This window comes from Trachurus japonicus, chromosome 7 (genome assembly GCF_045865225.1).
Source record: "Trachurus japonicus isolate A0001 chromosome 7, Traja_1.0".
NCBI lineage: Eukaryota > Metazoa > Chordata > Actinopteri > Carangiformes > Carangidae > Trachurus > Trachurus japonicus.
In genome coordinates, this window is record NC_140913.1 from 35,425,442 (window position 1) to 35,497,530 (window position 72,089).

General features: G+C 43.7%; 3 protein-coding genes across 3 annotated transcripts in view; 2 read left to right on the forward strand and 1 right to left on the reverse strand.

The window, feature by feature from the left end:
* LOC146985246 (uncharacterized) overlaps positions 1 to 2,206 on the forward strand; it is a 2,508-nt gene extending 302 nt beyond the window's left edge. The window contains exons 2-6 of the mRNA XM_085783032.1: positions 167 to 511; positions 745 to 945; positions 1,092 to 1,202; positions 1,282 to 1,322; positions 2,052 to 2,206. Coding sequence (XP_085639158.1) covers positions 167 to 511; positions 745 to 945; positions 1,092 to 1,202; positions 1,282 to 1,322; positions 2,052 to 2,177 — 824 coding nt within the window. The 3' untranslated portion in view covers positions 2,178 to 2,206. The remainder of the gene's footprint in view (positions 1 to 166; positions 512 to 744; positions 946 to 1,091; positions 1,203 to 1,281; positions 1,323 to 2,051) is intronic.
* A 34,212-nt stretch (positions 2,207 to 36,418) lies between these two features.
* Positions 36,419 to 44,266, forward strand: LOC146985247 (uncharacterized). Its single transcript, XM_085783191.1, has 7 exons — positions 36,419 to 36,690; positions 37,141 to 37,479; positions 37,713 to 37,883; positions 40,337 to 40,435; positions 40,645 to 40,682; positions 40,764 to 41,006; positions 43,914 to 44,266. Exons 1-7 carry the CDS (start codon positions 36,654 to 36,656, stop codon positions 44,073 to 44,075), a joined length of 1,089 nt encoding a protein of 362 aa, XP_085639317.1. The 5' UTR covers positions 36,419 to 36,653; the 3' UTR covers positions 44,076 to 44,266.
* Positions 44,267 to 51,083: 6,817 nt separating this feature from the next.
* cables2b (Cdk5 and Abl enzyme substrate 2b) overlaps positions 51,084 to 72,089 on the reverse strand; it is a 44,174-nt gene continuing 23,168 nt past the window's right edge. The window contains exons 3-10 of the mRNA XM_085783034.1: positions 60,804 to 60,881; positions 58,818 to 58,926; positions 57,704 to 57,866; positions 56,367 to 56,464; positions 55,432 to 55,538; positions 55,217 to 55,336; positions 53,308 to 53,392; positions 51,084 to 51,290 (exon numbers count right to left, since the gene is read on the reverse strand). Coding sequence (XP_085639160.1) covers positions 51,144 to 51,290; positions 53,308 to 53,392; positions 55,217 to 55,336; positions 55,432 to 55,538; positions 56,367 to 56,464; positions 57,704 to 57,866; positions 58,818 to 58,926; positions 60,804 to 60,881 — 907 coding nt within the window. The 3' untranslated portion in view covers positions 51,084 to 51,143. The remainder of the gene's footprint in view (positions 51,291 to 53,307; positions 53,393 to 55,216; positions 55,337 to 55,431; positions 55,539 to 56,366; positions 56,465 to 57,703; positions 57,867 to 58,817; positions 58,927 to 60,803; positions 60,882 to 72,089) is intronic.

The following is a 72,089-nucleotide window of genomic DNA, read 5'->3' on the forward strand; positions in this document are numbered from 1 at the left end:
TTTGTCTTTTAACAAGTTTCTCACATCATCAACTTTAATTAAAAGCTGAAGCTTCTGAACCAGATTCAAACTGTGACTGTGGTGAAAGTGAGAAGCTCCCACTGAGACTGTGAAGCAGAATAATTATCATCAGTGAATATGAACTGAATGTTCATCTTTTCTACAGGGCTGCAGGATGGAAACACTGGACTCACTGATGCACAGCAGCGGCTCTATACAGGAACTGTAGGAGGAAACATCACAGTACCATGTGTATTTAGGGTCCATGCAGACACAAAGTACTTCTGTAGGAACGAATGTGAAGGAGACGACAAGCTCATTGAAACAGAAGACAATAGCTTCCATAGAGGCAGATACAGGATTGAATATGTCAGAGGAGGTTTGATAGAAGGAAGAATTCTGTCTGTGAGCATCACAGACCTGATCAAGTCTGACTCAGGACGGTACACGTGTGGTTTGGAGAGAACTGGTCCAGATGCATATGACACGTTTAACCTCAAAGTCATTGTTGGTGAGTTTCTCCTGAAAGTCTTTGAGATGTTCCTTCATGTGTCTCCACAGCTTCGTCTGTTTCTAAAAACCTGACGTGTTAAAAAGTTTGTGCTGCTGATTTTCATGAGTGTGAACATAAAGACTCAGTAGAAGAAGCAGTTAGTCACATGCTGACACAGTTTAATGTGAATGTTAATGAAGCAGCTGATCACCAGGATGTATTGATCTGACTGTCTGATGGTTTGTTCACAGCTCCAACACCTCCAAGACCAAACCTGACTCCAACACCTCCAGGACCAAACCTGACTCCAACACCTCCAAGACCAAACCTGACTCCAACACCTTTGTCCACATCTCTCCCACCAGCAGCTTCACCACAAACTGCAGGAAGCTCCGCCCCTTCATCAGCCTCTGTCACCACCAGTCAGACTGAGAAGTCTCCTGAAGGTCCAGGTGAGTTTCATATTTAAATAAGTTCCTCATCAGATATGTGAAGAGTGATCTCATATTCACCACTTCTCTGTTTTATGCTAAAGAAAATTCAACTTGAATGATAGCAATCCATCTTTTCTCCTCTTCCTCCTCCTCCTCCGGTCCAGGTTACTTCCTGGTTGTGGTTGTGTGTGTCTCTGTGCTGGTTGTGGTCGTCCTGTTGGCTGTTGTTGTTGTTGTGCTGCTGCTCTACAACCAGAAGATGAAGGACTGTTGTGGTGAGTTACCTTCCAACTGTCTCTGCACCTTTCAGTGAAAACTACTGTGAACAATGAAAACATGAAATCTGTTCCACAGGTTCAAGGTGGAGAGGAAACACGGACGACATGAACATGGAGGTGAATTCCTCTAGAATGTCTCTGTTTACTCTCACTGTGACTTTACCGTCTCTGACAAGACAAATACATGTAATGATGCTGAGCCAAACAAAGAGGTGAAACTGATCTACATGTTGTTGACTTCCTCTTCACATTAAGCTCCACTAATCAGTATTTTCTAGTCACTGTTGTAAAATGTCTGTCAATGAGTTTTCTTGAGTATTTCTGTGGTGGCATCATCACAAACCACAATGTCACTTCTCTGTGTGCATGACAAGACGATTCAAATGCCAAAAACCCACAACTTCTGCTTCCACACCATGGTAAATGTTAAATGGTCTTGCACTTATATAGCGCTTTTCTAGTCACTTGGACCACTCACAGCGCTTTACACTGCATCGTCACATTCAGGCTTGGGGGGCTAATCATTCACACACATTCATACATCCAATGATACATCGAAGTGTGGGTTCAGTATCTTGCCCAAGGACACTTAGACATGCAGACTGGGGGAGCTGGCCATCAAACCACAGACCTTCCATGGAGTTTTTCCTCAGTCAATGTGAGGGTCTAAGGACAGAGGAAGTTGTTACGATGCCATGTAAAGCCCTTTGAGACAAACTGGTGGTAAGAACGGGCTATACAAATAAAATTGCCTTGCCTTGCCTTGCCTTAATGGACGACCCGGTCTACCTCCTGAGCCACAGCCGCCCAACAGGTCAATAAAGTTGTTGTTTCTTTTTCCTTCAGTGCATCAGCAATGAGTACGTGTCTCCAGCCTCCACAGGTGAAGACTCCACCTACCAGAGCCTGGATCCAGCCTCCAGGGACCAGGACCAGATCTACTCCACACTCACTCACACAGACTCTCAGTAAACCAGACACTGTCTGGGTTTAGACCAGGACTGGGTCACTGTTACACTCACAGCTGTAACAGCGTGGAAACCCAGTCATAATGTTTTTGACTACGTAATTGGTAATTATTGATATTAAGTCCATGAAGTTTTTTTCTGTTTTTGTCATTGAGACTTGCTCTTGAAGAAAGAGTCAGTTCTGTAAACAAATTACATTTATCCCTGTAACTCTTCCTTTTAATCACATGAAAGGAGGAGTGTTAAGCATATTTAACAATATGAGTAGCAAAGCCATGTTAAATAAGTCACGCAGTGACGTCACACGAGAACAGGTGTACCTGCGAGATTACGATGTTGTTGTGAGCATGTGCAATAAACGGTCAGTGAGTGAGTTCTTCCGGAGCAGAAAGAAGCATGGTTGTCTGTCCATTTCTCCCGTGAATAATAACCACTTTGGTGACTGTGTGACGATAGACTGCTGCAGAGATGTCTAGTAGTGCTACAAGGAGGATGTCTGGGAGTTCATTTTCCTCTGCAGACAGTGTTCACACCTTGGTGCTGAGTAAAGATTTATTTCGCTGATATAAATGTGTCTTTGAGGAAATATCAGATTACCTATGTTCCCCAGGTCCTATGTTCGAGGGTCCTATGTTCCCCGTTTTTCCCAAAAAGGGTCCTATGTTCCCCGGTCGCAATACATACTGGGGAACATAGGACCCTTTTTCTGAAAAAAAGGGTCCTATGTTCCCTACTGTTACCTGGGAACATAGGACCTTTTTTTAAAAAAAAAAAGAGTCCTATGTTCCCCGCTGTTGCTGGTCGATGGACTCTCTCTACTTATCTGGACTCTCTCTCTCTATCTGGCCTGTCTAGCCTCTACCTGGTCTTTTTACTAAACTTAACCAACTCCTTCCTTATTAACTAATAGTGAGTTCCTCATTCATTCCAAATTTGTTTCATAGTAAATAACTACTCTAAATTTTGTGCACCTCAAACAACTTTACTGTGAACCACGGTGTGATCAGTATACAGTACTACACAGCCCCATGATACATTCATTTAGCCTACCAAACATGTGACAAACTATCATATTTATTTCAAAGGCAACATGGATGGTCATATTGATGTGTATGTGGTCTGAAATTAATGAATAAATCTTCTCAAGAATCCTGCTGTCTGTGATTTTTTTTAAGGAACTAGGCTACTAATGTAAAGATGAAGATGAAGAAATGAAAAACCACTCATTATGAGTCACTTTAGGTCATAAAGGTTAACTACTGGACAGGTTATTGAGTAATGATTCTGCACTGATGAAGTAACTAGTTCACTAATCATCAAGTTGTGATTAACTTTCTATGAAATTGGATCATGAGTTAATGAAGAACTGATCATTAATAGTTCCTCATTAGTTCCTCAGTAACTACTCCTCTGTAATTTGATCAGGGGTTCCTGAAGAACTGACCATTAACTAATAGTTAATTAACTTATAGTAACTAATAGTTACACTGTGTGTACACACGCTTGATAAATGAGGCCCCTGCTGGAGCTTCTTGTTGAACTCTTTGTAGTTGGTGTTGTGGAAGCTGAAGGGACGGATGCTGAAGAAGCTCCAAGAGTCCAGGTTGGTTTGGAAGAAGATGGAGCTTCAAACAAAAGAGAAACAAGAATGAAGTTAGAGAGAAACCAGGTTGTGAAGTCTCAGGTCTCTAGTCTGAGTCTGTCACATCTTCATTCATCTAAAGGCATCACATGTTTACTTTTTAGTCCATTATAACAAAACACATGAGCCATCGTCCCCATGGATACCAGACAATGATTGACAGATGCAGAGGATGATGCTGTGGGACAGAACCTCAGAGAGCAGGACTAATTTTCTCAAAAATTATCCATTTATATCAGATAAATAAAGAAAAGAAAATATATTTGATGTTTGTCCATTTAGGGCTTCTGTAGTTCTAGAGGAGATTTCTGTGTGTTTATATCATGTTTCTGTTTCCTCGGTGACCACAACAAACCTCCACCAAACCTCAGTGTGACTGGGTGAAGCAGCACTGCCTCCATCTACTGGTGGTTTACAGCCAACACAGGCCACGCCTCTGTACCACACACTGATTGGCTGTGACGTCACTCCTGTTGAGTCAAACAGTGGAGGAGCTTCTGATCTGTAGAGACAGGAGGAGGTGATGAGAGGGAGGAGAGAAGGAGAGAGAGAGGCGTTTGGAGGAGGAGCTCTTCACTTTTCTGAGGGTCATTTAGAGAAGTGATGAGTTCCTGATTCACCAGAGAAGAAGGAAGAAGCAGCGTGAAACCATCAGAGCCTCCGACATGAAAGTCCATCACACTCTGATCTGCATCTTCCTCTGTGAGTTCACTCTCTCTCTGTTTTCTGTTGTTTATTTAGTTTAGTTTATTTATTTATTTATTTCATTTATCTATATAAAAACAAAAAATAAAATAAAACTCATAAATAACATATAATAAATAATAACAATACTGTAACTCTTGAATGAAAGGGGGCAGAAAGAAGCAAACTTATATTGTCTATCCCTTGTTTATCAGTCAGATTCTGTGACGAAGCCCTCTTCATCACTATAAAGCACCTTCAGCCTTCAGTCTACATGGTACATTTTACACATTTTCCCCTCTGTTGGGTGAGTGCACGCACCCCTTTGGTTTCATACTCATCATCATCATATCTCCAACCGAAGTAGAACAAGAAAACCACACACTACTCATCATATTTGTTTGTTTTCAGTTCTCTTTATTTTGTCATAGTTACCTGGGTGCTGCTGTCGTGCTGCTGCTCCTGTGCCGGCCATGGAGGAATGAACCAGAGCAGCAGAAGCAGCTTGCTTTTATGGTATGGTCGGCTGCGGACCATACCATCTCCCCACTGAGTGGAGGGGGAGAGTTTTTCTTTATGTATTAAATGCTCAAATAGAGCCTGTTTATTGATTGTGATGGTTTGTATGATGTTGAATATTGTTAATAAGGTCAGTTCAGTGCCGGTGTGTGGAGTATAGTTACCGGACTTATTGTTTCATAATTGGTGTTGATTGTTCTTGGGGCGGGGTTTGGGGTATATAAGGCCCAGGCCGAGCAGAAGCTCGGGTGGAGAGAGTGAGGCTTGCTTTGTTGCCCTGTTGTTTGTTGCACTGTAAAATAAACTGCACAGCTCAGCTTAATTTGTGACTCCAGCCATCTTTTTTTGTTGCGCCTGAATTTTTGAGTTCCCACGTTTTTTGACATTTGGTGGCAGTGGTGGGATGGCCAGTCGCAAAACTGAGCGTGCTGCTTTCAAGAAGCGGACCGGCTTACGCTCTCAGAAGCCACCGCTGGAGAAAAAGGTAGAGGATGACTGGGAGACAGCAGCCTCCACGGAGGACGAAGACCAGAGGTATGAGGCACAAGGAGCAAAGCCCCGAGTGTACCACCAGTCACTCCCCTGGCTGCCGCCTGGGCCGCCGCCTGGGCCACCGCCTGGACCGCCGCCTGGACCGCTGCCGGGACCGCCGCCTGGGCCACCGCCTGGACCGCCACCGGGACCGCTGCCTGGACCGCCGCCGGGAGCGCCGCAAGATGAGGGTCTCGTGGAGATGATGAACCTCTTCAGGGGCTTCCTGGCGGCGCAGCAGAGAAGGGACGATATTCTCCAGGACGAGCTCCGGGGCCTGCGTGTTTCCCTGGAGGCCTCGGCGTCCCAGCAGCCCAGCATGCAGCCGTCACCAGCCGTGCCGTCCATCACAGGCGGGAGTGTTCGGATGGAGCTCCCAACGCCGGCACCCCGTAGGGGCCCACCTGGAGGGGCCGGGCAGGGTGAGCCGTTGACGCCTTTACCAAGCCGACTGCATAGTTCCCCTGGTGGTCAACCAGCAGTGCAGAGGAAAGAGCCTAAAATGCCAGTGTATCAACAAGGAGAGGACATTGGAAATTATCTCCTTCGCTTTGAACGCATGGCTAAGACTTGGCAGTGGCCCCAGGAGGAGTGGCCCTGTCGACTGATTCCCCTGCTGACTGGAAAAGCGCTGGAAGCCTACACCGCCATGGACGAAGATCGATCCAACTATTACGAGGACCTGAGGGAGGCGCTGTTGGCCAAGTTCGATATCTCGGCTGAGACTTACCGCCAACGGTTCCGGGCCCCTTCAACGCCAGCTGGTGAGACACCGACTGAGACGTACCATCGTCTTAAGGGCCTGTACCGTCGCTGGATGAGGCCGGAGCAGAGGAGTAAAGACCAGATCGGAGAGATGTTCGTCTTGGAGCAGCTGCTGCAGGTGTTTCCAGTGGACATCAAGACCTGGGTGAGAGAACATGAACCCCAGGACGGGCTGACAGCTGCAAAGTTAGCCACACAGTACCTAAATGCCAGAAGAGGGGCCCCATCACGACCAATGCGGGACCCCACCACCAGGGACTATCATCGCACCCGAGAGGCTCCTCCAAGGAACTTTGAAGGTAACCGGGGGGAGCAGGATAAGGGCCCCACAGCTCAGTCATGGACTAAGACTCTGGTATGTTATCACTGTCAGCAGCAGGGTCACAAGGCCTCGGTTTGCCCCCTAAAGAGACCAAAAATGACTGGGTTGTGTTATGTGCCTAGGGGGGAGGAGCAAGGTGACAGTCAAGACGGTGGGGGGAAATCCAGAACTGTGCCAGTTAAGGTTAATGGGAGAGCCTTGACTGCTTTGCTAGACTCTGGTAGCTCCATGTCGTTTATCAGGAAACAATGTGTGCCATGTGTTGTTGATTACAGCCAGCAAACTAGTGTCCTGTGTGTGCATGGTGACTGCAAGTCCGAGCCACAGGTGGAGCTCACTGTGGAGGTGGCCGGACAAAAATATCTGATGAAAGTGGGGGTGTTGGAAAATTTACCTGTGGAGATGCTTTTGGGGTGGGATTTTCCTGTGTTGTATGACCTCCTCACTGATGGGAACAGCCCCTGCAATGCTGCTGGACTGGTGTTAGAGCCCAAAATGAGTGTCTCCTGTTTTGTCATGACACGGTCCCAGGCTAAAGCACAAGCTCAGCCCGGACTGCAGCCTCTGCCAGACTTGTGTGGTAGTCTGTGTGAGGCGGGGCCTGACAGGCCCAGGAAGCCACGCCGACAGCGGCGGTTGGAGAAACATGCTGGTGCCCCTGATTCTGTTAAAACTCCAAACAATGATTTCCCTGTTCGATGGGAGATACCAGAAAATATCCAAATGTTACAGCAGACAGACCCTGTGTTAAAGTCCCTGCTTGACAAGGTTGCCGCCTCTACTGATCAAAGGGTTCAAACTGGGGGGTCAGTGTATGTTCTGCATAATGATGTTCTGTATCAGGGGAATGAGCCAGATAACCTGCGGCTAGTGGTGCCAGGCAGTTGTAGATCCCTGGTGTTACACCTGGCACACACCATTCCCTGGGCGGGACATTTGGGGCACCATAAGACGTATCTCAGAGTGGCATCACGTTTTTTTTTGGCCCTCAATGTACTCTGACGTACAGGCATATTGCAGATCATGTCCGGAGTGTCAGAAAACCAGTGCTGTCCGTAAAACAGACAGAGCACCACTGCAGTCTATGCCTGTGATCACCACCCCATTCAGGCGAATTGCCATGGACATTGTGGGACCCTTAGAAAAAAGCGCAGCCGGATATCAGTATATCCTCGTTGTCTGTGATTATGCTACTCGGTTCCCAGAAGCTTTTCCTCAGCGGTCCATAACCACTCCAAAACTTATCAGTGCTCTTGTCCAGCTCTTCTCTCGAGTAGGTATCCCAGAGGAGATTTTGACGGACCAAGGGACCAACTTTACCTCTCGCCTGATGGGTCAGCTGCATCGAGAGTTGGGCATAACAGCGATCAAGACATCACCTTATCACCCGGAGACGGACGGGCTGGTGGAGAGGTTTAACCAGACCCTCAAAAGGATGCTGAGAAAGTTTGTCTCTGACACAGGAAAGGACTGGGATAAATGGTTACCTTTTCTCCTCTTTGCCTACAGAGAAGTACCACAGGCCTCTACTGGATTTTCTCCTTTCGAGCTCCTGTATGGGTGGCCTGTCCAGGGGCCCCTTGACCTGCTGAAGAAGAACTGGGAGGAAAAAGAGCCAGCCCGGAGGGAGCAGGGCCAAGGGGTGGTGCAATATGTCCTCCAGATGAGGGACCGGTTGGAGCAGTACCGGGAGGAGGCCAGAGTGAACCTCTTGGAGGCACAGAGCTCACAGAAAAGGTGGTATGACCAACGGGCCCGCCAACGTGAGTTCAAACCAGGCCAGAAGGTCCTGTTGCTCCTGCCCACATCAACCAGCAAACTGCTGGCGAAGTGGCAGGGCCCCTTTGAGGTCACTAGGCGGATGGGGCCCACAACCTATGAAGTCCTGCACCCTGAGAAGGGAAAACCAAAGCAGACCTACCACGTGAACCTCTTGAAAGCCTGGGAGGAGCAGAGAAGCCTCCCATCCATGACCTCTCTGTTGGCGCGTCAGGTGCAGGAGGAGGATGACACGGAAGGTGTGGTGGAAGCCTGGAAGCAACCGGCCAGAGTGGATCTCGCTCATCTGGATGACAAGAGGTCAGTTGAGCTCCAAGTTTTGTTTGATTCTTTTCCACTGCTGTTCACACAGAAACCAGGCTGTACAGGAGTGTTACAGCATGTCATCCGAGTCAAACCAGACAACAGACCAATACGGCAGGCGTGCTACCGGGTCCCAGAGCGCTTGGTGCAGCCTCTGAAAGAGGAGGTGCGGCAGATGATGGAGCTGGGAGTCATCGAACCCTCTGCAAGTGAGTGGAGCAGTCCCATAGTCATCGTGCCCAAAAAGGATGGGTCTCTTCGTGTGTGCATTGACTTTAGAAAACTTAATGCTATCTCCTTTTTTGATGCCTATCCAATGCCACGAATTGAAGACCTGTTAGAGAGGATTGGTAAGGCAGCGTATATAACAACCCTTGACCTCTGTAAGGGGTATTGGCAGGTCCCCCTAGAGGAGCAGTCTCGCCCCCTCACTGCTTTCAGGACCCCTTTTGGTCTGTTCCAGTTCACCGTGATGCCTTTTGGGTTACTCGGGGCACCAGCAACATTCCAAAGGCTGATGGACCAGGTCCTCCAGGGCTGTGAGGACTGTAGCGCTGCCTACTTGGACGATGTGGTGGTGTTCAGCCAGACGTGGGAAGAACATCTGGAACACGTCCGTCGAGTACTCGGAGCAATCAGTGCGGCTGGGCTCACCCTCAATCTGCAGAAGTGTGAGTGGGCGAAACAGGAAACTGCATACCTGGGGTACCAGCTGGGAAAAGGTGAGATCCGCCCTCAAGTTGATAAGATTGCAGCTATCTTAAGCAGCCCCCGACCTCGTACCAAGACTCAGGTCCGGTCCTTCCTCGGCTTGGTGGGCTGGTACAGGCGGTTCATTCCTCACTTTTCCACTCTGGCAGCCCCTTTAACTAACCTCACCTGCAAATTGGCCCGTAACCCTGTGCCCTGGAGTGAGGAGTGTGAGATGGCTTTCCAAGGCCTGAAGGAGAAGTTATGCTCTTCCCCTGTGTTACAGAGTCCTGACTTTGACTGCCGTTTCCTGGTGCAGGTGGATGCGTCAGGGGTGGGCCTAGGAGCAGTACTGGCTCAGGGAGAGCCGGGTGAAGAGCGACCTGTACTGTACCTCAGCAGGAAGCTGCTACCCCGTGAAACCCGCTACTCCACCATTGAAAAGGAGTGCCTGGCAATCAAGTGGGCGTTGGATAGCCTAAGGTATTACCTGTTGGGACGTGAGTTTGACCTTCAGACCGATCACAGGGCCCTGACCTGGATCCAAACCATGAAGGACAGGAACGCCAGAGTCACCAGGTGGTATCTGGAGCTGCAGCCATTCAAGTTCTGTGTTCGGCATAAGGCAGGCAAGGAGAATGTTGCAGCGGACTATTTGTCACGGCTGCCAAACATTGCCGCTGCAGGAGAGGAGGGCGGTAACGGCGGTAATGTGACGAAGCCCTCTTCATCACTATAAAGCACCTTCAGTCTTCAGTCTACATGGTACATTTTACACATTTTCCCCTCTGTTGGGTGAGTGCACGCACCCCTTTGGTTTCATACTCATCATCATCATATCTCCAACCGAAGTAGAACAAGAAAACCACACACTACTCATCATATTTGTTTGTTTTCAGTTCTCTTTATTTTGTCATAGTTACCTGGGTGCTGCTGTCGTGCTGCTGCTCCTGTGCCGGCCATGGAGGAATGAACCAGAGCAGCAGAAGCAGCTTGCTTTTATGGTATGGTCGGCTGCGGACCATACCATCTCCCCACTGAGTGGAGGGGGAGAGTTTTTCTTTATGTATTAAATGCTCAAATAGAGCCTGTTTATTGATTGTGATGGTTTGTATGATGTTGAATATTGTTAATAAGGTCAGTTCAGTGCCGGTGTGTGGAGTATAGTTACCGGACTTATTGTTTCATAATTGGTGTTGATTGTTCTTGGGGCGGGGTTTGGGGTATATAAGGCCCAGGCCGAGCAGAAGCTCGGGTGGAGAGAGTGAGGCTTGCTTTGTTGTCCTGTTGTTTGTTGCACTGTAAAATAAACTGCACAGCTCAGCTTAATTTGTGACTCCAGCCATCTTTTTTTGTTGCGCCTGAATTTTTGAGTTCCCACGTTTTTTTGACAGATTCTCATCAGGTCTCAGTTTAACAGTGGACTCAGTTTATTCTTCTCTGTCCTTCATGTTTGTTTCTGTGTGTTCTATTAGTTCTGTCCGTTTATACAATTGTCTTTTTAATTCAGCTGAAAACTGAGACACTTGTGGTCACAACACAGGAAACTGTGGTTGTTAGTTTCTGTGACTGATCAAATGTAGACAAACATGTTCAATATTCATCTAATCTAACAAACTCAGTTCTTTGTCTTTTTACAAGTTTCTCACATCATCAACTTTAATTAAAACCTGAAGCTTCTGAACCAGATTCAAACTGTGACTGTGGTGAAAGTGAGAAGCTCCCACTGTGACTGTGAAGCAGAATAATTATCATCAGTGAATATGAACTGAATGTTCATCTTTTCTACAGGGCTGCAGGATGGAAACACTGGACTCACTGATGCAGAGCGGCTCGTTACAGGAACTGTAGGAGAAAACATCACAGTTAAATGTTTATTCTGGTACCATGGGAAGAAGAAGCTCTTCTGTAGGAACAAATGTGGAGGAGACGACAAGCTCATTGAAACAAAAGACAACAGCTTTCAGAGAGACAGATACAGGATTAAATATGTCACAGGTTTTAAAGAAACTCTGTCTGTGAGCATCACAGACCTGATCAAGTCTGACTCAGGTCGGTACAGGTGTGGTTTGAAAGAACGTTCTATTTATGATGGATACGAGGAGTTTAACCTCAGAGTCGTTGACGGTGAGTTTCTCCTGAAAGTCTTTGAGATGTTCCTTCGTGTGTCTCCACAGCTTCGTCTGTTTCTAAAAACCTGACGTGTTAAAAAGTTTGTGCTGCTGATTTTCATTAGTGTGAACTGCTGCTATGTTGTTAATATTGTGTGCTCTTATACTATTTTCGGTAGCAATGCCATGCAGCATTCCTAGCTACATGGCATTGCTACATGTTTTCATACTGTTATAACTGCTGCTATTATTCTGTATCTATCTGTTCTGTATACGCCACCGTGTTAACTGTTTATTAATGTGCACTGTCCTCAACCAAATAAACAATAAATGAAATGAAATGAATGAACATAAAGACTCAGTAGAAGAAGCAGTTAGTCACATGCTGACACAGTTTAATGTGAATGTTAATGAAGCAGCTGGTCGCCAGGATGTATTGATCTGACTGTCTGATGGTTTGTTCACAGCTCCAAAACCTCCAAGACCAAACCTGACTCCAAAACCTCCAAGACCAAACCTGACTCCAACACCTCCAGGACCAAACCTGACTCCAACACCTTTGTCCACATCTCTCCCACCAGCAGCTTCACCACAAACTGCAGGAAGCTCCGCCCCTTCATCAGCCTCTGTCACCACCAGTCAGACTGAGAAGTCTCCTGAAGGTCCAGGTGTGTTTCATGTTCAAAGACAAACCCCAGTTTTGCAGTAGTTCTGTCTGTCCCTGCATCGCCACGGTAGCTATGAATAGGAGCGGACCGATCTTAGGCTGTTTACATCCCTCAAAACTGCAATTTTTTCAACAGACATACACCAAGGGGTTTGTTTACTTCAAGAAAGACGACATGTTTCTCAACTGAGCTGTAATACAAAGTCATGTGAAGTAGAAAAAGAAAATCTTCGAGCCTCCAGGATTCAGGAGCTTCATGTCACTGCTGTCCTCTCAGGATCCTGGATCCAAGATCTTTTTAACTCTTCTCTTTTGATTCTGTTGTTATTTCTGTTTATGATTTAATTTTTTTTCTACCTGAAAAATTGAAAAATCTACAAAAATGCTCTATTTTGGAAATTCATTCAGGAAAATGTTAAAGTCCTGGATCTGTCTCTCTAACTGGATCAGTTAAGTTCAGTTCAACTGGTTTGGTGAAAATCAGTTCAGTACTTTTGTCTTTTAACCCTCTGAAGTTGATAATCTTTGTCACCATGGTTACAATGAGGACATGGTCAGCTGTGATGGAGAGTCATGGATCATAAACTGTTAAAAAGTACAACTCATGATTCACGTTTTTCATTGATTGTTGCCATGGAAACATGTTTGTACCAATGCAGCCGTGTCCTGTCGTCACTCAGAGCTGATTTTGAGTGATTGGTGAAACAGCTTTGAACTAACATCAGGCCTGTGTGATAACGTTTCAAACACAGCTGTAAACGATGCAGGGGAAGTGAGAAACAGCTGCAGTAAAACTTTCTGTCACCTCTTTGTCAGGCATCACGCTCTTTTAGTTCTTCCTCATTCAGTTACTTATTAAGGCAAAGTGGATAAAAGGGTGTGATGTATTTAAGTCTGTAGGCCTACTGTGTGTATGGAGTCCTTAGCAGTGTGTTGTTGTAGAACTTCCCCTCTGTTCCTCATAGAGCTCAGAATCCAGAAACATTTCCATGTTTTTTGCATATTCTCTGTTGTAAACAGTTTTCTTGTCTGTAACAACATCTCTGTCCCGTCTGTCCGTCCTGGGTGATGATCCCTCCTCTGTTGCTCACCCTGAGCTTTCTCCTGGTTTTCCCTGTTAAGGTTTTCCATGGAGTTTTTCCTCAGTGGATGTGAGGGTCTAAGGACAGAGGATGTTGTTATGATGGGATGTAAAGCCCTTTGAGACAAACTGGTGGTAAAAACTGGCTATACTAATAAAACTGCCTTGCCTCTGTGTTTTCTAAAGAACCTGTTGTGTCTCCTCAGCTCTCCCGCTCTACATCGGTCTGGTCCTGGTCTTCACGGTCGCTGCATTATCAGTGGCCATGCTGATATTCTGCAGGAACAGGAGCCGCAAACACACAGGTGAGGCTACACACACACACACACACTCAGGCAGGAAATTGAGTCACATTCATATCACAACAAAGTTACACAAACATTTATTTCTTATTTTTCGGATTTTGTCTTATTTCTTTTTGACAAAGCTGTATTATTGTGATCTCATGTGTTATTAGAACCTCCGAGGGAAACGGTGTGCATTGGTGCCATGAAGGTGAGTTTGAGGACATCTGGGACATTTCAGCATCATTATTATTTTTTTATGAATTGAAATGATTGACAGCTCCAACCTGAACAGGAGAACACAGAGTACGCTGAGATCAGAGAGGACGGGCGTGTGGAGGAGACTGCACTTTACACCAGCGTCACTCACACCACACCAACCCCAGTGGAGGCCTCAGACCACTACAGCCTGGTCTCTGGCCCAGTGGAGGCCTCAGACCACTACAGCCTGGTCTCTGGCCCAGTGGAGGCCTCAGACCACTACAGCCTGGGGCCTCATTTATCATTGTGGATACACGCTTTTTTACACGCTCTTTCCCCCATTTTGTGCGTACGCACTTTTCTCCGCCTAATTTGGGATCTATCAAACCAAAACTTGTCGGGAGTAAGTGCAAAAATTTACGACCAGTCCGACCATGGCGTACCGGCATTTACACGCTTTTTGAAGAACAGGAGGAATTGGCGACGCCGCTGCAGAGTCAGAGAACTGCAGTGTGCGAGGGAGAGAGGAGCGCAGACACTGTTTGAAGTAGCAAGTGGTGGTGATGATGACCCCCCCCACCACCACCACCACCACCACCACCGCACACGTGTTGACGTCGGCACTTTACATGAAAAGCACAGCGACTCAGATTTTTCCCCTGTGCATTTACACTAGTTTGCTCCTAAATACTGGCTTTATAAAACGAATTTCGTTTTCTTTTGATATCATATTGATATTTTTCCCCTGCATGTAGGCTACACCTCTTCCACAACCAGTCTGTCCAGTCTGGAAAATAATTTCTGCGACGTGCGTGTGTTACGTAGCCAGACTGGACACACACAAGCAGCAAGCACAATAATGTCGGCGCAAATCAAAGCAAATGAGAAAACATGATCGATATTTTTTGTGTGAATAATATTTATTGTATTTAACAAAAATGGGTGCTAGCTGCCCAACATCAGGAAAAGTCACAGACTGGTGGACTTCAATGTTTTTTTTTTTTTTTTTTTAATATATAGCTATGCACAAATGAAAATCAAAGTCTTCCAGTGAATGGCAGTTGGGGGTTAGTGGAAAGGGGTGCAAAGTACTGACTGGCAGTGGAAACCCTGCTTTAAATTATTATGACATAATCTAAAATAAGGGGCAGAATAAATATGATTCTTCTTCTTTCTGTTCTGTTTCATTTAGATTTGGGAGTTTTTTTGTATTTATTGTAGCCTTTCAATGCAAGATGATGTTTCTGACTGATATTGCCGTGTTACCGTGTATCTCGCTTTCAGAGAAATTCCGCTTCTTCCTCCGCTCTCCGTCCGTCTGTTGTCTTCACCGTCTTCCACTGACGTCATTCCACACGTTTCCAGAGTGCACATGGCTACTTAATATGCACGTAACTGATTTGCATTGACCACATATGGTTGTGTGGGGCTGTTTAGGGGGCTGGGTATGAGGCGTGTTCTCATCCACGCTTTTCTCAGGTCCGGTGTGATCTATCAAGGGAAATACCGTGCAGCCGTGTGTACGCGGAGTTTGATAGATCTGAAAAGAGTGTATATTTTTTGGTCGTACGCACATTTTGCCTTTCCGTCGTACTGAAAATTTAAGAGGACTTTTACACGCTCTTTGATAAATGAGGCCCCTGGTCTCTGGCCCAGTGGAGGCCTCAGACCACTACAGCCTGGTCACTGGCCCTGCAGCCGTGGCTCCACACCATAGGCGGCGCTAGGGCAGAAGGAATGGGGAAGCTACGGGACAAAAAAAGAAAAGAAAAAGAAAAAAAAGTCTTTACCCAGGCAGATATATAAGATGTATATAGTTTTGATGTTCATCAAACTGAGATGCAGCAGAATGATTCCTTTCATTCTCTACTTGTTTTTTTTTTTTGCTGTTTTTTTTTTTGCTGTTGTAGTGGCCCATAATTAACCTAATCAATGTTCTTACCCTAAGCAGCACGCCACGGGGCGTTTGTGTCATATTTTTCAACTATTTCTTCAGGTTTAAATCCTCTTAGTTGTCGCTCTCGATGTACAGAAGCAACAGAGTTGACAGTATCTGCTGTGCCATTGTCCTCATCCAGTTGCGCAACTCCTGTGAGAATGTGCGCTCACACAGGTGTCCAGAGGTAGGCTGGTGACTGGAGGAGGGAGGCAGCAGGTGTCCGGGCGGTCGGGGCTGCTGTCTGGACGTAACTTAGGCCAGTGACTGGAGGAGGGTGTGCGCAGGTGTTCGGGGGGGCGCGGCTGTCCGGAGGTAGACCGGTGACTCGCGGGCAGTGGCCGGTATCCGGGGGGGGGGCAGCCGGTGTCATCATGGAGGCCAGTGGCAGGAGAGAAGGCGGCAGCCGGTCGTGGAAGCATCGTGGTCGGCTTCATTGCTGCTGCTTCATGGGACTCTCGGACTCGTCAATTTTGATATTCAAAAACCTTCTAATGTCCGTTTTACCGGGCTTTTTTCTTTTAATTTCGCTGGACTGTCAGTGACTAGCATAGCGAGGCAAAGGGGTAAGCTTCTACGCTGCGCGTTGTAGCTACGCCGTGTGTAGGCTACGTAATGACGCAGGTAACCAGTCAAATACCACTGAAATAAAAAATAAATAAACCATCGACATAGATAATACTTTAAAAATGTGTGTTTTAATGTATTTCCCACCTCTTTCTAAAATATAATTTAAAAACAACAACGAAAAAAAAAACATTATTTTATTTTTTCATTTTATTATTTGTGATGATTTTATTTTATTTTCTGTGACAATCTAGGGGAAGCTAAGCTTCCCTTAGCCTATTGATAGCGCCGCCTATGCTCCACACAACGTAAGGAAAACTTAACAACAACAGAATCATCCAGGTTGCCGCCGAACAGCGTCATAGCTAATTACCATAAAGTTAACCAAGACTCAACTTCTCGTCTGGTGACGCTTTGGAAGCTTTGGACACTTTGGAAGCTTTGGACACTTTGGAAGCTTTGGAAGCTTTGGACACTTTGGAAGCTTTGGACACTTTGGAAGCGCAGCAGTTGAGGCTTTGGTCACTCAGGTCGCCGGGCTCTCATTGAAAATAAATTAACATCCGGCGTTTTTGACGCTTTGGGAGCTTTTGATGTGAACAGTAAGGGGCTATGTGGCTAAAACCCAGCTAACCGGTGTCTACTGTATCTGTGTTTGTTTCAGGATGAAGACGTCACCTACTCTGATGTAAACGTGGTCTCCTCGCTCCATAAGACCTCAGCTGATCCTACAGATGCTGCTGTCATTTACTCTGCTGTGGCAGGACAGAGATCCTCCCCCCACCATGATGCTCCAGATCTCTACTCCACTGTCGCTCCACATTAGCAGCTTCAACACAGCTACACCCGGAGATACATCTACACCTACATCTATATCTACACCTACAGCTAGAGCAACATCTACACATACACCTATATCTACACCTACACCTACATCTAGATCTAGACCTATGTCTACATCTACACCTATATCAACATCAACATCTACACCTAAATCTACACCTACAGCTACATCTACACCTACATCTATATCTACAGTTAGAGCTACATTTACATCTACAGATACATCTACACCTACACCTACATCTAGATCTAGACCTACGTCTACATCTACATCTACACCTATATCAACATCAACATCTACACCTACATAAACAGCTACACCTACATCTACACCTACATAAACAGCTACACCTACACCTATATCAACATCTACACCTACATATACACCTATGTCTAGATATACATCTACACCTACACCTATAGCAACATCTACACCTACATATACACCTATATCTAGATATACACCTACACCTATATCAACCTATATCAACATCTACACCTACATTTAAATATAGATCTACAACTATATCAACCTATATCAACATCTACATCTGCACCTACATCTACATTTACATATAGATCTACACCTACAACTATATCAACTTATATCAACATCTACATCTACACTTACACCTACAACTATATCAACATCTACACCTACATCTATATCAACATCTACACCTACATCTATATCAACATCTACATCTACACCTACACCTACATCTATATCAACATCTACATCTACACCTACATCTATATCAACATCTACACTTACATCTATATCAACATCTACATCTACACCTACATCTATATCAACATCTACACCTACATCTATATCAACATCAACATCTACATCTACACCTACATCTATATCAACATCTACATCTACACCTACATCTATATCAACATCTACACTTACACTTACACATATACAGTCATGATACACCCCACTTACTTATTTATTTATTTACTTACTTATTTATTTTCGACTGTATGGAACAGCTCCCAGTTTGCCCTCTGGGATACTTGTCATTTCAATGTTGTGTGGATGTACTCTATGTTCTGTGTATTTTTTATTTTTTATTTTTTTACCTTTCTGCAACATGAATTTCCCCTAGGGGACAATAAAGCTGAAGTTGAAGTTGATATCAACATCTACATCTACACCTACACTTACACCAGTATATCAACATCTAGCTACACCTACATCTACACTTACATATAGATCTACACCTACAACTAAATCAACCTATATCAACATCTACACCTACACCTTTATCAAACCTATATCAACATCTACATCTACACTTAAACCTATATCAACATCTACACCTACATAAACAGCTACACCTATATCAACAAATACCTACACCTATATCAACATCTACACTTACATCTACATTTACACCTACACCTACATCTACATTTACACCTACATCTATATCAACCTATATCAACATCTACATCTAAACCTACACCTATATCAACATCTACACCTACATCTACATCTACACCTATGTCTACACCTACATCTACACATATATCAACATCTACACCTACAACTACAACTACACCTACATCTACATCTACACACCAACACCAGCACTTATTAATCCAGCTCTGAAGCTACAGTTTTAGATTTAACAGTGGCTCCGGTCATTACCTTCTTTTCAAAACATCATCCATGTTGCTTGTCCTACACTCAGAACAAAGCCTATTTTCTATTGTGTATTTTTACAAGGGCAGTCTGAGCACTAGAGGGCACCAGAGAAGCTCTGAAGTTATTTTAGATAGAAGAAGAGGAAGTTCGTGTAACTTGTGTTGTAACTGATGTTGCTGCTTCACCTCTTGTGTGTCCTCGGCTGAGGAAACCTGGAGTTTAACATGTGAACATATCTATAGAGTGAACATGAAGCATCAAACTAAAGAGAAACAAGAGAGAAGTCAGAGAGAAATCAGCTTCTGAACTCTCAGGTGTCTGATCTGATTCTACTTTAGCAAAGTATTTTATTTTTCAGTCCATTGTAGTTTTGTTTCTGTTTTCTCTGTGACCACAACAAACCTTCACCAAACAACCTGATCTCACAGAAATGCGTGAAATGACCACGAACACCTAGTACCAGATTCCGTGCTCCTTTCACGTAATGTGTTAAAATTACGTGAAAGAAGCACGGAAACAGTCTCCACTGAAAGCCAATGAGTCCAACTTCCGTGAGATGGCCACGCAAACCGTGTCGTGGTGGATGCACGCATTTTCAGCTTCAAAGACACCCCCAGTGCGTCAACAGCCTGACGAACGGTCACTGTCCCTCCTCGTCACATTTTTTTTTTTTTTTTACTTTTCCTTAAAGCTTTATTGAACCTGATGCTGCTGTGTCTGACGTAGTTTACAGCAAGGACGTCCTTTCGGTTATTTATTTATTTATTTATTTATTTATTTATTTATTTAGTGATCATGGTGTTTGGTGCAGAATAATCAATCAATCAATAAATAAATAAATTAGGTTGGAAGCTACGTCAGACCGGGGGGGGGGGGGGTTGTGGATTCTACAGGTGAAGACCACTTCCGCGTTCAAAAAGCTGCTCTGTTTAATCAATATTCTGAAGAAAGATCTGATTATTAGCCATAACGCTGTAACCATCCAAGGAAGACTGTGTAACAATATTATGTGCTTCTGCTGAGTCCAAAAGCCCTGTGTAATATCAACTTTATTTTAAGAAAACACGTTTTGTTTCCAATGTCATAACACGGAGAAGCACTACATTACCCATAATCCTCATATTTATCAGCGACGTGTCTAATTGGTTGAGCTTGCTGTTACCAGCAAATGAAAAAATAAAACAAATTGAGCTTATATTATTTTCTTAGTAACTAAAAGGTCTTAACATCTTTTTTGTTTTCAACATTGAATAAAAAAACGGTGCTATATTGTTAAAATTCAACAATAAAGTGCATACAAGTTGGCTTGACTTCTTTCTTTTTTCTTTTTTTTCATAATTTTCACCAGCATCTTTCTGGTCCACATCACATCACATTTAATGTAATTTTTAATTCAATGAGTGAAATTTTATTTTTTATCTGAAAAACATTATTATGAATTCAAGGGTCAGAGGTAACTGATTAGTGTTAAATGTAACCTTTTTGACCCTGTTTCCTTGAATAAATCACTAAGACTTTGATGCGGGAAGCTGAGATTTTGATTTTGATTTTGTTCAGAGCACTAGGGACAAAGTTTCTGTAGAATTTCAGACCTGTCGGACGTCCAGAAGGGTCACAGCTGACCGTCCAGGCTCGTTTCTCGGCCTTCAAAGCCTAGATTTAGAAGCCTTTTGTCTAATGACGTCCACATCCTGGGGGTTATAAGGCTGAAAGTTTCATGCATTTGTCCGGGGCCTAAGGCCATCCACCATGTGCAATTTCAAACCTGTGCGACCTTCACAAGTGTCAAAGGTCACTGATTTGTGACCTTTTTGACACCGTTTCCTTGAATAAAACACCAAGACTTTGATGCGGGAAGCTGAGATTTTAAAATGTGGTCCAGAATGTCTAGTAGATTGTGTGTGCAAAGATTCAGAGCTCTGTGACATTCAGAAGGGTCACAAAGAGCCAAAAAGCAATGCTCCTTTCTCTGACCTCATATTAAAGGAGAAATGTTTAAACAGCAATTCTTTAATAGCTTCCAGATGCTTTGGCCTATCAGGCTGAATTTTTAGCTAAAGGAGCTGGTGTACGATCAGGAAGTAGGGGAGCTGTGCATAAAGCCAATTGGTAAGTGTCAAAGGTCACAGGGGTCAAACATCAAAGTGAATCCAGCCATTCCTGCTTTTTCTCAACAAAACATACACGCTTTAAGTTATCATCATGAAATATAAATATCTTGTATATCAGAGAGTCCTCTATCAGAATATTTTGGTCCCGTTGCTCTAGGGGCCCCGGGGGGCCACTTGGCTTTCCCATGCTCCCACAGAGTTGGGCCTCGGGGTGATGGATAAGGGCCTCACCATGAGTCCACAGGCCAAGTTTCAAGTGATTTGGTCGGTTTCTATGGAAACAGCGGCCTCAAGGATACAGAGGAATGCGGCTGTTTGAAGCCCCGCCTCTCGAAAAGTAATGGCTCGATCAGGACCAAACACACATCTACGCGTTCGTCTTGGGCCCCCGAACCATATATTAAAAAAATCAGAACTGTACGACTTTTGGAAATGTGTTTTGTCTATTTCGGCTTTTCTGACTAAGAGGGTCTCTCACGCTTTAAGTCTGACAGACTCTGAGTCTGAAAAGCCAAAATAGACAAAACACATTTCCAAAAGTCGTACAGTTCTGATTTTTTTAATATATGGTTCGGGGGCCCAAGACGAACGCGTAGATGTGTGTTTGGTCCTGATCGAGCCATTACTTTTCGAGAGGCGGGGCTTCAAACAGCCGCATTCCTCTGTATCCTTGAGGCCGCTGTTTCCATAGAAACCGACCAAATCACTTGAAACTTGGCCTGTGGACTCATGGTGAGGCCCTTATCCATCACCCCGAGGCCCAACTCTGTGGGAGCATGGGAAAGCCAAGTGGCCCCCCGGGGCCCCTAGAGCAACGGGACCAAAATATTCTGATAGAGGACTCTCTGATATACAAGATATTTATATTTCATGATGATAACTTAAAGCTGGCCTGTGGAGTTTATACATATAAAACAATGTCCGTTACATTGCAGCCACTGCCAAACGACTTATTAGGATGATCATTGAACGCATCTCCACCACACAACAGTCCCTGGTTTACCCAGGAGCGCAATTGCCTCTGAGGAGCGACTTTCCCGCGCTGTCGCACAGGGAATTACGCATGCAACGCAACGTTCGGATTTGACGTAGAGTTTAGAGCGCTGGTAAACAGAAGAGAAGAAGAACATGTTATCTTATTTTTGTCTAGTCTGATATGCAGCCGGTGGAAGCACTGACACTGCAGCCACCGGAGCGGAGGAGACCCGACGGCGGATTCGTCCCGCCCCCCTCCCACCCGACACGCACCGCACCGTAACTGGAGAGATCCGCCCGGTGAGCGTTCAGAGTCGACCACCGTACCCCCCCCTCTCGCTGACCTCCGCGGTCCTGGACCGCACAGGTACCAGGAGACCAAGACCCCCTGTCATGTCGGTCCTCCACCCTCTCTGATCCGCCGCTAGTTGCCAGAGCCCCGCGGAGCCCAGTCTCTCCCTCCTCTCCCACACTTCAGCACCTGTCCTGGGCTACAGCTTGGCTCGCTCCACCGTCCTTTACTTTTGAAGTAGCTATAACTAATAATAATGCAACGTATAGCCTAACTATACACGCGTATGAGTGATCAGAACAGTAAATTGTTTACACTACTTTTAAAAGGAGTAAAGTCATTTAAAACGAGGAGCGAGCCGAGCCGAGCCGACACGGTGCAGCCCAGGACAGGTGCTGAAGTGCGGATGAGAGGAGGACAGACCGGGCAGGAGCAACCAGCCCAGAGGCGTCTCGTCAGTCCTCGGCCGTCTTTAATGTCCCGAGACACCTCTTTCAATCCGTAAGGTTATTTGTTTGTGTTTAGGGAGGCTATATTTGCTTAGAATATTTTTTGGCAACCAGAAAAGCAATGTTTGACCCGGCGTGGCGGCGCCATCACACTCGCTCGCAAAAAAAAAAGACAAGAAAAAAGGAAAGAAAAAACGCACTTACACACATTTTGGAGGAGGGAAGCGCGTCACAGCATCATTTTTATTAAATCATAGTTTTCTCTAAATTAAGACAGTGTGCGGGACTACTTTTCACCCAGCCCCCCCCCCAAAATGTAGGCTATGTATAAAAATATGAAAATAAATTGCGTGTAGGCCTAGATATCGTTTAGGGATTTTTTTTTTTTTTTTTTACTAAACGTTTACAGTTTCATTCCGTGTAAACGTTTACACATGTATAAGGTCACACCCCTAAATAAATGCCAAAGCTGAATGACCACAACTTTTTTTTCTCTTCCTACTTCGCCAGTCACCTGGTTGCCTGGTTACCTGCACTTACCGTTCGGAGAGGGAGGGAGGGAAGGGGGGGTTCAACGTCATCGAACGGCGCAGGCTGACTGTTGCAGTAGCCTACTCGAAAAAAAACACGGCTGATGGCTCGTAATGAGCAGAACTCCACAGGGCAGCTTTAAAGCGTGTATGTTTTGTTGAGAAAAAGCAGGAATGGCTGGATTCACTTTGATGTTTGACCCCTGTGACCTTTGACACTTACCAATTGGCTTTATGCACAGCTCCCCTACTTCCTGATCGTACACCAGCTCCTTTAGCTAAAAATTCAGCCTGATAGGCCAAAGCATCTGGAAGCTATTAAAGAATTGCTGTTTAAACATTTCTCCTTTAATAAGAGGTCAGAGAAAGCAGCATTGCTTTTTGGCTATTTGTGACCCTTCTGAATGTCACAGAGCTCTGAATCTTTGCACACACAATCTACTAGACATTCTGGACCACATTTTAAAATCTCAGCTTCCCGCATCAAAGTCTTGGTGTTTTATTCAAGGAAACGGTGTCAAAAAGGTCACAAATCAGTGACCTTTGACACTTGTGAAGGTCGCACAGGTTTGAAATTGCACATGGTGGATGGCCTTAGGCCCCCGGACAAATGCATGAAACTTTCAGCCTTATAACCCCCAGGATGTGGACGTCATTAGACAAAAGGCTTCTAAATCTAGGCTTTGAAGGCCGAGAAACGAGCCTGGACGGTCAGCTGTGACCCTTCTGGACGTCCGACAGGTCTGAAATTCTACAGAAACTTTGTCCCTAGTGCTCTGAACAAAATCAAATCAAAATCTCAGCTTCCCGCATCAAAGTCTTAGTGATTTATTCAAGGAAACAGGGTCAAAAAGGTTACATTTAACACTAATCAGTTACCTCTGACCCTTGAATTCATAATAATGTTTTTCAGATAAAAAATAAAATTTCACTCATTGAATTAAAAATTACATTAAATGTGAAGTTATGTGGACCAGAAAGATGCTGGTGAAAATTATGAAAAAAAAGAAAAAAAGAAAGAAGTCAAGCCAACTTGTATGCACTTTATTGTTGAATTTTAACAATATAGCACCGTTTTTTTATTCAATGTTGAAAGCAAAAAAGATGTTAAGACCTTTTAGTTACTAAGAAAATAATATAAGCTCAATTTGTTTTATTTTTTCATTTGCTGGTAACAGCAAGCTCAACCAATTAGACACGTCGCTGATAAATATGAGGATTATGGGTAATGTAGTGCTTCTCCGTGATATGACATTGGAAACAAAACGTGTTTTCTTAAAATACAGTTGATATTACACAGGGCTTTTGGACTCAGCAGAAGCACATAATATTGTTACACAGTCTTCCTTGGATGGTTACAGCGTTATGGCTAATAATCAGATCTTTCTTCAGAATATTGATTAAACAGAGCAGCTTTTTGAACGCGGAAGTGGTCTTCACCTGTAGAATCCACAACCCCCCCCCCCCCCCCCCGGTCTGACGTAGCTTCCAACCTAATTTATTTATTTATTGATTGATTGATTATTCTGCACCAAACACCATGATCACTAAATAAATAAATAAATAAATAAATATATAGTAACCGAAAGGACGTCCTTGCTGTAAAGTCAGACACAGCAGCATCAGGTTCAATAAAGCTTTAAGGAAAAGTAAAAAAAAAAAAAAAAAACGGGCACCTAATGAGTCAAGCATGTGACGAGGAGGGACAGTGACCGTTCGTCAGGCTGTTGACGCACTGGGGGTGTCTTTGAAGCTGAAAATGCGTGCATCCACCACGACACGGTTTGCGTGGCCATCTCACGGAAGTTGGACTCATTGGCTTTCAGTGGAGACTGTTTCCGTGCTTCTTTCACGTAATTTTAACACATTACGTGAAAGGAGCACGGAATCTGGTACTCGGTGTTCGTGGTCATTTCACGCATTTCTGTGAGATCAGGTTGTCACCAAACCTCAGTGTGACTGGGTGAAGCAGCACTGCCTCCATCTACTGGTGGTTTACAGCCAACACAGGCCACACCTCTGTACCACACTCTGATTGGCTGTGACATCACTCTCTTCAGCCAATAGAAATGTCGAGGGAAAGCATGTTGCTCACAACAGAGGATGAGAATCATTCAGAAACACAGAGGGAGGCAGACGTGTGTGTGATTAGTTGTGCTATTGTGATGATTTCACAATAGCACAATTTCACAAAAACTCAGGTGACATGTTGAGTCAAACAGTGGAGGAGCTTCTGATCTGTAGAGACAGGAGGAGGTGATGAGAGGGAGGAGAGAAGAGAGAGAGGGAGGCGTTTGGAGGAAGGACTCTTCACTTTAATGAGGGTCATTTAGAGAAGTGATGAGTTCCTGATTCACCAGAGAAGAAGGAAGAAGCAGCGTGAAACCATCAGAGCCTCCGACATGAAAGTCCATCACACTCTGATCTGCCTCTTTCTCTGTGAGTTCACTCTCTCTCTGTTTTCTGTCGTTCATCACTCAGATTCTCATCAGGTCTCAGTTTAACAGTGGACTCAGTTTATTCTTCTCTGTCCTTCATGTTTGTTTCTGTGTGTTCTATTAGTTCTGTCCGTTTATACGTTTGTCTTTAGTTCTGTTTTCATTCAGCCGCCAACTGAGCCACTTGTGGTCACAACACAGGAAACTGTGTTGGTTAGTTTCTGTGACTGATCAAATGTAGACAAACATGTTCAATGTTCATCTAATCTAACAAACTCAGTTCTTTGTCTTTTTACAAGTTTCCCACATCATCAACTTTAATTAAAATCTGAAGCTTCTGAACCAGATTCAAACTGTGACTGTGGTGAAAGTGAGAAGCTCCCACTGAGACTGTGAAGCAGAATAATTATCATCAGTGAATATGAACTGAATGTTCATCTTTTCTACAGGGCTGCAGGATGGAAACACTGGACTCACTGATGAAGATCAGCCCTATACAGGAACCGAAGGAGGAAGCATCACAGTTAAATGTTTATTCTGGAAGCATGGGGAGAAGAAGCTCTTCTGTAGGGACGAATGTGAAGGAGACGACAAGCTCATTGAAACAAAAGACAACAACTATCATAAAGGCAGATACAGGATTAAATATGACAGAGCTTTGATAGGAAGAAACACTCTGTCTGTGACCATCACAGACCTGATCAAGTCTGACTCAGGATGGTACAGGTGTGGTTTGAAAGAACGTTTTATAGAAGATGGATATGACGACTTTACCCTCACAGTGCTTGATGGTGAGTTTCTCCTGAAAGTCTTTGAGATGTTCCTTCATGTGTCTCCACAGCTTCGTCTGTTTCTAAAAACCTGACGTGTTAAAAGTTTGTGCTGCTGATTTTCATGAGTGTGAACATAAAGACTCAGTAGAAGAAGCAGTTAGTCACATGCTGACACAGTTTAATGTGAATGTTAATGAAGCAGCTGGTCACCAGGATGTATTGATCTGACTGTCTGATGGTTTGTTCACAGCTCCAAAACCTTCAGGACCAAACCTGACTCCAAAACCTTCAGGACCAAACCTGACTCCAAAACCTTCAGGACCAAACCTGACTCCAAAACCTTCAGGACCAAACCTGACTCCAACACCTTCAGGACCAAACCTGACTCCAACACCTTTGTCCACATCTCTCCCACCAGCAGCTTCACCACAAACTGCAGGAAGCTCCGCCCCTTCATCAGCCTCTGTCACCACCAGTCAGACTGAGAAGTCTCCTGAAGGTCCAGGTGAGTTTCATGTTCAAAAACGTTTCTGTCAGAACAAACTGTTTCTCTCAGTCTGGTTTTATTATGAACTTAATTAATTGATGTTTTAATCCTTCAATGCTTCATGTTGATTGGTGTGATCTAGAAAGATCAGAGAGGAAACACTGGTTGTGATTCTCATATGACACCAGCAACATTACATTTAAAGGACAATTCTGGGCAAATTCAACCTGGGGCTCTAGCTTTCTAATATTTTAGGTCTAAAATAAGGATTCTGCAGACCGATCTTCGGCTGTTTACATCCCTCAAAACTGCAGTTTTTTCCACAGACATACACCAAGCGGTTTGTTTACTTCAAGAAAGACGACATGTTTCTCAACTGAGCTGTAATACAAAGTCTTGTGAAGTAGAAAAAGAAAATCTTCGAGCCTCCAGGATTCAGGAGCTTCATGTCACTGAACTCTGTCCTCTCAGGATGCTGGACCCAAGATCTTTTTATCTCTTCTGTTTTAATTCTGTTGTTAGTTCTGTTTCTGACTCTCACTGGTGGTGTTTTTTATGATTTGAATCTTTCTAACAACTTCCTGAAAAACTGAAAAATCTACAAAAATGCTCTATTTTGGAAATTCATTCAGGAAAATGTTAAAGTCCTGGATCTGTCTCTCTAACTGGATCAGTTAAGTTCAGTTCAACTGGTTTGGTATAAATCAGTTCAGTACTTTTGTCCTTTAACCCTCTGAAGTTGATAATCTTTGTCACCATGGTTACAATGAGGACATGGTCAGCTGTGATGGGTAGTCATGGATCATAAATAGTTAAAACTAAAACTTGTGATTCAAGTTTTGTATTGATTGTTGCCATGGAAACATGTTTGTACCGATTCAGCCGTGTCCTGTCGTCACTCTGTTTTGAGTGATTGGTGAAACCGGAGGCATCCGGAGGCTGCACAGTTTAAACTAACTAAGGAACTGGTCAAACCACAGCTGTAAATGAGGAAGTGAGAAACAGCTGCAGTGAGTCGTTCTGCCATCTCTTTCTCAGCCATCACTCCCTTTTATCAACTTTACCTTCTGTTTTCTTCAAAGACAAGTTCTTCCTCATCCTGTTACTTATAAGCATTATGTGTTTAAAGGGATAGTTTAACATTTTGTCAAATTGGCCCATTGCCATAATCCCTATAGTCATAGCAGTAGGTTTGTTACCTTTAATTGTCGGTGCAAGCTATTTTTAGAACGGCGGAGCAGAGCCGTGAGCTGCTCAGAGCTACGCTGTTCCATTATTATCTCATAGCGTGGTGAATGTGCAGGTCACAACTTGTCCACGACAGCGTTTCGGAGTTTTGGGATTTTGTATTTCATGAGTTTGATGAGGGAAACCAAGAAATTCCTTTAGCCTCCGTAGTGTAGCTCTGAGCAGCTTGCTGCTCCGCTCCGCCGTTCTAAAAATAGCTTGCACCGACAAATAAAGGTAACGAACCTACTGCTATGACTATAGGGATTATGGCAATGGGCCAATTTGCCAAAATGTTGAACTATCCCTTTAAGTCTGTACTGTATGTATGGAGTCCATAGCAGTGTGTTGTTGTAGAACTTCCCCTCTGTTCCTTATAGAGCTCAGAGTCTAGAAACATTTCCATGTTTTTTTTTCACATTCTGTGTTGTAAACTGTTTTCTTGTCTGTAACAACATCTATTGCACGTCTGTCGTCCTGGGTGAGGGATCCCTCCTCTGTTGCTCACCCTGAGGTTTCTCCTGGTTTTACCTGTTAAAAGGGTTTTCTGTGGAGTTTTTCCTCAGTGGATGTGAGGGTCTAAGGGCAGAGGATTTTGTTATGATGGGATGTAAAGCCCTTTGAGACAAACTGTTTGTAAAAACTGGCTATACTAATAAAACTGCCTTGCCTCTGTGTTTTCTAAAGAACCTGTTGTGTCTCCTCTCTACATCGGCCTGGTCCTGGTCTTCATGGTCGCTGCATTATCAGTGGCCATGCTGATATTCTGCAGGAACAGGAGCCGCAAACACACAGGTAAGGCCACACACACACACAACACACACACACATGCACACACACACAGGCAGGAAATTGAGTCACATTCATTTCACAAGAAAGTTACACAAACATTTATTTCTTATTTTTCGAATTTTGTCTTATTTCTTTTTGACAAAGGTTTATTCACTAGCAAGGACCACGCCACAACGGTTGAGTTGAGTTGAGTTGAGTTGAGTTGAGTTGAGATTACTTTATTTATCCCATAGGGCAATTCTGTTTCTACAACTGACGGTGGCCGGTGTGAGTTCAATCATTTAATGAGGGGAGTGGACGGCTGCGGCGTGGAGGGGTGAGGGTGAAGGAGGTCGGAGTCGGCTCTGCTGGTCTGGAGGATGGAGTGATGGCAGGCGAGTGAGACTCAGGATGGGGGTTCCGTCTCAAAGGGATTCAGTCTGAGCTGGATGCGTGCCCCCAAAATTGAATTAAACGGAACCAAGCTGAGTGTGTGCTCGACAGAGGACGTTGAGGTTATTGCGGATATAAGAACGGTACACCTGAGAAGACCAGCGACCGAGAACCTGGATGGTTTGGTCCGAGATGCCTAGTCTGGCTGCTGTGGAAGCTGCACCGATTCTGAAGGAATGGCATGAGTAGTGAGAGGGGGATATTCCTGAGATGCGAAGAATGTTAAGAAAGTGTTTCTGAAACCAGAACCGGGTAGCCATTTTTCCTGTTTCGGTGATGAAGAGGGGTTGCATTGGGGATGCGTTTGCCGAGTACCTGGAGCTGATGTACTATCAGTTTGAAAGGGCTGAGGTAGGAATCGAGGCGGAAAATGTAGATTGGGAACGAAATTCCCAGCTGGTCTGTCTTGCTTCTTCTGAGAGTGAATATGAGCGATTCGGAAGTGTGGATGGTGACGTCGGATAGACTGGGATGTCGAGAGGGATCGTATCAAGGAGAGGTAGGGGCGAATTCGGAGCATCTCAGGAAGCCGAAGAAAGCCAGCATGAACATGGATTCGAGGGTTAGGTCCACCATGGGGGACGCGTAACCCGAACGGAGAGTATGGATGCAGAGAGCGAGAAGGTCGGCGGTGAGAGGCAAGCGTCTTGTTGTGCGTGGAGGCTCCTGCTTCCTTAATCCTTTAATCAGCATGGTGACGTGGGAATGAGAAGTGGAGGGACAATGGTGTCCGGTGACTAGTTTAAGGATTAAGTTGATTCCGGCCAAGTATGTTTGGATGGTGGAAGATTTGATTTTCTGTACGGAATGAGCGTGGGTGATGAAGTTACAGATGGACATGACGTCCAGAGAGGGAAATGGCAGCTGGTATGTGGTGAGATATAAGACTTGAAGCAGTTCCAGCCTGTGAGGTAGGCCGAGAGCGTGCTTGGGGCCAGGCTGTCGAGGATAGCTTCTTGTGAGGCTCTGGTAATGTAGTCTAGCTGAGGAGTTAGTTGTAAATCGTGGCTGAACACAGTGGGACCGGAGTAGGATGAAGATCCGATTCTGGAGCCAAGCGTCTGAATTTCTGGAAGGAAAAATGGGACAATGAATCAGCGATGGCCAGGCAGAAGAAAACCATCTACCTCCGTAGTAGCCTCCGAAGCCGATGGAGGGTGCAGCGTCAGTGTAGAGCTGAATGTCCTCGGGATAAGTGAGGAAGTTGTCATAGAAGAATGAGATACCATTCCAGGTAGTCAAGAATTGTTGCCACATGAGCATTTCCATCTTGCATGCGTCGTCAAGCACGACTCTGTCGTGGAGAGAGGGGGCCGCCGCGGCTTTAACCAGAAGGTTGGAGAGGAAAGACTTTGCCTGAGGGATTATGCATGTTGCATAATTGAGGTGACCAAGCAGGGCCAAAAGCTGGCGTTTGGTGCAGGTAGTTCGACAAGAGCAGAGAAATACGTTGTATTTTCTCAGTGGGAAGAGATGCTTGAAAGGACACGGAGTCCAGAGTAATGCCAAGGAACTCGATTGAAGTGGTCGACCCTGAGGTCTTCTCTTCGGAGAGACGGACACCGAGTTCAGAGAAGGCCTTTATGAGGGAAGACAGTCCAGAGTGGGGGGGCGAGGATGGCGGGGTGATGATGAGGAAATCGTCGAGAAGATGGATTAGGTAAGGCAGTTTGTAAGTGTTGATCAGGATCCAGCATAAGGCTTCGGAAAGGGAATCGAAGATTTTGGGGCTGCTTTTGCAGCCAAAGGTGAGGCGGACGGCGGAGTGGTATGACTCGTTCCAGTGGACCCCGAAAAATCGCCAACACTTTGAATGCGCTGGTGATGTCTGCTTTAGAAAGCCATGCGCCGTGGCCCACCTGACGGAGGAGGGTAATGGTGTGGTTGATGGTTGCATATTGCATGGAAAAGTCTGGGCTAGGAATAACGCTGTTGATACTTGGGACATGTGAACCATGTGGGGAGGACAGATCTATGATCAGCCTCTTTTTCCCTGAGTATTTCCGGGTGGCAACTCCTATTGGGCTGATACGGCAGACGGGGAAAGGAGGACTGTCGAACGGGCCTATCATGAAGCCTTCTTTGACTTCTTTAGCCAAGAGGGTGTTAATGGTGTCGGGTTCGGTGAGAGCGGATTGAAGGTTGTGGCAGGTGTGTGTGGTGTCGGGAAAAACCTCTATGCCCGGATAGAACCCGTGAGTGAAGCCGTTGATAAGGAAGTGCACAAACTGTTTATCTGGATGGTGTTGTAAAGCTTTGGCTAGGACATTTACCTTGATTGGTGTGCTGAGGTGGCGTGCTAGTCAGTCCGCAAGGGTGGTTGGGTTGTGAGGGCAAGTGGATCTGGCGTGGGCTCCTCCACAAAAGGAGCAGACATGCAGAAAGCAGCAGGTGGACAGAGAGCAACCCAGATGGTTGAAGTTGTTGCAGACCATCCTGCCTCCTTGATAGAGGATCGGCCTTCCCCGTTTGTCGACTCCCTTCGGTAAGGGGATGTTAACGGCTGGACGAATAGCTGCCGGCTTGGGGATGGGGGGAGGAGGAAGCGCTGCCGATAATTGGTCGAAGACGGGGTTGCGTGAAGAGGAGGGACGTGAGCGAGGCGGCAGGTTACTCACCATGCACGCCGAAGCAGGATGGGAAGGGGCTCCACACAATTCGCAGGAGAGTGAAGTGCGGGCAGCGAAGAAGCGGCAGTAGAGTTCTGAATCGAGGACTCCCCAGTATGTGCCCTGGTTGAATTGTTGGATGCGCCCTGCTGCTTGGTTGGCGAAATGCATGTGGTAAGAACAGAACCCTGTTCCTCGTAAAGCCATGTCGAGCACGATGGATAGATAGTCGTCAAGCTCGGTTCTACGAGAGGGAAATGCTGAGCAGATGACGTCTCGGTAGAGAGAGAAGGCGAAAGCGAACTCTGTGGAAGTAAGGTCTTTCGACCTGGAAGATTGTGGCTGACGGAGCTGCACTGGACCTAAATTGGTGAGCAGTTCTCCGGGCTGACTGGTGCCGATTATGGACGCTTGCAAGAGCTGGGATAGATCGACGTAATTACCAGAAAGGATTTGGTGACGCAAAGCGGAAGAGACGGGAGAAGGGCGATGCACTGATGAAGCCGGCTGAATCGGTGGGGCTGCTGTGGCTAGAGAGTGGTTAGCTGCAGGAGAAAAAACATTTGGGTGTAGGGGGAGGGAGGGGGAGCGTCGGGATAAAGGACAGAGCAGATGGAAATGAAGAGGGGGGCTGGAAGCTGCAGCTTCGGAGAGCCTGTGGTTGGGTCTCCTGGGCTGCCGGAAGGGTCGTCGGAAGAGAGGGAGGAGCAGAAGCTGCATGGCTGGGTGCTGTGGAAGGAAGGGTAGAGGAAGGGATGATGGGATGGGAGGATGCGTGTACATGGGAGGATTGTGGAGCTTGTGGACGGAGGGATGAAAAGAAGGCAGTGATCGAGGGGAGCAGGGGTAGATACGACCTGTCCCCCGCCAGGGGGAGTTGATGCTGCGGGCTGGCGGTGAGGAGGCGACGGAAGCCCTGTGACGTCACGTGCGGTGTGGAAGGGAATGCCCTTTCCTTTCAGGAAGCGGCAGAGGCGAGCGACGGTCCAATCCTTGATGTCAGGCTCGAAGTGGCGACGAGTCGGCCGGGTCGGAGGGGAAGGCGCACCGCGCCGGGAACGAAAGCTGGCGTCCGAGCGGGGTGAATGCCAGCAGCGGCGAGGAGAGCCTTGGAGCTGGCTCCTGCGGCTCTGCCTGGGGCGTCCGCGGCTTTTGACCCTCCCCGACGAGTGAGAGGAGGCCAGCGATCGGTTCGGAGTTGGCGGGATCTCGTTTGGGAAGCTGGAGCGGATGCGTCGGCCAGGTGAGGGAATATTCACCACAGAACGCATTCGGTCTCGCTGGGGGGCTGAGTCGCGGCTAGAGCGACATCGGTTTCGGTTAGTTCATCATAGAGATCGTCCTCTGAGTCTAAGTTGCCCTGAAATTCGTGCTCCATGATCCTGTCTGACCTAGAAACGTCTAAGGCAAACGGAGGAAGAGGGGGTGACCAGGTATATGAAGGCTTGGCTTAGTGATTAGAGGTGTGGTTGAGGCGTGGTCTTGCTAAGTAATTAACTTCATTTGTGTGTGTGTGTTCTCAGAACCCCCCAAGGAAACGGTATATACTGGTGCCATGAAGGTGAGTTTGAGTACATCTGGGACATTTCAGCATCTCTAGTTTTTTATGAATTGAAATGATTGACAGCTCCAACCTGAACAGGAGAACACAGAGTACGCTGAGATCAGAGGGGACGGGCGGAGCAGAGCTCCACCTGTGGAGGAGACTTGTAAGGAGTGGATAGTGAATAAAGATTGAATAATAAATGTTTATGGATTATTTGCAGATTCTTACGATCGGGTGGGAGCACACTGTCAGTGAAGATAAAACAGAGGGCGCAGATGCCAATGCATGTACAAGGTTTATTTACAGTTTAAAATGACAATAAGACCCAGTTGATAAAAACCCTCTAAAACAGCTGCAGTCCAGTTAAAAGGGTTTAAAAGCCAACAGGGGTAAAATCCATAAAACGAGCAGTCTCTGTTTAAAAAGGATTCAGCCAGACCGGGATGGCGAGTGGGATTGGAGGCGAGTGGGATTGGAGGGGAGACTCGTGCGCAGCGCCTCGTCCTTCTTTGGAGGGCCACCTGTAACACACGAGATCACTGCCAGTATACACGTTCAAAATGAGCAAAGCTCTCTTAGCGATCTCCACACCAGAACGTTACTAATATCCCAAAAGGGTACTCACACACGAGGCAGAGCGTTAAAGCCCTGCCGCTGCGAGTGTTACACGTCGTAACGTCTGGATTTCCTCTCGTCTCTCTCCTCGTCCGACTCGAGTGTCCGGTCTCCCCGTGGCAACTTCTCCAGCCAAGCTCTTCTCGTGTTCTGGTGCTCCACGGTCTTTTGTTTCCGGTCTTTTTCCGGTCCGGGCCCTCCTCCTCCGCCGATGATTGGTCTGTAGGAGAACAGGAGAGCCTCGCAGGTGCAGTGCATTTCATCAAGATGGTGGGTTCACAGGCAGTGGGAAAACACAGTTATATAACTAAAACACACAAGAGAATAAAAACATGCATAAAATCTCTACTAAAATATACACAACAAAACAATCAATAAAACCAGTCCCAACTGTCCTGTGACAGACTGCACTTTACACCAACGTCACACACACCACACCAACCCCAGTGGAGGCCTCAGACCACTACAGCCTGGTCTCTGGCCCTGCAGCCGTGGGTCCAGACAACGTAAGGAAAACTTAACAACAACAGAATCATCCAGACTCAAACATAAACAGACTCATTTAAGGTTTATTGAATGACAACACCTTATTCATAACCTAAACGCTCTGTCATAGACAAACCTTCAGAAACGTCTAAACTGAATGTGTTTCTGTTTGTAAATGGTGGTGGAAGTTGCTTGAGCTGAGCTCAGCAAAAGACACAGTGATGATGGTGTGAAGAAGACTAAAGGTTTTTGCACACCAAGTCCATGTATGCATTTTTCTAATCTGTTACCCAACAAAAATCGGTATGCGCAGACACATTACACACTGAGTCCGATGTGTTTTATTGCTCTGCGATTTCATTATCTGTTCCAAACTTCAGAGAGGGAGACAAAAGACTAAATTAAACCCAGCTAACAGGTGTCTCCTGTGTCTGTGTTTGTTTCAGGATGAAGACGTCACCTACTCTGATGTAAACGTGGTCTCCTCGCTCCATAAGACCTCAGCTGATCCTACAGATGCTGCTGTCATTTACTCTGCTGTGGCAGGACAGAGATCCTCCCCCCACCATGATGCTCCAGATCTCTACTCCACTGTCGCTCCACATTAGCAGCTTCAACACAGCTACACCCAGAGATACATCTACACCTACATCTACATCTACACCTACATCTATATCAACATCTACACATATATCAACCTATATCAACATCTACATCTACATCTACATCTACACCTACATCTACAGCTAGAGCAAACTTTTACATCTACACCTACACCTATATCAACATCTACACATATATCAACCTATATCTACATCTACATCTAGACCTACACATACACCTACATCTACACCTATATCTACTCCTATATCAACATCTAGACCTACATCTACACATACACCTACATCAACATCTACACATATATCAACCTATATATACATCTATATCTACACATACACCTACATCTACACCTATATCTACACCTATATCAACATCTATACCTACATCTACACCTACACCTACATCTACACCTATATCAACATCTACACATATATCAACCTATATCAACATCTACACCTATGTCTACACCTACATCTACACATATATCAACATCTACACCTACACCTACACCTACATATACATCTACATCTACACACCAACACCAGCACTTATTAATCCAGCTCTACAGTTACAGTTTTAGATTTAACAGTAGCTCCTGTCATTACTTTCTTTTCAAAACATCATCCATGTTGCTTGTCCTACACTCAGAACAAAGCCTATTTTAAATTGTGTATTTTTACAAGGGCAGTCTGAGCACTAGAGGGCGCCAGAGAAGCTCTGAAGTTATTTTAGATAGAAGAAGAGGAAGTTAGTGTGACTTGTGTTGTAACTGATGTTGCTGCTTCACCTCATGAATGTCCTCGGCTGAGGAAACCTGGAGTTGAACATGTGATACATGTGAAACATACCTGTAGAGTGTAAACATGGAGCTTGAGTGAAGTCAGAGAGAAATCAGGTTCTGAACTCTCAGGTCTCTGGTCTGATTCTGTCACAGCTTCATTTAGCTTAAAGGCATCACATGTTTACTTTAGAAAATGTTTTTATTTTTTGGTCAGTTTCAGTCCTTTGTGACAAAACACAAGTTTTGTTTCTGTTTCCTCTGTGACCACAACAAACCTTCACCAAACCTCAGTGTGACTGGGTGAAGCAGCACTGCCTCCATCTACTGGTGGTTTACAGCCAACACAGGCCACACATCTGTACCACACTCTGATTGGCTGTGACATCACTCTCTGCAGCCAATAGAAATGCAGAGGGAAACCATGTCACGCAACGGAGGATGAGAATCATTCAGAAACACAGAGGGAAGCAGACGTGTGTGTGATTAGTTGTGTTATTGTGGTGATTTCAGAGGAACTTTACAAAAACTCAGGTGACATGTTGAGTCAAACAGTGGAGGAGCTTCTGATCTGTAGAGACAGGAGGAGGTGATGAGAGGGAGGAGAGAAGGAGAGAGAGAGGTGATTGGAGGAGGAGCTCTTCTCTTTAATGAGGGTCATTTAGAGAAGTGATGAGTTCCTGATTCACCAGAGAAGAAGGAAGAAGCAGCGTGAAACCATCAGAGCCTCCGACATGAAAGTCCATCACACTCTGATCTGCCTCTTTCTCTGTGAGTTCACTCTCTCTCTGTTTTCTGTCGTTCATCACTCAGATTCTCATCAGGTCTCAGTTTAACAGTGGACTCAGTTTATTCTTCTCTGTCCTTCATGTTTGTTTCTGTGTGTTCTACGTGTTCTGTCCGTTTATACCTTTGTCTTTGGTTCTGTTTTCATTCAGCCGCCAATTGAGCCACTTGTGGTCACGACACAGGAAACTGTGTTGGTTAGTTTCTGTGTGGCTGATCAAATGTAGACAAACATGTTCAATATTCATCTAATCTAACAAACTCAGTTCTTTGTCTTTTTACAAGTTTCTCACATCATCAACTTTAATTAAAATCTGAAGCTTCTGAACCAGATTCAAACTGTGACTGTGGTGAAAGTGAGAAGCTCCCACTGAGACTGTGAAGCAGAATAATTATCATCAGTGAATATGAACTGAATGTTCATCTTTTCTACAGGGCTGCAGGATGGAAACACTGGACTCACTGATGCAGAGCGGCTCGTTACAGGAACTGTAGGAGGAAACATCACAGTTAATTGTTCATTCTGGTGGCATGGGGAGAAGAAGCTCTTCTGTAGGAACAAATGTGAAGGAGACGGCAAGCTCATTGAAACAGACAAAGACAACTATCAGAGCGGCAGATACAGGATTAAATATGTCAGAAGAGGTTTTAAAGAAACTTTGTCTGTGAGCATCACACACCTGATCAAGTCTGACTCAGGACGGTACACGTGTGGTTTGGAAGAACGTCTTATTGAAGATGGATATGACAACTTTAACCTCACAGTCACTGAAGGTGAGTTTCTCCTGAAAGTCTTTGAGATGTTCCTTCATGTGTCTCCACAGCTTCGTCTGTTTCTAAAAACCTGACGTGTTAAAAAGTTTGTGCTGCTGATTTTCATGAGTGTGAACATAAAGACTCAGTAGAAGAAGCAGTTAGTCACATGCTGACACAGTTTAATGTGAATGTTAATGAAGCAGCTGGTCACCAGGATGTATTGATCTGACTGTCTGATGGTTTGTTCACAGCTCCAACACCTCCAGGACCAAACCTGACTCCAAAACCTTCAGGACCAAACCTGACTCCAACACCTTTGTCCACATCTCTCCCAGCAGCTTCACCACAAACTGCAGGAAGCTCCGCCCCTTCATCAGCCTCTGTCACCACCAGTCAGACTGAGAAGTCTCCTGAAGGTCCAGGTGAGTTTCATGTTCAAAGACGTTTCTGTCAGAACAAACAGTTTCTCTCAGTCCGGTTTTCATTTTGGTGCTTCATGTTGATTGGTGTAATCTAGAGATCTCAGAGACAAAACACTGGTTGTGATTCTCATATGAAACCAGCAACATAACATTTAAAGGACAATTCTGGGCAAATCCAACCTGGGGTTATAGTTTCCTAATATTTTAGGTTTAAAAAAAGGATTCAGAAGATTTTCTTTTTAATTCTGGAGTAGTTCTGTCTGTCCCTGCATCGCCACAGCAGCGATGAATGGGAGTGGACCGATCTTAGGCTGTTTACATCCCTCAAAACTGCAACTTTTTCAACAGACATACACCAAGGGGTTTGTTTACTTCAAGAAAGACGACATGTTTCTCAGCTGAGCTGTAATACAAAGTCTTCACTGTCACTGAACTCTGTCCTCTCAAGGTCCTGGACCCACGGTCGTTTTCTCTTCTGTTTTAATTCTGTTGTTAGTTCTGTTCATGATTTTTCTAATTTTTCTAACAACTTCCTGAAAAATTAAAAAATCTACAAAAATGCTCTATTTTGGAAATTAATTCAGGAAAATGTTAAAGTCCTGGATCTGTCTCTCTAACTGGATCAGTTAAGTTCAGTTCAACTGGTTTGGTGAAAATCAGTTCAGTAGCCTACTTTTGTCTTGTAACCCTCTGAAGTTGATACTCTTTGTCACCATGGTTACAACGAGGACATGGTCAGCTGTGATGGAGAGTCATGGATCATAAACAGTTAAAACTACATCTTATGATTCACGTTTTTTCCCTTTCTTTGGTGTCCCTGATTGTTGCCATGGAAACATGTTTGTACCGATGCAGCCGTGTCCTGTCGTCACTCTGAGCTGATTTTGTGTGATTGGTGAAACCGGAGGCAGCGTGAGCTGCACAGTTTAAACTAACTTCAGGCTTATGTGTGATAATGTTTGGGGAACTGGTCAAGTCTGAAGGAGAGCAGTACGCTCAAAACGTTACTGTCTTTTAGTTGTTGGATTTGCTAAATAAAACAGCACATAAGGGAGCTGAAGTGTGCGGTCTCTTCTTTTCTCTTTCCTGTCTACATTTATGTTTGAGGCCAGCACCTTTTAAAGTGGATGTGCGCGACCTTTCTACATTTTTGGGGGAACTGGTCAAACCACAGTTGTAAACGATGAAGAGGAAGTGAGAAACAGCTGCAGTGAGTCGTTCTGCCATCTCTTTCTCAGGCATCACACCTTTTTTTTATCAACTTTACCTTCTGTTTTCTTCAAACACAAGTTCTTCCTCATTCTGTTACTTATTAAGCATTCATGTGTTTAAAGCAGAAGTAAGTGATATATTTGTGTTAATCTAAGTCTTAAATAGTTGTATCTTCCGACAGCAATCACTTCTATAGAGTGTTTGGTCTGAAACACGGGTCTGTCAGTCACTCTGCTCTGCTCTGAGCCCAGGAGAAAACTTTCCTTGTATCCTACAACCTTTATCCAATGAGGAGAGAGAACGGCATAAAGGGGCAGTCCTCTCTGTGTGTGCAGCCAAGGGATGCGCCTGAATGTGGTGACGTAGGGACGAGGACTGTTATGGTGCGTTGAAGGCAACTCGTAACTCGTGTTTTTCTGACCTGTGAAGTGGTACCAGTTCGATCTGGTACGAGTTCACGGGTCAGAAGTTACGAGTGGCCGTTATAGTGACTTTCACAGGTAAAACAGGTCGGAGAAACACGAGTGGGTTGCCTGGAACGCTACAAAATCGTAAGTTGTGACTTGAAGCTGTAATTTACGGTTTCAAAAGCCTGCCTGGAACGCAGCATTAGCCAAAACGACCGGATCGCTTACTTCTTTTTTTTTTTTTAAGTATATTTTTTAGCTTTTCACGCCTTTTTATTTGATAGGACAGTTGAGTATGACAGGAAATGGGAGGCAGAGATGGGGGGAATGACATGCAGGATAGGGCCATCTGATGCGGGACTCGAACCGGGGCCGCCTGCAGCGAGGACTACAGCCTCAACACATGGGGCGGGTGCTCTACCAACTGAGCTAAACACCGCCCCCGGATCGCTGACTTCTGCTTTAAGTCTGTACTGTATGGAGTCCATAGCAGTGTGTTGTTGTAGAACTTCCCCCTCTGTTCCTCATAGAGCTCAGAGTCCAGAAACATGTTTCCCTCATCCTCTGTTGTAAACTGTTTTCTTGTCTGTAACAACATCTCTGTCCTGGGTGATGATCCCTCCTCTGTTGCTCACCCTGAGCTTTCTCCTGGTTTTCCCTGTTAAAAGGGTTTTCTATGGAGTTTTTCCTCAGTGGATGTGAGGGTCTAAGGACAGAGGATGTTGTTATGATGGGATGTAAAGCCCTTTGAGACAAACTGGTGGTAAAAACTGGCTATACTAATAAAACTGCCTTGCCTCTGTGTTTTCTAAAGAACCTGTTGTATCTCCTCAGCTCTCCCGCTCTACATCGGCCTGGTCCTGGTCTTCATGGTCGCTGCATTATCAGTGGCCATGCTGATATTCTGCAGGAACAGGAGCCGCAAACACACAGGTAAGGCTACACACACACATAACACACACACACACACACACACACACACACACACACACACACACACACACGCACAAACACACTCAGGCAGGAAATTGACTCACATTCACATCACAACAATGTTGCACAAACATTTATTTCCTACTTTTCAAATTTTGTCTTATTTCTTTTTGACAAAGCTTTATTATTGTGATCTCATGTGTTCTCAGAACCTCCCAGGGAAACGGTGTGCATTGGTGCCATGAAGGTGAGTTTGAGGACATCTGGGACATTTCAGCATCTCTAGTTTTTTATGAATTGAAATGATTGACAGCTCCAACCTGAACAGGAGAACACAGAGTACGCTGAGATCAGAGAGGACGGGCGGAGCAGAGCTCCACCTGTGGAGGAGACTTCACTCTACACCAACGTCACACACACCACACCGACCCCAGTGGAGGCCTCAGACCACTACAGCCTGGTCTCCGGCCCAGTGGAGGCCTCAGACCACTACAGCCTGGTCTCCGGCCCAGTGGAGGCCTCAGACCACTACAGCCTGGTCTCTGGCCCTGCAGCCGTGGCTCCACACAACGTAAGGAAAACTTACAACAACAGAATCATCCAGACTCAAACATGAACAGACTCGTTTAAGGTTTATTGACTGACGACACTTTATTCATAACCTGATTATTACTGAGTATTAAACAAAGAGCAGCTGTAACATTCAACTGATCAAACAGGAGAAATCTCTAAGCCCATCTGACTGCAGCAGTGTGGACTTCCTGTCCTTCAACAGGATGTATGTGTGTTTCCTCAGTCCGAGCTAGTACACAATGTGCTGATTTATTTTAAATCTATAAAACCATGAGGGCATCAACACACTAAGTTAGTAAACTTCTTTTAGAGCAGCAGGTTGTGTAGCTGTGACGGTTGTTCATCAGTTCTCTTTAACTGAACGAACTGAGTGTGTTGTTTCTAAATGGTGTTTGTGGTTAAGTTGCTTCACCCTGAGCTGAAGTAAAACCACAGCATCGATGGTGTGAAGACTAAATGCTGGTTTCTGAGGATGCTGACACATTTATTTACTGAGAATGACGTTGTACTACAAACTGGCTCTGACTGGAAGTTTGACCTTACAAAGTCTCCATGAAGATACTAATACTACCTACTTATGATTAATTCCCTTTAGAAAATTTGAGAGTGTGTGCTTAACATCTTTGTGTATGAGGAACATGCAATCTCTGTTTTGTCTGTGTAAATTCTCATTTGTCCAGATCAAAGGCATCTCTAGGCAACTGAAATGAGTTACTTGGACTACCGCAGTGAAGTTAGTTTTGAGTTGGATATTCGACAGACATTCGCTTCGGGTAAACCTCTTCTTCGCTCTGGGTACAGTGCGACTCAAGAGCAAGGAAGCCATTCCAACATTTCAAGTGCACCCATATAGCAGACTTTACAATAAACACACAAAGATAGAAGACATCTACAGCGTGTACCAACTTCCTGTTTTCAAAATAAAAACGTGCGATATACTATGTCTAACAGAGCTCCGTTGGTATAGTCACAGTCATGAGGTACTAGTAAGGAGAAGGGACAGTGTGTGGCGGTAGCGGAACTGAAGCTAAAACTCACTCACCCATAAAAGACGGTATAGTCACAGTCATGAGGTACTAGTAAGGAGAAGGGACAGCGTGTGGCGGTTAGCGGTACTGAAGCTAAAACTCACTCACCCATAAAAGACATGCACACCCAATTGCCAAGTGGTCATTGACCTCTTGGCGAAACGGTTAGCATCGCCGCTCACGGTGCAGGAGATCTGGGTTCAAAACCTGTTCAGGGCAGGACACAGAACAGCTTTGGTCACACACATATTAGGTAACACTTTACTTGATGAGAAGACATCATCTGCTATGCTATCTCTATAACACATTATAACCATACTTATAATGAGTTATAATGCAGTTATAGCACTGTATAGCTATAACTAGAAAAAGATAGCATTTCCTGCAGAAAATGCGTGTGAATGCTGAAAGCAGCTGAACGCTGTTGCTGAAGCAATGCTGAATGAGCTGAAGAAATTGTTGAATCAATGCTAAATTAGTTGAAGAAACTGCTAAAGCAATGTTGAAAAGGCTAATGCTAAAGCTGAAACATGTAACTTGTAGTATGAGATGAATGTCTTTTAAAGGTAAAAAACAGTAGAAATGCTAAAGGGAGAAGAAAACATTGAAATCCTGCATGTTTAAACGTAATGGTTGAATAGTTGAAATCTGCAGCTAACCTGACAGGAAGGAAAACGCTAAAATCCTGACATCTCCATTAGGAGAACAAACTGAAATTCATGAGAAAAAGATAAATGATGATAAAAAGATGTCTTTAAATTGTTACATCAAAAGTATAAAATCATTGAGAGGCTGATGAATGTGAGCTGAAAACCTATGTGTGTGTGTGTGTGTGTGTACATGTACATGTGCATTGGACTTAGAAAGTAAAATAGATAAGCACCACACAGAACAGGAGCAGTGAGATTTGAGCTCGGTGCAGCTCCCGAACAACAGCCCATAAAAAGAGAACCGTACCTCTTATCAGAGTGTAGCAGAGACTGACTGATTCAAAATCCGTTCCTGAGCGTGGTGATGTGCATTAAATGTTTGTAGGGCAAAAACTTTTCTCACAAAATCAGCGCCTACTTTTGAATGGGAGTCAATGAGAGGAAGAGAGGGAACTGGCCGCACTCAGAGGTTCCGAGAGCAAATTCTGTTAGTCTCTCTGGTTTTGTGATCACATGGTGAGAGCGAGGATGAGCTTCTCTACAAACATGGCGAAAATTATGTGTGTAGAGTGTAATTTGTGGCCGTGCTGACAGGTTAGAGAGCAAGTGTGAGAGGATTTTTAGACCCTCTGTCACTCTAGCTGATGATGTCACCCACTTTAACCCTGAACATTCCGTGCCATTGACTGCCATGTTAAATTTGAATTTTGTCAGCAATTTTAATGATTTTAAAACTGCCAAATATCTGAAACTGTTGACGATATCAATAAGCTGAGATATAGATGAATAGTTTAAAGGTTTGTGAACAGTTTAAAAATTGAATGAAGTCAGTAGCTGAAAGTATGCTGAAGCTATAGAGGCTGAAAGAAGCAGAAGATTTGAAGAGTTTGAAGACTGTTTCCATTCATTTCCTATGAGAAAAAAATTGTAGAAAAAGCTTATAACAATAATCATAACACACTATAAAGCATTTTATCTTGACTTATAAGGTCAGGTATTATAATAGGTTATAATTGTTAGTAACTCACTGACAATAACCACATCGATAATGCATTATTAATATAGTTATGTGTTATTATTGGCTTATTATGTGGTGTCAGGGCTGCACGGAGAACACGAGGACGTTGTTGTTGTGAACTCACCTCTGTCTGCAGCTGTTGATGCTAACAGAAGCTATGTGGCTAAAACCCAGCTAACAGGTGTCTCCTGTGTCTGTGTTTGTTTCAGGATGAAGACGTCACCTACTCTGATGTAAACGTGGTCTCCTCGCTCCATAAGACCTCAGCTGATCCTACAGATGCTGCTGTCATTTACTCTGCTGTGGCAGGACAGAGATCCTCCCCCCACCATGATGCTCCAGATCTCTACTCCACTGTCGCTCCACATTAGCAGCTTCAACACAGCTACACCCTCAGATACATCTACACCCACATCCACGTGTAATAGCTACTGAGCTTTTTCATGAACAGATTTTTTAAATTTATTTTTAATTCAATGACAGTTTCCAGCTACAGGAGGAAGCTGCTCTCGACTCATCAATATTTAAGTTAAAGCAGCAGTAAGGTGAATGTTTGTGTTAATCTAAGTCTTAAATAGTTGTATCTTCCGACAGCAATCACTTCTATAGAGTGTTTGGTCTGAAACACGGGTCTGTCAGTCACTCTGCTCTGCTCTGAGCCCAGGAGAAAACTTTCCTTGTATCCTACAACCTTTATCCAATGAGGAGAGAGAACGGCATAAAGGGGCAGTCCTCTCTGTGTGTGCAGCCAAGGGATGCGCCTGAATGTGGTGACGTAGGGACGAGGGCGGTCAGTTATTATTTACATAGTGTCTGTTATTCAAGACACTCTCACTTTAAACAGCATTAAATGTATATTTATATGAATCTGTATTGAGATCTATGCTTGGCCTTGTCCATTTTCTCTGGGATACAGAGGAACAGTTTCTCTTCACTTTGTGTCGCTGGTGGAGAAAAACTTGAACTTTCTTCTTATGAGAGATTTTTGTCCTGGCATCACTGGAGTGAAGAAAAAAAAAGACAAGTAGCCTATTAGGCCGCTAACTTATATGAGTTAAGTTAATATTTTATTTTATTCATATTGTTGTGTTATAGCAGTGAACTGTTGAAGCCAAAGACAATTATTACCAATGAACTGTTTGTAAGAAGCGGCTGTGCTGTCTGAAGGCAGAGCAGCCGTGCACATCCAGTAAGGCAGGTGCTGGACTCAAAAAACAAATTACCAGAATAAACAGAAGAAAAATCCACACACTTCAGGCTCCCTGTTTGTGCTGTCTGAAGAGAAAAATGCATTAAATACGTTTTAAATGAAGTTGAGACATTTCTATCGGACAGTTAAATGTGTCTAAAGTGTAAATGTTTCTATTGTTGTATTGATACTTCTCTATGGAAGCCCATTTCCCCCAGGAAAAAAATGAAGAGGTGAAACTTAACCTTGGTAATAAAAATATCCTCAAAGTAAATCGAAATGATGAGATAAAATGTCATAATTATGAGATAAAAAGTCGAAACTACTACTTGCTCCTTGAATCCGCTGTGAAAATATCTCATGGCTTTTTCTCATAATTTCGACTTTTTTTAAAATCTGATAATTCATAATAACTTTTTGTCATGACTTTTTATCTCGTAATTTCGACTTACTTTGGGGATATTTTTATTACCAAGGCTAAGTTTCACCTCTTCTTTTTTTTTCCTTATCTCATAATTATGACTTTTTATCTCGTAAATTTGACTTACTATTATATAGTAATTATATTTTTTATTATCAAGGCTGAGGTTTACCTCTTTTTTTCTGGAAAAAAGTGGGCTTCCATACACTTCTCAAATTAATAATAATACAAAAAAATCCTGTCAAAGATTAAAGTTGTTCTTAAGGTGATGAACTGTACGTGACAACGGTGTCACCTACTGGTGAAAACTAAAAACAGCTGCATAAACTTTGACTTTGTTCCAGTACTCACATGGATATGAATAAAAGAGAGAAAACATCAGATGATAAAGTGATTTTACTGGCTGAACAAAAGTCATTTAGTATCTGAACCAATGGTAGCAGAGAATTTGATTAACATTAAAACCCAAACTGAACTGAAGCTGAACACAGTCTGATGAAATAATCACCACCACCAGAGTAAATTACATATTTTTAATGAAAATAAAGTCAACATGAATTGAACATTGGCAGTTTAAACAGTATATGGTCTCAGTATCTTTTTACAAAATATTTCTATAAATACTCTCCTCCACGCTCATGTTCCACCTGTGTTATCCTGCAGTTTACACACACACACACACACACACACTGAAGATGAACTATAAAACATATGAACACATTAACTCGTTGTAACTCGTCATTAACGTCCGTCAGGGTCAAAAACTAACGTGGCAACAAGAACTGAAAACAACAGCAACAACAACATGAACACAGACTTCGGTGTCGCAGCGCGTCCACGTCGTCGTTAAAAAAACATAACAAATAAAATCTAATTAACTTAAAAATGTACAAACAGTAACAACAGACGGACACTTGGTAACTGTTTCCCTTTACAACGGTCAGAGTGCATGTGAGGTTTAAATACAGTAAAGAGTGTCGGTAAAAACAAACGCTGTGGCACGTTAACGGAGGAGGAGGAGGAGGAGGAGGAAGGTCGGCTGACAGAATAAAAGCTGCATAGAATAAAATATCACAAATCTCTAATGTAGAGAACAAACTTTGGAAGCTCATGTGCTGATATTTGTCTCTGCTGTTTATTGCCTCGATACACCTGAACTCAGCTGAACCGACCTTTGACCTTTTAGTCGCTCTTTTTAGTCTTTTAGTCGGGCTGACTGACTGTCGAGCTCCTTCAGGGTCAAATTATTGTTGTCACGTGTTCAGACCGATATGAAACATCTGGATCAACTCTCCACAGCTGGTTAGAAACAGACAGGAGACTCGGATCTCCGCTGATCCATTAAAGGGATAGTGTAACACCCAAAATTGAAATTTCTCACTCATGATCTCCTTCTCCCCCTCATGTTGACTAAGGGCTGGAAGAATTCTCAGAGTCCACCGTCCCTTCTCTGAGTTACAGGGGGTCTCGGCGTAGCAGTGCATGTCCATATAACGGTTGCTAATGGATACCAACTGTCTTCGTAACAAAAAGACACACCAAAAAACATCCAGATACCTCCATGCTGCTCGTATGTAATGTCCCTCTGGTATTGAAGCCCCGACATGAGAAGCTCCTCTTTCTGGTTCGTCCACATATGACAAACCGGGAAGAGGAGCTTTGAGAAGCTTCCGCTACAAAACAAGCTTGAAAAGTGGAGTCATTTAATTTTTTTCGGGACAATTTCTCATTTCGGGGCTTCAATACAAGACGGACATACAGACGAGCAGCATGGAGGTACGTCGAGACCCCCTGTAACTCAGAGAAGCCACGGAGGACTCTGAAACTTCTCCCAGCCCTTAGTCCACATGAGGGGGAGGAGATATAATGAGTAAGAAATTTCAATCTTGGGTGAACTATCCCTTTAATGTCTCGTTATTCAATACAAAATGTGGACGACGCCTAAACATGCAGTGAGCCAGACGGCGCTGGTGATTGGCTGATGTTCTCTGACGGATCTGACCTCAGGTCCAATCTCCATCAGGCTGGTGAACACCAACCACCTGAGAGCTGATCCCAGGTCAGACTAGAGCGCTGTAAAAGAGAGTAAGGACAGCGTTGGTCCAATGGCAGCGCCTCCTGGTGGAGGAATATGGGTTTTACTAAAGAACTGACATCTCTGCATTGTTGGTGAATGAGCAGTGTGGTGTTTTCAATAATTTAAGGACATTTATAGATCACCCACGTTAATAGCATCATTGAGGATCCTTTACAGATAAACATTAACACATAGGAGAGTAAAAAGAAACAAAAAATAGTTGTTTACATTAATGTTTCAATCTACATTTTGTAATAAACAAATTATAAGTATAATTTGATATGACCAAGACACCTAAAAACAAAAACACGGCCGTTTTCATCAATTTACAAGCAAGTGGGCAACACACATACATTGGAGTGAATGGGTTTTCTGGGCGCTTTCTCCTGCCACTAGGGGCGCAAAACCCTTAAACCCTTCAACCCTTAAACCTTTAAACCCTTAAACCCTTCAACCCTTAAACCTTTAAACCCTAAAACCCTTACCATGGGAGTCAATGGTGGTGTCCTTACTCTCTTTTCCAGCTCTAGTTCAGACCAGCTCAGCATCCAGAATCTCTTTAACCTGAATCCTCTCGTCAGACGAGTTCTGGTTCAGACTTTAAAACATGATTCTTCTTCATTTGGAAGATTAATTATTAGTAATAAATTAATTAATTCAGTGACTCAACAGTACAATAAGACAACACACACACACACACACACATATACACATGTATAAAAATATCCTCGATCTTGTTCCTAGTGATAAAATAAAGATTCAGGATTGTGAAGCAAAAAGGCAAAAAGTGCAAAAACCACAGAGTTCGTTTGTTTTAACAAAGTTTTTTTTCTTCTCCAACGTCATGAAGGAAACAAACGAAGCTTCTGTTGGTCGAACAGTGGAAACACAATAAATAATGTTGGAGTGACGGGAACAACATCAGTCCACCTTAACGTCAGTCCACCTTAACACGTCGGCAGCAGTCGGCCATGTTGTACCGAGTTGGAGTTTCTTCACTCTCAGGTCATTAATGCTAATAATTAAAGGTTACTTTAATTCATCAATCAATCATTGTCTCAGTTGATTGATCATGTGAGCTGTAAAACGCTGGAAGGAAGTGACGTCGTGTTTCTGAGCCTTCGTCACCTCCTTTCCCACGATGCCACAGTGATATTTCCCAGAGGCCTTTGCAGGTCAGCAGAGACTCGTCGCTGCAGCACATAGATATATACACATAGACGCTGCATTCGGGCTTATCAGGCACATCAACATGGCGGCCATCTTGGTCCGGGGTTTCTGACCATAGACAGACCCTTGTAGAACACATTTCAGTGTATGTAAGCATGTGGGTGTGTGTCTGAGTATGGAAGTGTATGTTAAATATATATATAAAAAAATATATACATTTTTTTTGTTGTTGTATCATAAATATGTGTCTGACATTTATAATAAACCAAACGGCTTGAGAATGGGTTGAATATTCAGTGAGTTGTGGTGATGTTAATGGTTGATAGACGTCTGCCTCTGTTGACTACAGGAAGTAGAGTTCCTCCTGCTCAAGATGGCCGCCGCGGCGACGGATCGCTCCAATGGACAGAAGCGTCATCTATGTATATTATATACAGCTCTGGAAAAACTGAAGAGACCACTCCCAAAATGATCAGTTTCTCTGGTTTTACTATTTATAGCTATGTGTTTGAGTAAAATTCTATTTTTTCAAATTTTTGTTTCATTCTATCAACTACCGACAACATTTCTCCCAAAATTGAAAAAAAAATATTGTCATTTAGAGCTTTATTGGCTTTAGTCATCAGGGCCGTTGTCTAGGGGAGAAAGGTGATGATAACTCTAGGGGCCCAGCGCCCAGTGGGGCCCATAAAAACCCCAGTAGTCTAATCTTTGTATGACTGAATTATTCTGCGTAAGACCCTGACTAATACTCATAGTACACTGTAAAAACTCAACATCTTTCCAAGAATATTTGTCTTCTTTCTTGTCCAAATGTCTCATTTCTAGTCAAAGCTAATCTCTTTCCACTTAAAATAAGACTCATCACCTAAAGATTTACTTGTTTTTAGATCATTTTCAACAACAAATTTTCACTTGAAATAAGTAGAAAAATCTGCCAGTGAAAGTAAGTTTTTTGTGCTTGTAATAAGGAAGAAAAACTTGCTCCACTATCAGATTTTTCTACTTATTCCAAGTGAAAATCTGCTTGAAAGAAGTAAAAAGTGTCTAAAAACAAGCTGCTTTTAATATGATGTGTTTTATTTTAAGTAGAATGAGATTTGCGTTTTGACCAGAAATAAGACAAATATTCTTGCTAAGATACTTGAGTTTTTGCAGTGTAATGCTGCATTAGCATCAAAACAAAGTAGGCTAAATAATAAATGATAATACATACGTAGTCTAAGAAAAAAAAACTGGAAGTTAGGGGGAGGGGCCCACTTTAGTATTCTTTAAGGGGGCCCAGAATTCCTAGCAACGGCCCTGTTAGTCATTAGTCATTAGCCAAAAAAAATTGAATTTTACTCAAACACACACCTATAAATAGTAAAACCAGAGAAACTGATCATTTTGGGAGTGGTCTCTTCAGTTTTTCCAGAGCTGTATATCTATGGCTGCATCAGAGTCACACACACAGACACACACAGACACACACACAGACACACACACACACACACACACAGACACACACACACACACACACAGACACACACACACACGGTGACTTCCTGTGTGCGACCAGCAGAGGGAGCCACAGCTCAGAGGAAGAGGAGGAGGAGGGAGGATGAAGAGCGGCGATGACACTGACCGCGCCGTCGGGCAAGGCACTTGAACGCCTCGTCTGCCGTCTCTCCTCCGCCGCCGACAGAGTGTGTGACCGGTGGAGTAGCGATGATGAGTCATGATGAACCGAGCAGCAGACGATGACTCAGCGTCAGGAAACCGCCGACGTCATCGACTCACACTGAAGTTCCCTTTAAATCACATTTATTTCACTGTGAGTTTCCACGGTGGATAACTGTGAAATCCAGATGTTGAAACATCCCAGTGACACGATTGTCGAAGCTTTAGACATGATGACATGTGACCCGAAGGCAGCGATCTGATTGGTTGTTGGACTGCGGCTCAGGTTTTCCTCTGGTGGTCGTGGTTACAAAGCGTCTCTCCTGTTTCACAGTGTGGCTTCAGATCTCTGAGCTGCTGCACTGCAAAAACTCTACATCTCACCAAGAATATCTGTCTTATTTCTAGTCAAAACAAATCTCATTCTACTTAAAATCAGACTCATCACATTAAAAGCAGCTTGTTTTTAGACACTTTTTACTTCTTTCAAGCAGATTTTCACTTGAAATAAGTAGAAAAATCTGATAGTGGAGCAAGTTTTTCTTTCTTATTACAAACACAAAAAACCTGCTTTCACTGGCAGATTTTTCTACTTATTTCAAGTGAAAATTAGTTTGAAACAAGTGAAAATGATCTAAAAACAAGTTAATTTTTAGGTGATGAGTCTTATTTTAAGTGGAAATAGATTAGTTTTGACTAGAAATGAGACATTTTGACAAGAAAAAGGACAAATGTTCTTGGAGAGATGTAGAGTTTTTGCAGTGTGACGGGTTGAAAACCAACGAAACAAGAAAAACAAAGAGGAAGGAAGAGAGGAAGGAGGTGAAGTTCAAAACGCTGGATTGATGCATGACCTCCGGGTTGACCTCTGGTGGTGGTTTCCACGGCGACGGTCACAGTGAGTGGTCAGGAAGGAGAAGCTAGAGCTGCTGCTGCTGCACCAGCCGCCGGTAGTGAGGCAGCACTTTACCCTCAGGCAGGTAGAGCGCCATCTCCAGGGCAACCAGGATGGTGAACTCGAAGGAGATGAGCTCCCTCCGGCCGATCCTGAAGCGCTCCTCCAGCTTCTACACACACACACACACACAGTTTTAGTTTTAGTTTTATTATGGATCCCCATTACACTGCAAAAACTCAAAATCTTACCGAGAATATTATATCTTATTTCTAGTCAAAATGTCATTTCTACTCAAAACTAATCTCATTCTACTTAAAATAAGACTCATCACATTAAAAAGCAGCTTGTTTTTAGACACTTTTTACTTCTTTCAAGCAGATTTTCACTTGAAATAAGTAGAAAAATCTGATAGTGGAGCAAGTTTTTCTTTCTCGTTACAAGCACAAAAAACTAGTTTTCACTGGCAGATTTTTCTACTTATTTCAATTGAAAATTAGTTTGAAACAAGTGAAAATGATCTAAAAACAAGTTCATTTTTAGGTGATGAGTCTTATTTCAAGTGGAAAGAGATTAGTTTTGACTAGAAATGAGACATTTTGCAAAAAATAAGACAAATATTCTTGGAAAGATTTGGAGTTTTTTGCAGTGTAGTCCTCACCTTGGTAAGGAACTATTCTTCCTGGGGTCCAGACACTCATTATGTGACAATCAAAACATAATACAATAACTTACAGAATTAGATAAATGTCAAACAACAAAATAAAACAAAATAATAAGAATAAAAAATATTTTACAAATACAAACCAACTTTGACTTTTCTTTACTAATAATGGCCTCTTTTATTTTCTTTTTGAATCTCCATTTATTTTCAATGTTGGTCATATATGGTGGAAGCCTATTCCAATATGTCACTGCTCTGTACATGACAGTTCTCCTGCATGCCTTGTAGCATAGCCATGCCTTTCGTTAGTAGTTTGTAGCTGCAACACCAAATTATTAGGTTTTCCCACATGATAAATATTAAACAAAAATGTGACCAAACTATAAGCAGATCTTTGTTCTACTGTCTGTCATCCAAGACAGCGTTTGATGCATCCCCTCTACCCTCCTCCTCCCCGAGCAGCGGAGAGCGAGTCGTGCTGCTCTGTTCTGTGTGATGTGGAGTTTTTGTGTCTTGTTTTGAGGAACACACACAGAGAGAGAGACACAAACTGATCCAGGGTCTGAGCTCATCCTCTCCTCTAACTCTGTAGCTGCAGATATGTTTCATTCCACCTTAAATCTACTAACGTGGATGTTTCAGTCAGGTTGACGTGTTTAAGTTCAAAGAAACTAGTAACACTTTACAATGAGGTGCACAACATTAGAGTAGTTACTGAGGAACTAACGAGTAGAGTAAATTAGAGGAACTAATGAAACTAATGATGACCTAACTGTTAGTTAATTGTCAGTTCTTCAGTAACTCCTAATCAAATTACTGAGGAACTAATGAGGAACTAACTATTACTGAATCATTAGTTACCGTCGTGGGTGTAGTGGGGACGCCATCGAAATACCAAATCTGTGACGTCATTGAAATAAATATGTGACGTCATTGAAATAAATATGTGACGTCATTGAAATAAATATGTGACGTCATTGAAACACCATCCACTGCCACACTAAGTTTAGTGTCACTGAACAAGACTGTAATGGTTAGTTGTTATCCAGCCTAATGCCACTGTGACAATCATTCACTCCAAAGGGTTGAAAGTCCAAGACAAAGTGTTATAATCTCTAGACAAACTACTTTTAGACCAGACCTAGTAGCCTACCTAACCATAACACACTATAACACATGATGCATGAAACTGACACAGAATTGAAACGAATTTGCATCCAGTGGAAAATGCCCTTTACTCTGCTACACCTCTGCCTGGCCATGTGCATTTGTTTACAACAAAGCCGTCAAAAAAATCAATAGATGGAGCTGTGGACGATATGTATATTTGTGTAGTCGTAAACAAAAGAATGCAGATTACGTAGCGTGTTTGTGTGGCGGTGCTGCAGAGAGGACAGCTGGGACACCGGGGGGGCGACCAGGTAACTACACTGATGTTGAAGGTTTTCACCTGAGATAGAGAAACATGATCCGACTGTGTTTGTGTGTGTGTGTGTGTGTGTGTGTGTGTGTGTGTCAGACTCACGTCGATGAGGTGTTTGACCTCCTGCTTCTTGAGGTCACTGCTGATCTTAGCAGCCAATAGGAGGCAGGCAGCTGACACCAGCTTCCTGTCAACAACAACAGAGAGAGAAACGGTCAGTAACAATGTGAGAGTAGGAAAATAAAACCAGACTCTGTTTCTGTCGTCTATGTCGACTATTAATTCTTTTATGCTTGAATATCCTTGTTATTAACTTTTATATCTTGTTTTTTTGCTGAATGTTTGTATAGTTGTGCATATTTGCTATTGTCTTTTAACCTATCTTTTCTCCTTCACAGCCCCCCTCCCGCTCCCGCTCCCCTCAAGAAGCTTATGTCTCTTGTCAGGCCATCATTGTAACTAAGAACTTGTTCTTAATTGATTCTGCCTGGTTAAATAAAGGTTAAATAAAAAATAAATAAAAAAGTCTGCACCTGAACGCATCACACACGATACGAGGAGCACCGGGTCGATTGATACACTTTTCAGTTAAAAGTCTTTTTCAAAGATGACGTCATGTACACAAACATTTTTATCATGTGATCAACAACTCACATGTGTATTCTCTTAGTAACAAGTGTAATTTAACACATATGTTGGATGATCGCGCTGTTTTATAACTTTGAACGTAAGTTGACATTTGTCTCAAACGCCCCACCTATGTGGGTCGTTTGAGACACAGAGGAGGGACGGTTGAAACAACAAACAGCATATTTTAAACAGAAACTACTGACATTACTCTCGTTTTTATGCAGCATATCGGACAACATACTAGTGGACTCGTTATTTATATCACAATATAAATAGGTCAAACAAATATTTTTGTCCCGTACATAATTGTCAAGATCCGCATTTCGATAAAACTCACGTAACATTTTACTTTCCGTAGTCAAAAACCGGTTCGCACGAATAACTTTTGAATGGCGTGACGTCATTTCACGAGCTTTCCCAGGATTGGTCGGTGTTGAGTGCTGAAGTTAGTGACCAAATCTGACGGCTCAAGCTTGTGTGGTTTTCGAGGAAATCGCTGCGTATCAATCGACCCGGCGCTGCCCTACATTAATTCGTCCATCAGCTCATCACCTTTTATATCAGGGTTAAAAATCTTCTGTGTTTCCGTCCATCAAGGTGTCATGAAGAGCAACAACTTCATGGAGACAGTAGAACTTTTAAATTAGTGTTTGATGTTTCAGTCTGTTGCTGATAAACTCGGTGTAAATGAAATATGAGCTCTGAGGCCTCATTTATCATTGTGGATACACATTTTTTTACACCCTTTTCCCCTCGTTTTGTGCGTACGCACTTTTCTCCGCCAAATTTGGGATTTATCAAGCCAAAACCTGACGGGAAAAAGTGCGGACATTTACACCCATTTTGTGTAGAGCAGTAGAGCTGTAACTGTGTAGTGGAAAGGCGTGCAAAGTAATGGTCACTATCCTGGAAATCCTGCTGTACATTGTTTTAACATCTAGGTAAAAAAAAAAAAAAAAAAGAAAGATTTTCTGGGATAAAGGGGCAGATTACATAAGATTCTTCTTCTTTCTACTCCCTTTTGTTGAGATTTGGGAGGTTTTTGTTTTTATTGTAGCTTATTAAAATGCAAGATCATTTTTCTGACTGATTTATTGCCCGACATCGCCGTGTATCTGCTTTCTTTCCCCCGCCCTCCGCCCGTTGTGTGTGTGTAAAGGTGTAAATATTTTGGGTGTACGCCATTTTCGTCTTTTCGCCGTACGCAAAATCACGCAAAAATGTAGTAGCAGTTTTACACCCTCTTTGATAAATGAGGCCCCTGATTGAAATCATAATAAATATGTCAGAATGTGGTTGGAGAATAGATGATAACTACAGGACTGAACTGTTTGAGGGTGAAACTGTCTTTGAGGTGGAGGATTTCTAAAGAGCGACGTACCTGTTCTGCTTGTTGAGTCGACCCTGCAGCACCAGCTTCTCAAAGTAGACGAACGCCATCGCTATGGTGACGGGCTGCAGGCCACAGTCCTCCCCCACCACCCTCATCTCTCTCTTCAGACTGACACACACAGACAATAATCAATAATCACCAATAACCTCATCATTGATCACTGATCATCGATCACTGATCGGTGACGGATGTAGAAACTTCACCTGCGTATTTTACTGAGGGTCAGTTTGATGTGAGGGAACTTCTCCTTAAACGTCTCGTTCATGTCTTTCTTCAGGTCGGACGGTTTCACGTACTCGATCACCGTGGTCTGATGGGGGGGGGGGGGGGGGGAGGGTTAGGCAGAGGGGGGGGGCAGAGAGGGGGGGGGGCACCAGAATACCATCAGTGACAGCAGCTGCATCTCTACCACAGGTCATCACTAAGAAAAAACTATATTTCTTTCTTTCTGTCTTTCTTTCTTTCTGTCTTTCTTTTTTCTTTCTTTCTTTCTTTCTTTCTTTCTTTCTTTCTTTCTTTCTGTCTTTCTTTTTTCTTTCTTTCTGTCTTTTTCTTCCTTTCCTTCTTTCTGTCTTTTTTTCTTTCTTTCTTTCTTTCTTTCTTTCTTTCTTTCTGTCTTTCTTTTTTCTTTCTTTCTTTCTTTCTTTCTTTCTTTCTGTCTTTTTCCTCCTTTCCTTCTTTCTGTCTTTTTTTCTTTCTTTCTTTCCTTCCTTCTGTCTTTCTATCTTTCTGTCTTTCTTTCCTTCCTTCTGTCTTTCTATCTTTGTGTCTCTATTTCCTTCCTTCTGTCTTTCTATCTTTCTGTCTTTTTTCTTTCTTTCTTTCTTTCTTTCTTTCTTTCTGTCTTTTTTCTTTTTTTCTGTCTTTTTTTCTTTCTTTCTTTCTTTCTTTCTTTCTTTCCTTCCTTCTGTCTTTCTTTCTTTCTCTCTCAGTTTTTCTTTCTTCTGTCTCTGAGGCGGTTTGAGATTATAATTGTGATGTCATCTAATTAACTTCAGCTCGTTAAGAAGGAACCAGACGTCTGACATCTGTGTTCAGGACGTGATTGACAGCTGAGTCCCAGCTGTGTGTGTGTGTCTGTGTGTGTGTGTGTGTGTGTGTGTGTGTGTGTGTGTGTGTGTGTGTGTGTGTGTGTTACCATGTAGGAGGCGAAGATCAGCACGCGCTTGTGTTTCCCACACGGCCACTGGTGATCGCTGAGGAGGTTGGGGTCGTAGTCGGTGACGTCATCCACACCTGGAGGACACACACACACACACACACACACACACACACACACACACACACACACACACACACACACACACACACACACACACGGGACATGAGAACCAACTTTGATTTAGATTCTGAGAGAATATTGATGAGAATGAACGATTGATGAAGTCTATTTCTACAAAGACATTAAAACTAAAACTGCTGCTGAAGTTTTATTCAAGCTCAAGTCGCTGTTTTGTGTTTCATGTTCCTGTTGTGTTGTTATTGTGTTATTGTTGTGTTAAACTTTATACTCTTTGTACTCATGGAATTACCTTATAGATGTTTAGGGTTAGAGGTCAGATTCTAGGTAGAAATAGGAATTGTTTTCATCATATACTGTGTTGCTGTTTTGATGTTCCGGGTCCCTGCTGTTTATTATGCACTAGAATATTTTAATTTTATCCCTCCTTTTAAACTATTTTTGGTACCTTTATGTTTGCATCTGACACCTGAAGACAAGTTCCTCGAGCTGTAAACTGACTCTTCACTGCTCCGGGAAATAAAACAGTTCTGGTTCTGATTCTGAATTGAAATGAATGATTTGTAAATAAACGAAATGAATGAATGAATGAGGTAAAAGAGAGAGAGAGGGGAAATACGGAAAATACAGAAGGATAAAGAAACACAATTAATTATTATTATTATTATTTTTTTTTATGCTCCTGCAGGCACCTTGCACTTTGCACTTTACAAAGTATGCATTTTTTTTATATATATATATATATATATGTACTTTTCCTATGTGACCGTCAGCCGATCCATTTATTTTATCTGTTGTATCTGTTTATTGATTGTTTATTTATCTGCTTTTGGTTGTCTATTGTTCTTTTTTGAGCTCTCGCTAACCCTTTTCCAATTTCCTTCCACAAATGGCAAATAAACTGACTCTGATGGAGGGATGAAGAGTGTGTGTGTGTTTTTACATCCTTTATCTATAAACACACACATTGACAAAAGCCTGTATTAGACTCTAAACCTCTCTCTCTCTCTCTCTCTCTCTCTCTCTCTCTCTCTCTAATCCAAAACCTTTCATTAACACAACACAGCTGTTTGTGTGTGTGTGTGTGTGTGAGAGATAGAGTTAAAAACAGTCTTCACTGATAGCAGGTTTATATTTATAGTCTTCCTGACGTTCCTCCTCCTCCGCCATCTATATACATGTGTCTCTATGTGTGTGTGTGTGTCTCTATGTGTGTGTGTGTGTGTGTGTCTGACCCAGGTCCAGCCCCACGGTGCTGTTGAGCCTGCTGGGTGTGTGTGTGTGCGTGCGGCCCGTCATGCTGTGTGTGCTGCGGGACGGCGGCAGCGGCAGCGGCAGGTCGACGGCCGACGGCACCAGAGCGTTGGTGGGGTAGAGGAACTGGGCGTACGACACCGACTGACACAGACACACAGAGAGAGAGAGAGAGAGAGAGAGAGGATGAACACATGAACACATGAACACATGAACACACTCACCTGTGTGTTCACTGCAAAAACTCTAAATCTTTCCAAGAATATTTGTCTTATTTCTCATCAAAATGTCTCATTTCTAGTCAAAACTAATCTCTTTCCACTTAAAATAAGACTCATCACCTAAAAATTAACTTGTTTTTAGATCATTTTCACTTGTTTCAAACTAATTTTCACTTGAAATAAGTAGAAAAATCTGCCAGTGAAAGCAAGTTTTTTGTGCTTGTAATTAGAAAGAAAAACTTGCTCCACTATCAGATTTTTCTACTTATTTCAAGTGAAAATCTGCTTGAAAGAAGTAAAAAGTGTCTAAAAACAAGCTGCTTTTAATGTGATGAGTCTGATTTTAAGTAGAATGAGATTTGTTTTGACTAGAAATAAGACAAATATTCTTGGTAAGATATTTGAGTTTTTGCAGTGTAGTGACGTGTAGTTTGATGGCAGCACTGCAAAAACTCAACATCTTACCAAGAATATTTGTCTTATTTCTAGTCAAAACTAATCTCATTCTACTTAAAATCAGACTCATCACATAAAAAGCAGCTTGTTTTTTAGACACTTTTTACTTCTTTCAAGCAGATTTTCACTTGAAATAAGTAGAAAAATCTGATAGTGGAGCAAGTTTTTCTTTCTTATTACAAACACAAAAAACTTGTTTTCACTGGCAGATTTTTCTACTTATTTCAAGTGAAAATGATGATGAAGGTGATGAGTCTTATTTTAAGTGGAAAGAGATTAGTTTTGACTAGAAATGAGACATTTTGACAAGAAATAAGACAAATATTCTTAGATGTAGAGTTTTTGCTGTGTGTGTGTGTGTGTGTGTGTGTGTGTGTGTGTGTGTGTGTGTGTGTGTGTGTGTGTGTGTGTGTGTTACCCGGCCGTACGTGTCCAGGTGGAAGCCCTCCAGCCCCGGCAGCATCTCCAACGTGGTGGAGATGTTTCCAGATGAGTGTCTCCTCCTCGGGTGGTTCAGGCTGGGGTCGCTGCACACACACACACACACACAGAGACACACACACACACACACACACACACACAGAGACACACACACACACACACACACAGAGACACACACACACACCAATCTATCAGTTATTGATCAGGACAGAGCAGCTGATCAGAAGACAAACGGCTCGTCTACTTCAGGCGTTGAGACGTTCATGGAGGAATCTGTTGGATTCAGGATTTAACTGGAACTCAATTGTTTACACAGACAAATAAAGGCCGGCCCTAAATACAAGCTGGGTAAAAAAACAAAAAAACAAAAAACTCAGTAGCCTGGAACAAACTGACAACGATCAGAAACTCTTTCAACTTTGTGGACTGTCTGCATGTGAAGACTGACTGGATCGGACCTGGGTCTCTGCTCCGTCTCCGGTCCCGAACGGGCTCGGACACGGAGCGGGGGGGTGGGGGGGGGGGGGGGTGAAGCGCTACAGCGCAACAGTGACAGAGCTGCAGGTCCGACAGCGCAGCGAGGAGAACAGTAGCCTACGTGATGATGAAGATGAACTAATGAACGATGAGCTTGGTCACTAATGTGTAAAAAATAAACTGAGGGATTTAGAAATTGAAGGCTGAGCTGTCACACTGATGCAGGCTGCTGATGCAGGCTGCTGTATAGAGCCAGGCACCAGGCTGCTGTATAGAGCCAGGCACCAGCAGGCTGCTGTATAGAGCCAGGCACCAGGCTGCTGTATAGAGCCAGGCACCAGGCTGCTGTATAGAGCCAGGCACCAGGCTGCTGTATAGAGCCAGGCACCAGGCTGCTGTATAGAGCCAGGCACCAGCAGGCTGCTGTATAGAGCCAGGCACCAGGCTGCTGTATAGAGCCAGGCACCAGGCTGCTGATGCAGGCTGCTGTATAGAGCCAGGCACCAGGCTGCTGTATAGAGCCAGGCACCAGGCTGCTGTATAGAGCCAGGCACCAGCAGGCTGCTGTATAGAGCCAGGCACCAGGCTGCTGTATAGAGCCAGGCACCAGGCTGCTGTATAGAGCCAGGCACCAGCAGGCTGCTGTATAGAGCCAGGCACCAGGCTGCTGTATAGAGCCAGGCACCAGGCTGCTGTATAGAGCCAGGCACCAGCAGGCTGCATATCACATCAAAAGCAGAGATCTATGCATTAGATTAGATAAATGTTAGTCAGACAAATTGAGTTTAAATTCAGATTCTTTTTCTTTTCTTTTTTTTTAAGCGTAATGCTGTGGGTATAGGGAGGCTGGTTTTAGGTTTTATGTTATTATGTTATTCTTGAGTTAACCCATTCCAATTCCTATGTAAATATTTTGTCCTTCATATTGCACTGCTTTGCTTCTACCCTCTGTCCTCATGTCTGTTCTTAATTTATATAAAGCACTTTGAATTGTCTTGAGTTTAAACTGGTAAACGGCATGACAGCTGCAGCACAGGCAACGCGTCTCCATGACAACGGTTCCTTCCTGTTTCCGGTAAGGTAGCGAGGGCGTCTCACTTGTTTGGCTTTACGTTTATACCCTCCCCCTTAATCAGGAGTGCCCTCCGCAGCTGGGAGTGGAACTCCATTCGGAGTGACACTCGTAGTGAAGTGGTAGTTAGTAGGGACTAGTGTGGGATTGGGCCGAGGAGTCAGGGGCATCTCCTGCTCAAAGGTCAGAGGTCAGAGGTCAGAGGTCAGAGGTCACCACCACCAGCTCAGCTGCAAGTTCAGACAGGAAGTGTGAAGAGTGAGGTCACTTCCTGTTTCTCTGGCGGCTCCACCACCGTCACCAGAGACAATAGTGTTTACATTAATACCACACATCACTGTTTCCCTGTGTATTGTTACCACTGATACCGAGTGTGTGTGTGTGTGTGTGTGTGTGTGTGTGTGTGTGTGTTACCTGAGGTAGAAGCTCTCTCCGTAGGGAAGAACAGAGAAGGCGGCACACAGGGACCTCTTAGCACAGATCAGCACGATCCTGAAAAACACACACACACACACACACAGACACACATTAGCTTCGACTCATCAACCGTTAAACACAGACTCATGTTTCACTGTGAGGTCGTGGTGAGAAACAGCAACAAAGATCCTTGTGTTTATTTTAATATTAATAAGTCAATCAATCAATCAATCTAGATTGATTTGCATAGCCCTTTAAAACAGGCCGAAGGGTGACCAATCAAAGTGCTTTACAATAAAATAGAAAGTGACAGCAATAAAAACATGGCTCAACAATTTGCCAGAGAGCTTTACAATAAAACAGTAAGTAGTGATGTCACCATAATAGATTTTTTTGATACGATTATTGTCAGAGAAATAATCACGGTATTAACGATTATCACGATTATTATGCATTAATTAATTTCACAACACTATTAATGTGTAAAATCAAATATAGTTAAATATACATTACTAATTATAAAATATTTTAAATATCTATTAAAATATGACCAATTATTCATCCGCCAGGGGAAGTGTCATCGATACCAAATGTTTAAGTTCATTTTAATCTTTTTTTTTTAATTACAAATGACACGCTAGCATTTAAATTCCTACCAATTCAATGCTACGTTAGGTAAATGGACCAGTATCTGAGCATTTACCTTAACTTTGAAACACATCTGCCGACACGGTTCATACATGATCTTTTTTTTTGGAAAGTGACGGTATTTATTTAGGAATCTTTACGATCAGTTAATTGTGGCGTTTAATACTGCGATTAATTGTGAAAACAAGTAATCGTGACATCCCTAATAGTAAGTAAAGTTAAACGTCAATAGAGAGAGACATTCCAGAACAACAGTAAAAAAAAAATACAACAATAAAAACACAGAATAAACATAGCACAACAATCTTAAAACCATCTTAAAAAGGAAAGTTTTCAGTTTAAAGTGTAGAAAGAGCGACAGCAGGTCAGAGATGGTTCGATGTCGAGGAGTTCAGACAGAAGTGAACTGTTCCATCGACACCGTTCTGACCCGTCACTGCTGTTCATGTTTCATTAATCACAGCTGCTCTCTGAGAGTTCATTAATTAAGCAATATTACCCGAGAGGGTGTGCTTTAACGTCATTTGAGCACGACGGTGATGTGGCCCGCAAGCATCATCGAAGTGCTCAAATTATGTTTAAGCACACCCTCGAGGGTAATATTGCGATTATACAACAATTACCAACAAAATAAAGCGTATAATTAAATAAATATTCATGTTGATGGACGTTTTGCTCTCAAAATTTAAAGTTTTTTGCGAGTGTGCTTCCCGTTTCCATGGAAATAAATGGGGTCTGACTAATAACTGAAACACAATCAGTCACGTCAGTAGACTCCTATGTGTAATGGAACCTAGTTCACCTCTACAGCAAATAGTCCGAACCTTAGTAACGACCTAGCAACAGAAATGATGTTCTAGTCCCAGATGAGTGAACTCTGAGCTGACGTTCATGTTTTAACGCGGTCTCGGACTTTCCCCAACTAAATCAACACTGCACAAACTCGCCCAAGTTATAACAAAGATGCCGTTTTTTTCCTTTCACAGATGTAGCTTCTACAACCGCAAACTCTGCATGTAAATGAAGTTATAGCGCCGTGTCGCCGACACAGCTGATAGAGAAAGACAAACCATTACTCCAGATTATTTAAAAGCCCAAAAGGCGCAAGCGAGAGAGAGGGAGAGAGAGAAACATACAGGTAATCACCTCCGTTTTATCCAATGAAATATTCAGCTCCAGGACATATTTTAAAAACATATTCACCGCGATCACAACTCGTGTCTCTCCGACTTTGTAACGTTACACACATGGGAGGGAGACAATCCTCTCGGCTGTAACGGGGAAGTTTACAATATATTAACAAAAAATAAAATAACATAATTGTTCTATAAATGTGACTTTGGCAGCTGTCAGGAACAACCTACAGGAGGTTAGTGTAGTTTGTGATTTATTTTCACCAGTAATAAATGACGTTTTTTAAAATAAAAGGGGGAAAAGTCCATGTTGCCATGGAGATGTGTAAACAACATGACATGGCGAAGTAATATTTTCAGTGATGAGTCAGCCGTGCTGTAATGCTGATTTGAGCACGTTCTAAATGTCTTATTGACCAATCAGATTGCTTGGTCGGAACTACTTGTTGTATAACTGATGTTTATTACTGACTGACAGTTTGTGTTTGTGTCCCAGCTCTGTGAGGAAGTGGAGGCTGCACACCAACATGGTTTATTTAAATAATATTGTGTACATAACGGTACATTATATATTTTTGTACAAGGTGAAGTCTTTATATTTTTACTCCTTCCTTCTGTATGAGTCCTGTGCGTCTGTGATATTGTTGCAAGTGAATTTCCCACACGCGGTGGGATCAATAAACTTGTGTCTTGTGTCTATTGTTTTATTGTCTTATTGTGTGGGTTGTTGAGTTTCTTCTTCAGGAACACGAAGAGATTTCACTAAGTCAATATCACACACACACACACACCTCCGAGTATATTACGTACAACAGATTCACATTTAACACTTTTATTGTCTGTTTTATCTTTTAATCTGACAACAAAAATGAGTGTTTTCGGTACACTGCAAAAACTCAACATCTTTCCAAGAATATTTGTCTTATTTCTTGTCAAAATGTCTCATTTCTAGTCAAAACTAATCTCTTTCCACTTAAAATAAGACTCATCACCTAAAAATTAACTTGTTTTTAGATCATTTTCACTTGTTTCAAACTAATTTTCACTTGAAATAAGTAGAAAAATCTGCCAGTGAAAGCAAGTTTGTTGTGTTTGTAATAAGAAAGAAAAACTTGCTCCACTATCAGATTTTTCTACTTATTTCAAGTGAAAATCTGCTTGAAAGAAGTAAAAAGTGTCTAAAAACAAGCTGCTTTTTATGTATATAAATATACTTATTTTTGGTATAATGAGATTTGTTTTGACTAGAAATAAGACAGATATTCCTGGTTAGATTGTAGATGTAGACGATGTGAATTAAACCTGTGACTCTGGGGAAGGTTCAGTAAACATATTTACATCAGTGTGCAGCAGAACAACACACACTCTCCCAAAAGACTCTGCCTGACAACTTAACCATGATGTGTTATAATGAGCTGCGTGTGTGTGTGTGTGTGTGCGCGTGTGTGTGTCCTCTGGAGTATTAACCCCTGCAGTGCAGCATCACTCTCCTGGTTTGTGTCTCAGAGGAAAATGTTTACAGTCATTATCTCAGACTGGAGAACACACACACACACACACACACACACTCCCCTATCTGTGAGTGAATGGTGTCTGTGATTGTCTCTTCACGTCCGTCCCTGAACATCACAGAACGTCCACGTCGCCCCTTTACACGGCAGCCAATGAGACGCAGTCATAAGGACGGGCTCTGATGTCCTCCAGACCTTCAGACCTCCAGACCTTCAGACTTTCAAACCAAAACTCTCTAAAGAGTCTCCAGCTGGTCCAGAATGCTGCAGCGAGGGTTTTGACAGGAGTTAGGAAGAGAGAGCACATCTCTCCCACCTTAGCTTCTCTCCACTGGCTTCCTGTAGGATCTAGAATAGACTTCAAAATCCTTCTGCTGACTTATAAGGCTCTTAATGATAAAGCTCCAACCTATCTGAAAGAACTAATCATTCCTTACTGTCCTACCAGAGCACTCCGCTCCCAGAACGCAGGTCTGTTAGTGACTCCCAGTATCTCTAAAAACAGACTGGGAGGTAGAGCCTTCAGTTACCGGGCTCCTTTACTGTGGAACCAGCTCTCTCCATGGGTCAAAGAGGCAGACACTCTAACTACATTTAAGTCTAGACTTAAGACCTTCCTTTATCTGTCTTGTCTGTAACAACATCTCTGTCCCGTCTGTCCGTCCTGGGTGATGATCCCTCCTCTGTTGCTCACCCTGAGCTTTCTCCTGGTTTTCCCTGTTAAAAGGGTTTTCCATGGAGTTTTTCCTCAGTGGATGTGAGGGTCTAAGGACAGAGGATGTTGTTACGATGGGATGTAAAGCCCTTTGAGACAAACTGGTGGTAAAAACGGGCTATACAAATAAAATTGCCTTGCCTTGATGACAGAGCTTTTAGTTAGGGCTGGTTCAGGTAGCTCTGAACCTTCAGACGTTAGACCTTCAAACCGCTAGACCTTCAAACCTCCAGACCTTCAGATGTTAGACCTTCAAACCTCCAGACCTTCAGATGTTAGACCTTCAAACCTCCAGACCTTCAGATGTTAGACCTTCAAACCTCCAGACCTTCAGACGTTAGACCTTCAAACCTCTAGACCTCCAGACCTTAAAAACCTCCAGACGTCCAGACCTTCAAACCTCTAGACCTTCAAACCTTCAGACCTCCAAACCTCTAGACCTCCAGACCTTAAAAACCTCCAGACGTTAGACCTTCAAACCTCCAGACCTTCAAACCTCTAGACCTTCAAACCTCTAGACCTTCAAACCTCCAGACCTTAAAAACCTCCAGGCGTCCAGACCTTCAAACCTTCAGACCTTCAAACCTCTAGACCTCCAGACCTTAAAAACCTCCAGACGTCCAGACCTTCAAACCACTAGACCTTCAAACCACTAGACCTTCAAACCTCTAGACCTTCAAACCTTCAGACCTCCAAACCTCTAGACCTCCAGACCTTAAAAACCTCCAGACGTCCAGACCTTCAAACCTCTAGACCTTCAAACCTTCAGACCTCCAAACCTCTAGACCTCCAGACCTTAAAAACCTCCAGACGTTAGACCTTCAAACCTCCAGACCTTCAAACCTCTAGACCTTCAAACCTCCAGACCTTAAAAACCTCCAGGCGTCCAGACCTTCAAACCTTCAGACCTTCAAACCTCTAGACCTCCAGACCTTAAAAACCTCCAGACGTCCAGACCTTCAAACCTCTAGACCTTCAAACCACTAGACCTTCAAACCACTAGACCTTCAAACCTTCAGACCTCCAAACCTCTAGACCTCCAGACCTTAAAAACCTCCAGACATCCAGACCTTCAAACCACTAGACCTTCAAACCTCTAGACCTTCAAACCTTCAGACCTTCAAACCTCTAGACCTCCACACCTTAAAAACCTCCAGACGTCCAGACCTTCAGACCGCTAGACCTCCAGACCTTCAAACCTCTAGACCTTCAAACCACTAGACCTTCAAACCTTCAGACCTCCAAACCTCTAGACCTCCAGACCTTAAAAACCTCCAGACATCCAGACCTTCAAACCACTAGACCTTCAAACCTCTAGACCTTCAAACCTTCAGACCTTCAAACCTCTAGACCTCCAGACCTTAAAAACCTCCAGACATCCAGACCTTCAAACCACTAGACCTTCAAACCTCTAGACCTTCAAACCTTCAGACCTTCAAACCTCTAGACCTCCACACCTTAAAAACCTCCAGACGTCCAGACCTTCAGACCGCTAGACCTCCAGACCTTCAGACCTCTAGACCTTCACAACTCCAGACCTTCAAACCTCCAGACCTTCAAACCTCCAGACCTTCACAACTCCAGACCTTCAGACCTCTAGACCTTCACAACTCCAGACCTTCAAACCTCCAGACCTTCAGACCTCTAGACCTTCACAACTCCAGACCTTCAAACCTCCAGACCTTCAAACCTCCAGACCTTCACAACTCCAGACCTTCAAACCTCCAGACCTTCAAACCTCTAGACCTTCACAACTCCAGACCTTCAAACCTCTAGACCTTCACAACTCCAGACCTTCAAACCTCCAGACCTTCAGACGTTAGACCTTCAAACCTCTAGACCTTCAAACCTTCAGACCTTCAAACCTCTAGACCTTCACAACTCCAGACCTTCAAACCTCTAGACCTTCACAACTCCAGACCTTCAAACCTCTAGACCTTCACAACTCCAGACCTTCAAACCTCCAGACCTTCAGACGTTAGACCTTCAAACCTCTAGACCTTCAAACCTCTAGACCTTCAAACCTTCAGACCTTCAAACCTCTAGACCTTCACAACTCCAGACCTTCAAACCTCCAGACCTTCAGACGTTAGACCTTCAAACCTCTAGACCTTCAAACCTTCAGACCTTCAAACCTCTAGACCTTCACAACTCCAGACCTTCAAACCTCTAGACCTTCACAACTCCAGACCTTCAAACCTCTAGACCTTCACAACTCCAGACCTTCAAACCTCCAGACCTTCAGACGTTAGACCTTCAAACCTCTAGACCTTCAAACCTCTAGACCTTCAAACCTCCAGACCTTCAAACCTCTAGACCTTCAAACCTCTAGACCTTCAAACCTCCAGACCTTCAAACCTCTAGACCTTCAAACCTTCAGACCTTCAAACCTCCAGACCTTCACAACTCCAGACCTTCAAACCTCCAGACCTTCAAACCTCTAGACCTTCAAACCTCTAGACCTTCACAACTCCAGACCTTCAAACCTCCAGACCTTCAAACCTCTAGACCTTCAAACCTCTAGACCTTCAAACCTTCAGACCTTCAAACCTCTAGACCTTCAAACCTCTAGACCTTCAAACCTCTAGACCTTCAAACCTTCAAACCTCTAGACCTTCAAACCTCCAGACCTTCAAACCTCTAGACCTTCAAACCTTCAGACCTTCAAACCTCCAGACCTTCAAACCTCTAGACCTTCAAACCTCTAGACCTTCAAACCTCTAGACCTTCACAACTCCAGACCTTCAAACCTCCAGACCTTCAAACCTCTAGACCTCCAGACCGTCACTGGGACTGATTCAGTTTTGGCTTTAACTCACAAACTCAATCAGAGTTTAACTCAGATCTCTGATGAGATGAAGAGAGAACACGTTGTGTCCTTCACTGTGACCTCATCGTCTTCTGGAGGAGATAAAACCACGAGGAGCTTCACGTCTGTCTACGTGTCCATGTTCCTGATGGGTCTGGTTCTGTTCAGGTCTCTGACGGTGCAGCTCCACTTCCTGGTCAGACTCAGGCTCCCGATGACATCACCATGACATCACCGGGCCAAGATGGCGGCGCCCGGTGATGTCAGTGACGGTTGGACTTCATGTTTGTACAGTGAGAGGAGACAGGACGTCCAGCTTCATAAACACTCAGAGTTTCACATGACCGTGTGTGTGTGTGTGTGTGTGTGTGTGTGTGTGTGTGTGTGTGTGTGTGTGTGTGTGGCCAGCCTGTAGGATGTTATCTCATGTTCCAGACAGAGGAACATGCAGCTAAAGGCCGAGATACCGGGGACTGTTTAGAAAGCTGCGCTGAGATAAAGCCACGGAGAAGAAAACAGCAGCTAATCCAAACACCGAGGCTCCTTCTAGAGACCCACACATCACAGAAGAGGCTTCCAGCTCAGCTCTGACCTGCTGGTTTCTCTAGTCAAGAGCCCAGTCTGCTGGTAGTTTTAACTAAGTGATAACACTAAAAAAAAATTACAGAGTCATCTAAAATTGGATTATCTCCCAAGTATGGAAGATTTTAAAGCTATAGGATCAAGGACTATTTGACTACTGAATGCACATGTTCTCTCTGGTGATTCTACTGTAATGATGTGATTTGCTGTTACTGTTTTAGCTGTTTTTATGTTTGTTTTGTTGATGCTGTCCAAATGTGTACTTGATGTGGATGTACTGTGCTGCTCTCTGGGCCAGGACCCCCTTGCAAAAGAGATTCTGAATCTCAATGGGATTATTCCTGGTTAAATGAAGGTTAAATTAAAAAAACTTAAAAAAAAACTAGTTATCAGTAGTTATTACACGGCTCTATTGAATGCTGCTCTCTGATTGGTCCAGCGCTGCGTTCTGCGGTCTGTTATTTCTGTATAACAGACCGTCGTCAAGTATAATAGACCGTTGCTAGGGACGCTGCTCTGATCAGCGCAGCACAGAAAAGAGAAACTATGCAGGATATTTACCTTATGTTTAATTTTTATCGTCATTAAACAGCTTCGGACTAACAGTGATGTTAGATAAATGACTTGTAACTTGTTACAAGGAGAGTGGAGGCTGGGAACCAAACCTGCGATCAGAGCCTCTGACCCGGTGTCACAGCTCTCCTCTCTGTCATGGCCCTTGGTCTTCCACCATTTAGTGGCTCGGTTTTCTGTTCTGTGTTTTGTTATTGGACTCTTAGTTTCTGTGTTCCCCTGTTTAGTTTAGTTCCTGTTTTATTTTGAAGTCCTTGTCTTGTCTTCCTGTGTTTTCCCTCCTCAGTCTCCTTGCACACCTGTCCTGTGTTTCACATCGTCAGCCCTGCTCCTGTGTGTCTCCACCAATCAGGTTTCTTTGCCCTCCTGTCTCCTCACCTGTTGCTTGTTGGTTTGATTAGTTCTGTTGTATTTAGTAGGGATGTCCCGATCACATTTTTTTGCCCCCGAGTCCGAGTCCGAGTCATTTGATTTTGAGTATCTGCCGATACCGAGTCCCGATCCGATACTTTGGCAATGCAGTAAAGTTTTTAATGTAGATCAACTGTATCATCCCACTATTTTTCTGTTCTTTGTGCTCTACTAGGGATGTAACAATATCACAATCTCACAATAATACTCTAGCTCAATAACAAGCCCATGACATTTATTGCAGTATTGTAAGACATGCCATGATATCAAACTCTCAATGTATATTAGCACAGTAGCTCCACAGTATAATATTAATGCCGTTATCCATAAGTCAACAACAAGAACATTTGGTCAAAAATAAAATAGCTTATCATGTCTTTCTCAATCACCAGCCTCTCTCCCCTGATCCCCCCCCCCCCCCTCACCTCGCTCCTTCTCCCTCCCTCACTCACTCCGCTCCTTCTCCCTCCCTCCCTCCCTCCCTCCCTCACCCAGCTCACCTTGCTCCTTCTCCCTCTCTAACTTTAAATAAATACCTGGTTCTGTATCTGCCATCACGCAACACAACGGTAGTTTTTTTTTCAACAGTATGAGAAGTTTAACAATGTCCGCGACATCTGCGCGGTCGGTCCGTGTGTCGGTCTCACGTGCGTTACGTCGGACTGGCTCTCAGTAGAAGCTGCAGTGACTGTTGTTGCTGCAGGTGTGTGTAGCGCTCAAACATCAACAACAAGCTGCTTGGAAGTCAGCAGTGAAACAACGCAGCCACACACACACAAACAAACAGTGAGCTGACACAGTGACATGATCGTCTCTCACACTCTCGCAAGCGCCGTCATTTCATATCGTTACTTGTCCGCAGCCACACACACACACCGTGGAGCTGTGCGCCACAGACCATGCACAAAACACAAGCACGCTGCACCGAATGCGCATCGCTTTGGGTAATGAGCGCACATGAAGAACGTCTACAGTAAAAGTAATACATCTGAACGCCCCCCATGCGGCCCGTCTTCGCTTTAGACAGATAGGAAAACCCTGACATGTAGATATGTAATATATCCGATTCCTGATCGGGATGTAACGTCCGATTCCGATCGAGTCTGAAACCACGTGATCGACCCCGATTTCCGATCACGTGATCGGATCGGGACATCCCTAGTATTTAGTCTTGTGTTTCTTTCATTTCCGTGTTGGATTATTGTTTGTCGTCAAGGTGTTCTGTTCTCCTGGCTGTTGAAGCAATTAAATCCTCAGTTTGCAAGAAATCTGCCTGTACGCTCCTGCATTTGGGTCCTTCCTCCTACAACCGTGACACTCTCCTCTCGGTGGCACCTCTTGTTTATGACAGATACGACTACACACAATACACACATCGTAACACGTGTGTGGTAATCCATCGATCCACTGATTGATTATCAAAGGCTTCAAATCCACGAACGGGAGGAGGCTCAGTGAAACAGCGGACGTGACCGGTCTTGCAGAAATGATGCAATTTAAAATCAATGAATGTCGTATTTTGATCAGCATTATGTTTCAAATTAATTATTTTACTCGTAAACCGTGTAATAAGGGGGATAATGTAGAGTTGGTCGGTTGTTACAGAGAAATAAAACCCGACAGGAAGTATGGAATCCCTCCGCTTCCTGTCGGGGTTTATTTCTCCATAACAACCGACCAACTCTACATTATCCCTTACTTATAACACTAGTTATGTGTAGTTATGTGTAGTTATCAGTAGTTATGTGTAGTTATGTGAACACACACAGCTACAGCGGGAAAAACAAAACATTACAACTTGATTTTGGACACATCTGTAAAAAAAGAAAAAAGGAAACTGGACTGATGGCTTCGTCCCTGCTGCTCCTCTGTCCGTCCCAGGAGAGAGATTATGGATTTGGATTTGCATTACACACACACTCACACACACACACACACACACACACACACACACACACACTCACACACGCACGTTCCCCATCATGCCTGGGAAAGTGCGGAGCAGGAAGTCTCCGGGGAGCCGAGTGGAAACAGCAGCAGCAGCAGCAGACGTTGAGTCCTCAGAGGTTTTCTGTCCCTCCACTCGTCCGTTTGTCTCAACACATTTCATCACAGCGAAGCCAAATTGCCAAATTATTCCATAATCACCTTCAGGGAAAACAAACAGCGTTCCCACTGGGACGTGAAGCTCAAGCTCCGAACACACACACACACACACAGAGAGAACAACGAGGACGATCAACAACATGTTTTTAATTAACTGTGATAACGTGACCTTTAGATGCAGCAGATGTTGGAGCGCGACCACAGACTCAGGCTGTTTCTGTCTGAACTCACTGTGACACGAACCGTCGGACTTCACTTGGCGCTCGGTGACGACTCACATCCTCTGGGATGGATTATTAAAGATTAAAGATTAAATATTAAATATTAAATATCTGAGTTCAGGTTGGTGGAGGAACAATGTGAACTTCAGAACAATGACTGATGCTGTTGATCCACAAGAAACTACTCCAACCTTATTTACACTTTTTTACATTTTGGTGACAAGGAAAATTAATGTAAGGAGGAATTCTTTAGGATTTCCACCTTAAAGGGATAGTTCACCCAAAATCCAAATTTCCCTCATTATCTCCTCCCACTCATGTGGACTAAGGGCTGGGAGAAGTTTCAGAGTCCTCCGTGGCACTGCGGTTGAGAACGGAGCTCACTTTTCTTCGTAACAAAAAGACACACCAAAAAACATCCAAATACCTCCATAGTGCTCGTCTGTAATGTCTCTCTTGTGTTGAAGCCCCGACATGAGAAATTGTTCAGAAAAAAATTAAATAAGTCTATATTTTAAGCTCGTTTGTAGCGGAAGCTCCCAGTGTTGCTCTGCCAGAATCTCGCGCGTTTTGC

Bases quoted from the DNA above. Each gene is read 5' to 3' on its own strand.
- LOC146985247 (XM_085783191.1), top strand. From the start codon at position 36,654: ATGAAAGTCCATCACACTCTGATCTGCCTCTTTCTCT. The intron at 40,436-40,644 runs GTAAGGCTACAC...ATGTGTTCTCAG, and splicing joins CAGGAGCCGCAAACACACAG to AACCTCCCAGGGAAACGGTG. The intron at 40,683-40,763 runs GTGAGTTTGAGG...CAACCTGAACAG, and splicing joins TGTGCATTGGTGCCATGAAG to GAGAACACAGAGTACGCTGA.